General features: G+C 41.9%; 8 protein-coding genes across 9 annotated transcripts in view; 5 read left to right on the top strand and 3 right to left on the bottom strand.

The window, feature by feature from the left end:
• Window positions 1-3,605, bottom strand: part of LOC115812329 (glutamate-rich protein 6) — a 5,200-nt gene extending 1,595 nt beyond the window's left edge. Inside the window, exons 1-6 of the mRNA XM_030774813.1 lie at window positions 3,555-3,605; window positions 3,046-3,171; window positions 1,413-1,552; window positions 850-932; window positions 325-491; window positions 77-159 (exon numbers count right to left, since the gene is read on the bottom strand). Of these exons, the coding sequence (XP_030630673.1) occupies window positions 77-159; window positions 325-491; window positions 850-932; window positions 1,413-1,552; window positions 3,046-3,171; window positions 3,555-3,605 (650 nt within the window). The remainder of the gene's footprint in view (window positions 1-76; window positions 160-324; window positions 492-849; window positions 933-1,412; window positions 1,553-3,045; window positions 3,172-3,554) is intronic.
• An 8,168-nt stretch (window positions 3,606-11,773) lies between these two features.
• On the top strand, window positions 11,774-18,973 carry LOC115813215 (schwannomin-interacting protein 1-like). The gene is made up of 7 exons (XM_030775830.1): window positions 11,774-11,803; window positions 13,755-13,873; window positions 16,038-16,155; window positions 16,438-16,641; window positions 17,969-18,092; window positions 18,477-18,570; window positions 18,922-18,973. The coding sequence occupies exons 1-7, from the start codon at window positions 11,774-11,776 to the stop codon at window positions 18,971-18,973; spliced, it is 741 nt and encodes a 246-aa protein (XP_030631690.1).
• A 1,214-nt stretch (window positions 18,974-20,187) lies between these two features.
• Window positions 20,188-24,306, top strand: LOC115812328 (interleukin-12 subunit alpha). Its single transcript, XM_030774812.1, has 5 exons — window positions 20,188-20,207; window positions 22,463-22,583; window positions 22,698-22,797; window positions 23,292-23,431; window positions 24,175-24,306. Exons 1-5 carry the CDS (start codon window positions 20,188-20,190, stop codon window positions 24,304-24,306), a joined length of 513 nt encoding a protein of 170 aa, XP_030630672.1.
• A 1,102-nt stretch (window positions 24,307-25,408) lies between these two features.
• On the top strand, window positions 25,409-28,069 carry zp3b (zona pellucida glycoprotein 3b). Its single transcript, XM_030774811.1, has 8 exons — window positions 25,409-25,816; window positions 25,972-26,087; window positions 26,201-26,304; window positions 26,552-26,729; window positions 26,815-26,932; window positions 27,012-27,097; window positions 27,272-27,450; window positions 27,858-28,069. Exons 1-8 carry the CDS (start codon window positions 25,409-25,411, stop codon window positions 28,067-28,069), a joined length of 1,401 nt encoding a protein of 466 aa, XP_030630671.1.
• A 556-nt stretch (window positions 28,070-28,625) lies between these two features.
• On the bottom strand, window positions 28,626-29,231 carry arl14 (ADP-ribosylation factor-like 14). The gene has a single exon (XM_030774809.1). It carries the CDS (start codon window positions 29,229-29,231, stop codon window positions 28,626-28,628), a length of 606 nt encoding a protein of 201 aa, XP_030630669.1.
• A 3,715-nt stretch (window positions 29,232-32,946) lies between these two features.
• ppm1la (protein phosphatase, Mg2+/Mn2+ dependent, 1La) lies at window positions 32,947-41,344 on the bottom strand. Its single transcript, XM_030775855.1, has 4 exons — window positions 40,946-41,344; window positions 35,306-35,480; window positions 33,725-33,886; window positions 32,947-33,296 (listed from the first exon to the last, which is right to left on the bottom strand). The coding sequence occupies exons 1-4, from the start codon at window positions 41,342-41,344 to the stop codon at window positions 32,947-32,949; spliced, it is 1,086 nt and encodes a 361-aa protein (XP_030631715.1).
• Window positions 41,345-44,890: 3,546 nt separating this feature from the next.
• Window positions 44,891-48,529, top strand: otol1a (otolin 1a). Its single transcript, XM_030774808.1, has 4 exons — window positions 44,891-45,335; window positions 46,193-46,282; window positions 46,458-46,529; window positions 47,637-48,529. The coding sequence occupies exons 1-4, from the start codon at window positions 44,891-44,893 to the stop codon at window positions 48,527-48,529; spliced, it is 1,500 nt and encodes a 499-aa protein (XP_030630668.1).
• Window positions 48,530-63,608: 15,079 nt separating this feature from the next.
• Window positions 63,609-69,722, top strand: part of rc3h1b (ring finger and CCCH-type domains 1b) — a 10,554-nt gene continuing 4,440 nt past the window's right edge. For both annotated transcript variants that reach the window (XM_030775418.1, XM_030775417.1), the window contains exons 1-10: window positions 63,609-63,703; window positions 65,190-65,668; window positions 65,794-65,914; window positions 66,242-66,481; window positions 66,796-66,971; window positions 67,406-67,606; window positions 67,788-67,920; window positions 68,345-68,576; window positions 69,052-69,300; window positions 69,525-69,709. In XM_030775418.1, the coding sequence (XP_030631278.1) occupies window positions 65,438-65,668; window positions 65,794-65,914; window positions 66,242-66,481; window positions 66,796-66,971; window positions 67,406-67,606; window positions 67,788-67,920; window positions 68,345-68,576; window positions 69,052-69,300; window positions 69,525-69,709 (1,768 nt within the window). In that variant the 5' untranslated portion in view covers window positions 63,609-63,703; window positions 65,190-65,437. The remainder of the gene's footprint in view (window positions 63,704-65,189; window positions 65,669-65,793; window positions 65,915-66,241; window positions 66,482-66,795; window positions 66,972-67,405; window positions 67,607-67,787; window positions 67,921-68,344; window positions 68,577-69,051; window positions 69,301-69,524; window positions 69,710-69,722) is intronic.

The following is a 69,722-nucleotide window of genomic DNA, read 5'->3' as shown; positions in this document are numbered from 1 at the left end:
TAGTGTCTAACTCAAAATTATAAAATAACAAAATAGCAAAATGTCCTATGTGCTGCTCTAGTGCATGCAAGGATACAGTACTTGTCCAGATCCATCCGGAAACACAGTGAGAAATTTATTTCCGCCAGGGTAGTGCTTCTCCAACAAACATGGACTATCCTACGACAGAAAAAAAACAGAGCAACCTTTTGGTGTGTTGTTCACTAATGCCAAGATACAGATTTTTAGAGATCTTATGAAAAAAAAGCTCTGTAGTTGTCAGATAACAATGTGTGTGGCAATGTCAACATACTGAAAATTAAAGAAACGAGGGGCTGGTTGTACCTTGAGATTGGACATGCGAAACTCAAATGGCCCAGACTCAGTGAGATCGTCCTCCATGCATTTTCCATGGTCCTCCTCTATACCAGAATCCTGTTTAACAAACCAGATGTCCTCTCTTGACCCACAGCCAGAGAGCTGGAAATTAATGGTCACTGCGTGCCTGGGATCTGAGGGCCAAATTAAAGTAAAACCCACTGAAGATCCACAGCATTCAAATCCACAGCCTTTAAATTACACACCCCACCCCCACAACTATCCCTTATTCTCAAAATTAACCACGGGCAGCAACGTCACCCTCTGACTTCAAGCTTGTGTACGACCGATGTAAAGCTGATACAGGACTCCAATCAGCAAAATCTGTTTTAGCCAAAATCCACTTTTCTGGCCACACACAGTAAGTAGTTGTTAGTATCAGGGAATGGAAGAAACACACTGTGGGACTGTGGTCATGGTGACTGGCCAAATGATATAAGCTGCACTAGCATTTAATCAGTTCACTGTGCAACTCTCATGCACTCTACTCACTGGTCTCTGCAGAAAGGGCAGTCCTATGAGTCTCTCTGGATTCCTCATAATATCTTTCAATCTGCCTCTGCTGCTGCCTGCCTCTGTGACCAGAACCAAAACCCAAAATAGACCAAAAAAAACAAAACAAAACAAAACAAGACAAGACAAAACAAAAACAATATCACCCTGAAACTCAATGATGACCAAGGATAACAACTTCTTTTCATTTTTCTTCTGGAAAGTCTGAAGTCATCTCAATAGTTTGTGCGTATTTCAAAATGGAGAAACATTTTTGAAGTGTAGTCATATGTCCTTCATATACAGCCATTTGTCCAGTGGCTGACTTGTTTTAACTACACTTCTAAAGAGGAATGGCAATATCATTCCGTTAAAATAACCCACACGTAGATTCATGGATTGTCTCTTCTTCTAGCAGTAGACTCATAGCAAGCTTTGCCTTATCTGAACCATCATATAAGAGATGTGATAAGAGATAAGATTTGTTTATTGTGGCAGATCAGAGGCAGGGGGTTACAGCCTGTCTTCTCCCATGGCCCCACCTCTACCCCTCCCACTCTTACTCTGTGTTACTTAGCTCCTCCTCCTTTCCAGCAAAGGAATTGTTGGATTGGGTAGGCTCCCTGATAGATCCCTCCAGGGCCTGCCTCTTCTCCTGGGCAACAGTTTCTAACATCCTCTGGTACTGGGAGCAGCAGAAATCCTGAAGGACAACAGCAGCGCGTACGAGGCCATGTTTAGTTGCTCTTTGACTCTGTCTTAGACAATGACGTATACAGGCGTTAGTTACTCTGCTGGTGACGTGGCAGATCATAGAGCATTAAGATCCCTCTGTTCTGTTAAAAGCCCCTGTGCTAATGAGTCCCCAACATGCTCCTTATAGCAGGAATTTTCTACAGACTTGTGTAAAAAGAACAAACAGCAAAATCCATAAGCAGAGTAATTTACAATACTAAATCTGCACTTCTGTAAGTCCAGGGCCTGTTTTCAGATGTGGTGTGTGATGCCTAAAGAAGGCTTGGATTTCAGAGTTAACTGACTAACCTCTGGGTTTTCCGCATGCACCGGCTCAAGGGGAGGTTTCACTCCCAAACCACAAAATTCACACTGCACAGGAGAGTCTCTCAGGAAATGATTCTAGATAGAAAAAGGTACTTTATATATCCAACTCATATGAAATGTCACATGTTGATTAAACAAAACTGCTTTAAAACTACACTCTAATCTGACGCGCTTTCATTTTCTGTTGTTTTTTTCACTTCAACAATTTGTATATATCTACTATGACCAACAAAATACAGGCAATAGCCAAAATAAAGGAAGCACCAACATCAAGTGTCACAACTAAGTGATAGACCAAAGTTTCAGTGGGATTTGGCATAAATTCTGAAAGGATCAAGTAGGGATGACACAACAGGCTCAGGTGGTGATGGTGGAAACGCTGTTAACAATGTGTTTCCTCCATAATGTTTAGCTGGGTTGAGATCTCAAGACTCAGACTGACCATGGCATATGGTTGGCATTGTTTTTATTAAACATTATTAAACCACTCAGACTTCTTATGCTTTTAAAACCACTGGAGGAAAATCCAAACATAGCAACAAAGCTGCTGAAAGCTTTCACAGTGGGAAAGAAGCACTCTGGACAGTTAGTCCCTTTTGGCATGTGCCACACTTAGATTTGACAATCTGTTGGAAACAATGTGAATTCATTTATTAATCATTTGACCTTTTTTTGCTGTTCAGTGGTTCACCTCTGTGTGTTGCCTGCATAACTTTACATGCAAATGTGCATTTTTAGACATAATGAGGAGAGCGCCTTTTTGGTGAAGAACAGCACAGTTACATCTCTTTCAAAGGCACTGAGGTCGTGTCTTCTAATCAGACGACAGCCAAAGTAACGGGTGGCTAATCATCTCCAGAATTTTTTTACACAACCCTAAATATCACTGACTGTTAACTCTTCAGTTAATCCAAGGACCATAGACATGTCAAATTTGCTTTGAGTACACATTATTTCCTTCATTCACTCAAAGGTTTCCTTTACTTTAGCAGTTACCTGTATAATTATTTCTTTCAGGAAACATTTGAATGAAAAACATTAATTCCTCTTGGGTGTAAAATGTCTGTCCCTGACCTCTGTTCATGCAAATCAGTTTGACTCATGGTAAAACTGTAACTGTGCTGCTATAGCTACCTGAGTCTTGAAAACTTTTGGGTTCACTGCACTCTCTTGGGATTCTCTCTTATATCTTAAGACTCCTGGTAGACCCTGAGAGAGAGAACCTGGGGATTCAAGAGAATTTAAATCTGCCTCCTCCACCTGCTAAGCAAAAAAATCAACATATATAAACCAGGACATACAAACTGAAAAATGTGTGTGTGCAACATTTGTGTTTGTACATGTGAAAAAACATTTATGGAGGCTCTCCATTTTACCAAATCCAGGGATGAAATGATTTCTCCAAACTCTGGATCTGTGATTGTTGAGAAAGAATCTGTTAAATACAAAGTACAACAGAGCAGTGATGGACAGCCTGCTTAAGTATTATTGAAGCCTGCTAGAACATATCTACTGGACAGACAGAAGGACATTTGAGAAGCACAATGTCTTCAGTCCTTACACTCACCTGACTGAACGGTTCTGCCTAGTTCAGCTGTGCATGCCTGATCAGCCCTGAAGACATCAGTAGGATCATTGCCAACCCTAGTTTGGATGGCTGCTTCGGCCTGGTGAGCCTGAAACTGGTCCTCCATCACCACTCAGAAAGCCTAATTAGCTACCCACAAGAAGCATACACACACACACACACACACACACACACACACACACATACATAAATACATAGATTAGTTTGACGGATACATACATACAGATTAACAGACAGAAAGATAGATATTCTTTTCTCAATCCCATAATGCCTTTATGCATACCTGCCATGATTCAGACGATAAAACTCCGAGAGTCATTCATTTCAATACAGAACTGTAGAGCTGAGAAATGACACTGACAGAGACTCATGTTAATCCAGGACATTCAACTCAGAAAGCAATATTTTCTCCTCTTTGCAAATGCAGTTCAAGAGAAGTGCACCTATAATCTCCTGTCCACAGAGCTGTTGATGGTTTCTATGGTCACTGAAGACACAGCAGGGGAGTTGTCAGGCCTGTTATACCAAACCCCATGGATCAGTGGGCTGTCAGCCAAAACCAGCCTTTGAAGTACAGCAAGGTCCAGCCTACTGCAATTTACTTAACAGTCCTATACATATTTTAGATGCATGATGCATTTAGAAATTGCATTTCACTTCTGATAAGGAACCTATTGATGGGGCTCTCTGCAAAGGAACTCTTACAAACTGTACACTCAGAATTGTATGACCTTGACGTGTATTCTGCAAAACGCATAATATCAAACGCCCTAAATAAGCATGAGAACCAGTCTAAAACGAACTTTTGACCCTTTCGTCAAGTCGGATGCAGTTTCCTATATGCCGGATACTGGCAATGGACAGGTGGCGGTGAACTGCAGAATAAAACAAAATTACAAAAAACAAATACAGGATAAGAATATGGAAACAAATTGAGGTGGAAAGAACAGTAACGGGTGGAAATACAACAATTACAACGCTCAAAAAAAAAAAGAAAAAGAAAAAGGGTCAAGGAATAGAAAGGGAAAAACAAGAGACGCGAGATAACATGGGAAATACGGCGACAAAAGATGAACCCACCAAAATGCGTCAAACGTCACTAAGCGATAATACTATATATATAGCAAAACTTTTCGTTTGTCAAATTATTTAAACCAAACGTCAAAAATGTAAAACGTCAGAAACGCTGGAAGGGTCGCTACAATTAGACGATCTTGGGGTTTGGCTCAATTTAACTGACTGAATAATTCTGCCTCGTGATTTTGCTACCCTCAGATTTAAAAATGCATGAGCGGATGAGAAATGATCGTAAATCTGAGGGTGAATTCGAGTTTGGGTGAAGTGCAGTGAATAGCCCTTACAAATTCACACACAATGCATTCATTGCTATGTGTTGTATTTTGCACTAAATACATTGTGCTTGGCCGTCATCAGGTGTGACGTACTAAGAAAACGCGCCGCTATGTAACTGGAAACATCTGAATACCGCTAATCTACTTGATTTGCTAAGTGAGAGGGGCGCTCATAGGATAACTAATAGGCCTATAAATCACGGTTACTGCGCCACGAGCCCATCCCATTAACCTACGCAGTGCCTGCGCTGTAAATAATGGTGCGTAAAGCGAAAAGGAGCTTTTTTCTGTTGTTTATCAGCGCTTTAACTTGTTGGGCTGTAACACAGTGCAGGAGCCCAGTTAACGTTTATAAACCGGGAGACAGGAACGATAATGCGCAAAGAGGCCTCGGAGAAATAACCTTTGGTTGGAATGCTGGGAATCATGACCACTGGTTTCTGCAGGAGAGCGGCCCAGATTATCACTCGGGCTCCGCGGGTGAGTCTTATTTTTCGTAAATGTCTATTATAAATTCAGTGTTCTCGCCAGTACAGACTGGTTATTTGTATTCTGATCTGTGTAGCCAAACAGCCTACCACTTTGATGCATTCCATTGCCATTAACTAGTCTAATTTACCATATTTTATTCCCATCTTCATTCTTAGGTGGCTTTCACAGACCTCTCCTCAGACACAGGATGTCTGATCAAAGGTCTAAGGCTGCTTTTTGGCTTATGGAGCCAGAATTATCGTGTGGTCGAAATCTCATGCAGTTTCATGTAAACGGTCCAGAGGCATCTCACTTTCAGATTTGCAGAGGTAAGGTGAGCTGAGAATCATGGGTTGAGTCAACCCTTAATGAGTTGGCCTGCTAAATGAAGCACTAAAGCTGTGTGCTTGCATCATGTTTGTGACTAAAAGCAAATTTATCATTAAAATCTGGAGGCGTTTCTCATGTTGCCAGTAGTATGACCGCTTTGTCTTCACTACAGAAAGTGGACCTCCAATCCCCGTGACCCGACTACCCATGTACTGTGGCTTCCCAATGCAAAGGACTCCAGAAGACCTTGTCCTCACAGCACCGTTTAAGAGCTGTGATGTTGTTGAAGCGGTAATATCCTCCTTGTCCTGCTTATACTGGCTTTTCATTCTGTTTTAAAGTTGGTGGTTGTAATGCTTAGCATTTTATGGTCAGTTCCATTAGCATGGCTTGATTGCTGCTAGTTGAACAAAGCTGTCAAACCCTAATCTTTTGTATCCTACTCAGTCAATGAAATTTCAGAAGTAGTGGAGGGTGGAAACTGGTCAACAAGGAGCTTTAGTTTAGCGCCACTCAATGCATATTCCACTTCACGTGTTAATTTACCTTTTTGTCTAATTACCCTCATCCTCTAATGGAACTGATCCATTCTGCTGTGTTTCTTGAGGTAATGACTTGGGTGTGTGCTTAACTTTACCACACCTCAAACTGCAGTTTTTTTCCCCTCTTAAGCAGGGCTTGAATGTAGTTTGTTCATATGCAATATGCTTAAATATTTTTCACGCGCTCCTAACTTGCTGCTTACACCAGTTTCTAACTTTGGTCAATCACTGTTTGGATCCCCATTTCACTTTTCCTCTCCATCTCAGGATGGAAACTATATCCTGCACTTGCTCTGGCATGGGCTTCCAGTGACCCTTTCCTGTCCTGTAACTGCAAAGCCTGCTCCATATACATCTGAGCCCACCAAGCAAAAATTGACAACCACTGTTAGTGATGCCACAGCAGGCCACCAAAACCCTGACGCCCAAGTTCACCAGATTCCCATCAACCCCAACTGGCAGCTTTACCAGATTCCGTATCTCCAGCAGCCTCTATCACCACCTAAACGAGTAACCCCAAAGCCCACCACAGCTGTGCCCACCACAGCTGCACCCACCACAGCTGCACCAACCACTGCCCAAAAGTCAGAACCCAAGCCTCAACAATTTATTGGCACCAACTGGCAGCTTTACCAGATTCCGTATCTCCAGCAGCCTCTATCGCCACTTAAACGAGTAACCCCAAAGCCCACCACAGCTGCACCAACCACTGCCCAAAAGTCAGAACCCAAGCCTCAACAATTTATTGGCACCAACTGGCAGCTTTACCAGATTCCGTATCTCCAGCAGCCTCTATCGCCACTTAAACGAGTAACCCCAAAGCCCACCACAGCTGCACCAACCACTGCCCAAAAGTCAGAACCCAAGCCTCAACAATTTATTGGCACCAACTGGCAGCTTTACCAGATTCCGTATCTCCAGCAGCCTCTATCGCCACTTAAACGGGTAACCCCAAAGCCCACCACAGCTGCACCAACCACTGCCCAAAAGTCAGAACCCAAGCCTCAACAATTTATTGGCACCAACTGGCAGCTTTACCAGATTCCTTATCTTCAACAGCCTCTATCGCTACCTAAACGAGTAACCCCAAAGCCCACCACAGCTGCACCAACCACTGCCAAGAAGTCCGAGCCTGAGCCTCAACAACTAATTGGCACCAACTGGCAGCTTTACCAGATTCCTTATCTTCAACAGCCTCTATCGCTACCTAAACGAGTAACCCCAAAGCCCACCACAGCTGCACCGACGTCAGAGCCCAAGCCACAACATCCTCTTGATCTATACTGGCAACCTCAGTTTTCTTCCCATCTCCAGTTTCCTATATTGACATCTGAACACGGAAAACCACAGTCCACTGGAGCTAATCAACACATCCAAAACCATGTTAATCCTAATATGCAGTTCTCCCATTTTGAACCATTTGATTCTAGCTTGGTTGTATATGAAACTCCAGAGGCAGTACTTCACCAGTTTCCCAGTCATCTTGGGCCTCCATCTGACACTCAGCAAGAGGAGTCCCAGTACATTGTCGTGTTTGCAGGACCCCAAGAATGACTTCTGACTACTCCCCAACGCATGAAGACAAGTTTAGAGAATGCCGTTCAGTGGATGAGGGTCTATAATGCTCCCCAAGACACTGGTATGCCAGATTGTGTTGAATACTTGTATTGGTTCCCAACTGTTTAGAAAGTAGCTGTCCCCAGTTATTGCCACAATAAACAATCCTGAATGGTATTTTGTCTTCGCAGTTCACTTGATAAATTATTCTTCATTCTCTCTCAACCACCCTTTCACAATTTGAGCCTGAAATCTTGGCATTGTCATCATGGGATATGCCTATGCCATCAGGGATAAAGAAAGAAAATCCATTGATGGGATAACCTGGTTGTTCAGTACATTCAGGAACTCTGCTGACTTGTTGCCACGCAATGTTGCTGAGCCCTGACCTGAAGCAACCCCAGATCATAATGTTGCCTCCACAGGCTTCAAATCCAAATGGTGACTTTTTTTTTTTTTTTTTGGGCCGGGCAGTGTATTTTCCAAGCAACATGAACGCCACGTTCCTACATGCGAACATGTATGCGCTTATGCATGCATTAATGTAATCTTTTGTCAGCATTTCCATTGTGCGTGGCCAACATTTGCTCCTGGCGGTATGTAGCTCCCCGATTTTCCCTGGAAGAACAAAAGCCTGGAAGTCTGGTCTGCAACACGCAAGAATAGTTTGACACCACCCAATTTACATGCAGTTTTTGACATTACATCATATTTCTGTGTCCCCTGCCCAATTTACAATATTTTATTACATATTTCATAACTATGCTAAACTTTATGCAATGATAATGTTAAGCCTACAGAGAATCTTTGCCAAAAAAAGTACTTCAATGACATTCAGTATAGGCTAATACCCTGTATCTCAATGAAAACACATGTTATTTGCCATAAAATGTTTACACATGAGCAGTACAGATCTGGCATTGCTGGCACATGTCATATACGTGGGTCTGAAACCTCTCACTATATAGGGCACTATATAGTGAGTCCGCCATTTTGTAGTGCTGTCCGAATGTGTAGTGAGAATTGTTATACCCTATATAGTTCACTCAAAGTATCCCACAATGCATCGTGAAAAGTAGGGTGCAACCGATGTACCCTACATCGATCGACTAAGACTATCATGCATTGCGGCCTGTCTTGTGAAATCAGGCAAGTCTTCACAGACCAATTAGATGCAGATGTTCTGGTGTTTGTTTATGCGACAGAGATAAAACAATACGAATATCCAGCGCATAATTATGTTGCAGTGTAACATCCAAATAGTGTCCGAAATGTATCAACAGCTGTCTGCCTGTATCCCCCAGCGAGTGTTTTATGTACCAAACACTATATAGTGAGTAGGGGGTAGTGAGTAGGGAGCGATTTTGGACACAGCGATAGTGTGTGCACGCTTCGGATACTGCGCATGAGTATTGCAGTCCGGACTTCCAGACTTTCGTCTTTCTGGCAAAATCGGGCAGCGCTCAGAATCAACTGTGCATGTGTGTTGCAGACCAGACTTCCGGAATTTTGTACTTCCAGGGAAAATCAGGCAGCTACAGGGTATTCCAGAGAGCGGGACAGAGTTAGTTAACTCGGAGCAAGTAGTAAACTTCCTAACAGAAGAGCCCCGTGGCTTTGTTTTGCTGGGAGAATGATGCCATAGGGCTCTTCTATTAGGAGGTTTACTACTTGCTCCGAGTTAACTAACTCTGTGTTTTTTCACAAAGCCCGCTTTCTGGAATACCCCCCTGCAGTAGTGATGGGAAGTTCGGATCTTTTTACTGACTCAGATCTTTGAATTTCATTCATTGGAACTAGTGTGGCACTGTAGCTGTCATCTGGGTGATGACAGAAAGACGGTTCTCAAACACTAATAGCAAAATGGTTTGCTTCACTTGGTAAAGTTTAATACACCACTTCATTTTTGTTAAGCTCTTAAGCTTTTGGACCATACTGTTGTTAATTGATTGAAGTGACTGATTACCTCAACTCAAAAGTCAAAGTCAAAGCATTTATTGTCATATGTGCAGTTAAAACAAGTTTTCCCGTACAATGAAATTCTTACTTTGCCTTCCACTTTGAACACCGTTCAACATGATGCTAACTGTTAGTGTACTGACAGATTCGGTCAGACAGAGCCACAATCGTGTTAACAACACCCTTGACAACAACACATTGACACACAGATAAATCAGCGTTGAATTCAGATGCGTGGTGTGGTGCATTGTTTGTGTTTTTTGATTGGGTAAGGTAATAACGAGTGGCACCGAACATGATAAATGTATATGTAAGCGATGAGAAGTTGTTTATTATTATTATTATTATTATTATTATTATTATCATTATTATTGTTTTAATTGTGGTGAAAACCAGGACAATTTGGTAGTGAATGTTGAAAACCGAGACATTTTAGTGTTATACAGATATTTGTAGGGACTCTGGATACCCAGCTTGAAACGGGGACAATCCCCAACAAACCGGGACGTCTGGTCACCGTGTGTGTTATGTTGCTGGTTAAGCAGTATAACATCAATCAAGTATAAATATAGTAGGCCTACAAGAATGTGCCGACAAAATGTATTTTGCAGTTCGCCTTTATTGATAGCCTGCTATTAGACTGTCAATAAACGACCCCACCCCCAAATATCTGAATCCCAAAACTGAAAACCCAATACCTACCCAGCGACCAAATAGTCGAATATTCGGGTCCAGCCCAACCAAACAGACAGCTCACGACTGCATATGTGGGGAGAGAAGGATTTCTGATGTGTTTCTACTGTAATGAATGTAGCCTTTTTTTCTTCTTCTTCTTCGACCAAATTGTTCATGTTGGTTAATAAGCATAGCGGCAGTGTGGGCTGTTTAAGTAGACCACCCCATGTCTTAGCATGAGTGTCACCACTGGGTGTCAGTGTCATGATTCATCTTTATGGCCGCGCATTGATCACTGGGGCTAATCACCACTACTAATAGCGCAAGTTGAACCCTAACCCCAGTTGCCATTGTTATTATTAGCTACTGTATATGAAAATGATTTGATAGTCCAATATGTTTGAATTTAAACTTCTGGTTTTTGTCTGGCTGCTCTTGGTCAAATGATCCCCAGTTTTGTATGACTGGTTCAATCCAGTTTACAAGCACTTTGCTCTGGTCAAATTGGACAAGTAGAGAAAATATTAAATATTACTACTGACTCTTTAATCATTTACCACCCTAACTGGAACCATCTATATCATGGTTAGGGTGAAAACTAAAATGTATTCAATGCAGGTAGTGCTGTGAGAATTAGTTGCTGTCTGAAGATCACTGAGGTTTAAAACTGATGCATGATGACTGAGAAACACCTGATCTTTCCAAGATGACATCTTCAGTTCAGATAATCCTTGTCTATCTGTATTCTCCCTGTGGTTATACTCTTATCCTGCTTTCTCTCTTCTCACCATTACCCTATTCTACTTTCTGAACAACGGTCAGCTGGGAGAAGCTAGAACTTCCTTGCAGCTTCAGACCAGTTCTTTGGGGCCACACAAAGCCACATCCAAGATTTATTTTAAAATTAGGGTTAGGATCAGTGTTAGGCTTAACTTACCAACTCCTAACTCAAAAATTCAGAAAACAGATTTTGCAACTGTGCATTTTATGCCACGTCTGGATATGTGCCTAGAGTGACTACTAACCCGAGAGGAGGCAAAACATACAAGAGACAAGAGGAGCAAGGCAGTGGAGATATCACATAGCAAAATGATCGCATAGCAGAAGCAGTGATAGAGATCTGACTGATGGTAGCAGCAGCACTTTCACACGCACCTATTGTATTCAGCAATTAAGCGCATGTGCAGTCCCCCCCTCCATCCTCTCTGTCTGTCTCTCTCTCTCTCTCTCTCTCTCTCTCTCTCTCCCTCCCCCAGCCATCCCCTCTCCTCCTCTCTATCTGTGCGTAGATGCAGTAGAACATTTCGTCTCTGGGGTGCTCAGACACTGCAGTGGAAGGTAGGGCTGGGCTTCTGCTGCAGCTGCTGTTCCATATTATGCTCTGAAGAATGGTGCACCAGGAGAAGTGTGTTTACCAGGTAAAGTGGGCGTTATATATGATTGTCTGTGTATACATACTCATGTCACAGTACATAAAAATTCTGAATGTGCTTGTTAAAAGAGAATAGGAGTATACTCCATGTATTTTTTTATTTGATGTCTGTGCCTTTTAATTTGTGTTACTGAGGTTATGGAGGATTTCTTCATTCTTGTCCCACTATTCATTGTTTTTTACAGATGTTTAGGTAAAATCCTGTTTTGTTGAGAGTGCGCATACAAAGGTGTTTGTGTGTGGGTGTGTATTACTTTATTTCTGTCAGGGTGGGTTGGTATGGCTGCAGTACACTACCTTGTCCTCCTGTAGTGAAACATGGATGGGAGAGGGAGGGTTTCTGGTCGTCATTGCTGTTCTAGACTGCTCCATGGAACTCCCTCTTCCTCTGTCCGATGCTGTTACGTCACAAGTTGACTCAGAGATGCGTCACAGAGCATTTGATCATGATGGGCAGCTGATATTCTAGCAGAGAGACAAAAATAACACAGAGGAGAAGGATTAAAGATGGAAACCCACCGAGAATCAGACATTTGAAAAAGTAGTTGGGCACGGGGGTAAATCTTCTGTACAGAGATGGGAAGGAACACAAAGCAAAATACGGCTTAGAGTGAGAACAACACATGATGGAGAGGGAAAGTAATGGTAATATAAAAGCATTAACACCCCAGTTTGATCAAAATTGTGGTCATGTGACAGACATCTTGCAGTAATTAAACTCAATTGACTGTTGAGAACAACACTTTTAATCAAAGCTTAAAAGTGTTAACATGTTCCAGTGATGGAAGAAAAGTATTTTTTTCAATACATTATTTTACTAATGTTCACCTCGCTTACAAGAGGAGGAAGTTTACTCAACCCATCCTTACCCATCCTACCAAAAGTCATACTACAAAGCTTTTTTTTTTTTTTTTTTAGTAAAACCTAATTTGAGCTACTTTTAATTTGTTTCACTGTATAAGGGAAGGATTGTATCCTGATATCTGGTTGGACAACCTTTAAGTTATTATTAAAATACGGAAGCATTCATTAGGTGTAGATTATATTGTGATTGCCTTATTCCTATGTGCCACCTGATCCCAAATGACTTCAGAATGGATGGCATTGCTCTTTTACAATGTTCTCCTCAAATTATATAGTCACTGTCTTGTCTCTGAGATGTGTTATGTTGCCATGGTAGCATGAAGGTTGACGACAGTGAAATAAAGAAGGTGATGGTAACAAAATTAATCAGTCACTGAAGAGTTTGGCATTCACAGATGTCTGTTCTTTTACATTTGTGGTGCTTTAATATGTGTGTATCACTAAATTGTCATTCTTGTTCTTATTCTAATTCTTGTTCCTTGTTTTCCTGGCAAAAAACACACTTGACAACCAATCTGTTGGTTGTCCTGTCATCTATGATAGTTTATATATCTGGTAATGTCATTGTTTATGTGTGTGTGTGTACAGTGCTCACGTGCTTCAGATGCACATGCACTGCTGCAGGCATGTACTGTTTTTTTTTTTCTTTATTTCTTCTTTCTTCACGGCCAGCTGAGTACATGCTGGATTCTATCCTCCAGCAGAAAGAAAGACCAAAATCTGTGTGTCTGAATCCCTGCATCTCTCTCACATTCCTCTGTCCAAAATTATCCTCTTTCCATCACCAGACACACAACCACTGTACAGTGATCTCAACAACAAACTGTGGGCTTTAGTGATCACAGAGAGATCTGGGATTCACGATGTAGTCTTCCTAATCTATGCAATCTATAGCATTGATGCTACCATAAGCTATGTTTGATATTCCACGTAAAAACCCTTTCTTAACTTGTGTATAGACTGTAACATACAATATATGAGTTGAGAAAGGACCGCTGGATTTGGTATTTAGTCACAGTAGTATCCACACATGAATTATTAAAATGGATGTTTTTTCTCTTTCCCTTCCAAAGGCACAGAGGAATGAGAGGGAGTCCATCAGACAGAAGCTAGCCCTTGGCAGTTTCTATGACGACGGACCTCTTATCTACACAGGCTGCAGCAAGAGTGGCAAAGGCTGTCTTACATCCCAGTGAGTGAGTGAGTGAGTGAGTGAGTGAGTGAGTGTGTGTGTATGTGGTGTGTGTATGTGGTGTGTGTATGTGGTGTGTGTGTGTGTGTGTGTGTGTGTGTGTGTGTGTGTGTGTGTGTGTGTGTGTGCTTATGCTTATTGCACTTGCATCTTTGCACATAGGTTGACATTGACTGATTAATGTGCTCTGCTTGTGCGTGGTGAATAAGTTTCTGTAGCGCCTGTGTTCAGCAGGCATGCAGAGTTCTGTGAATGGCTGAAGGTGACTCTACATTATAGCAGTGGCTAATGCCAATGAGTAATGAAGCAATAAAAGGGAAGAGAAACAAGCCCAGACCAGAAAGTGATAATTGGTGATGCAATACGGAATTTCAAGAGGGCACTCCTTTGAATGTTTTGAAACTTTGAAAGTCTGCTGGAGAAGTGTGATCACTTTCATATTTAGACATGGAGCCACAAATGAGCCTATTTTGACTAATTTCAATCAACAGCTTTATGAGAAAAAGCCAAGCACAAATAATCTTGAATTAGAGCCATATCTTTCAGGGTTTTACAGAGATGGATGATGTACATAACAAACAACTAGGCTTAGACATCAGGTTAAGTTTTATTCCACATGCTGTGTCATGCGTTTTAATAGTTACTGTCACCAGGGGAAAACTGTGCACACTTTAGCAGTGAATTAGGCAGTTTACCTTATTGTCCAGCAGAGGGCAGTAACAGGATAACTATGTGGTACTTTCTCAAGCACACACGGTCTGTCGTGTCTGTTTTTGAAAACAGGAATTCCCAGACAGGGAGAAAGAGAGAGGAGGAGCAGGGGTAGGAGGCTTTCAGAGAAAGAGTGATCGTTCCTGTAATGGCGTCGTCCCTGTAAACATTCCAGCTCACACAAATGACCCTGACTAATCCAGCAGCATCATGGGCATGTAATGACATGTTAGCCTTTGCCAGTGTTTCCCAGGCCATTCCTTGGATACCCACATTTGTTTCATACTTTTCCACTGTGCCCACATATGCAATTGTGGTTGCTCTCAACAAAGGCCAGGAGAGTAGGTGACACCAAGAATGAGATGTGACAGGGCTTAAATGAAATAATCTTGTGAAAGCTGCCAGGGTCTGCAGATAGATAATTCTGCGGCCAATGGACACACACATGCAATCCTAAAGAGGAGGACATAAGCGTAAAATACACGCCTAAACAATCATTGCGTACTGTATTGTGCATTGTTCTCACTCTTTTTAGACAGAGGATCACATGCTTACAAATAAAGAAAGTCAGTTGGTGAGTATCACATGAAATACTATGAATATTCACTCAGGATGGTGATACGAGAGAGTATGAGATGACAGTAATTACATTCTTGTATGTGTCAATTTTAGTGAAGCGAAAGGACATCTGTTTTAGGAGAACAGACTCAGAGTTATGAATGAGACAAACACAGAACAGACAAGTTTAACTGTGGACTATGAATAGAATCTCTCTCTCTCTCTTGCCCCCCCCTTTCTCACCCACTCTCTCTCTTTCTCTCTCTCTCTCTCACTCACACACACACACACACATGCATTCTTGACATGTTATTTTGCTGTAATATCATATTTTTTTGAGGTTGGAAATTCCTCCTGGAGCAGGTACTGGGAGTGTACTTGACGGGCCATTAGCTGAGGCAAGTTTATGGGGTTTCATGTAGGCTTGTGTTTTTTTTTAGTTTTTTTTGTGTAGTCATTCACAAGTTCACAGTTTCAGAAAGAAATAGCAACTCTCCACTTCACCTAATAAAAGCCACCCACATTACATCACTGTTAAAGAGAAGTCATGAGTGTACTGTAACTACTGCTGTATCGCGGACTTTCTCTGTTAGTCATGTAGAGTATGTAAATCAAATCATGCAGATGCATAATGAATAATCATGATGCAACAAACACACAGGAATAGAATCTGATAAAAAAATAAATAAATAAACAAGAGAGAGGATTCTGTTTTTTCTCATCCATCTCTCTCTCCTTCTTTCCCACTTTTTCTCCTTCTTCCTGTCACCCTCGCTGTTCTTTTTGCCTTGTGTGGTGTGGTGTGGGTGTGTGTATGCACGTGCGCCCCTGCCTCTCTGTGTGTGTGTGTGTGTGTGTGTGTGTGCGCTTGTGTGGGTGCTTGTGTGTAAGATAGACTCCAGAATGGGGTGAATCTGCAGATGTGCTTTGTAAATGACAGTAGCAGTGACAAGGACAGTGATGCAGAGGACAGCAGAACAGAGACCAGCCTGGACACGCCGCTGTCTCCCATGGTACGCTGCACAGACACAGTCTTCTGTGTGCGTGTGTGTGTCTGTGTATCTGTGTGTGTGTGTGTGCACGCGCGGGTGTGCGTGTGTGTGTGTATGTGTGTGTGTGTGTTAATGTGTGTGTGTGTCTATGTGTGTGTGTCCATGCGTGCCCGTGTGTGTATGTGTGTGCATGTGTGCGTGCGTACGTGCATGTGTATGTATGCACATACACACTAATCCCACATAGTGTATCCAGAGCTGTACCAGTGGGTCAGTGTTTGTGTCTCTGTGCTCTGGCTTCAGAGTAAACAGAGCTCGTCTCTGTCAGACCGGGACACTGGGGAGGAGGACTCAGACCCGCTGGAAGACTCGGAGTTCTGGCGGCTGCAGAGGAGGCTGCAGGAGGAGGCCCGCATTGCGCTGGCGTTGGCCCGGCCCATGGCCCGTATGCAAGTGGAGGTGGAGAGACAGATTCAACTCCACCGCAGGTCCCCCGTGGCCGACCTGGTCAGTTTAAAACACAAACTCACACACACATACATACAGATGCACACAATTTGTTCTTTCATTTAGTTCAAGGGTGGACAACGCACGTTCACTAGATTTGAGCCATAAGTAGAATCTGACATCAGATCCTCTAAAACATAATGGACTCAACTCTCAGGGCACTGGTGAGAACCAGCAGAGAAAAATACATGGGGAAAAATAGGTCAGAAAGATCAGTTTGTTTCGAGCAGAGCTTCTCACAGTCAGTGATTATTCAGGTCAAATACAGCCTTTGTAGTATTAAAGAGCAATGGCAGTAATAATGTGAAAATATCTTGGTTTAAATAACCATTTCTCTATGCTCTGCCTCAATACTCTGGCTTTGGAGTAGACTTGCATCTCACACAAAACACGGCACATACAGAATGGTGTTCCCGGGAATGTTCGGGAGAGAATTCTCAAATGAACAGACCCTCCCCCCGGTACCACATTACCACCATCCCGACCAATGGAAAAGCCCCTCTAAAAAATGTTATGTCATATTTCAACTTTCCCAGACAGCTGAGTGTGAAGATGCTGAGTTATAGCTCAGTGCTGAAGCTGCCAGATTCAGAGGTTCATCTATGATTAGCTCTCCCCTTACTCACCACTAAAAAAAGAGAAGCAGTCATCGCTCATGAAGTGCACTGAAGAAGAAAGGGTGGTTTCTTACACCTCGTACAACAAATGTCTTTCAGTGCAGAAATCCCCTGATCATAAAAGGCTTTATCATTGTATATTGACTTTTCTGTTTCTTGTATTCCTCTGAAATGACCTTTTTTACGCCAGTGATAAAACATCTTGTCATAGCATATGTGGCTAAGAGCTGGATATTAGTACTTTGTGGCTCTGTCTATGAGTCCTTTCCACAGCGCCTTAATTATTGAGTGGATGATTGAATCTTGGGTGTCAGAGTTGAATGACTTAGTTCAAAGACGTGCAAAGCTGGTGGGGTATGAGATGGCAAAACACTGCTCTTACAGCCAAAGAATCACTGTTAGCAACACTGTGATAAAGATCTACCCTTCAACTTTTACCCTTTACTCATGCCATACCGAACATTCTCTAAACTCTGTCTGATCTTCAGACAAGTTGCACAACCTTTCTAAGAGGCACCTGAGGGAAATAAAAATGCCTGTAGCTACATGTATATATTCATTGCCCTTTATACCTTAATACTCATTGCGTGTGGGTCGTTGCCAGTTCGTTCACTTCATCCCGTGTAGGTGTTGATTGTTAGCTTGACTCTGTGGAGGGATTTATAGTTCCAGTGAGTGTTACAGTAAATGAGGGATCTGTCCCTGTACAGTTGCCCCATCTGCCTCATATCAGTGAGTGTCTGATGAAGCGGAGCCTGAGACCAGTGGACATGAGAGACATGAGTCTGGGTCAACTCCAGGTCATCACCAACAGCCTCCACTCACAGATACAGAGTGAGTGCACAAAATACACACAGTCACACAGAGACATACACAGCCACACACACAAGGAGTATGCACAGTCACACACACAGACTCATGGTAACACACACACACATACACACAAACACACGGATGTACACTGTCACACATAGACATACACGCAGACACACACATACACACAGTAACACAAACACACAGAAACATACACAGAGACACAGACAATCTCACACACACACACACATGCACACAAGGCATGGACAGTCATACAGGCATACACACACAAGCTTTCTTTTGTAAAATATTAGAGGGTAAAGACAAAGGTCTTTCAGGATTATAGCTCTACTCTGTTATGGATAACTCATGATTATTATAATGATGATGATGATGATGATCCAGGTTTGAATGAAGAGCTGGTCCAGCTGTTGCTCCTCAGAGATGAGCTTCACATGGAGCAGGATGCTATGCTGGTGGATGTGGAGGACCTGACCAGGTGTGGCCTCTACCTCTGTCCTCCCAACCTACACCTCAGCATACACAAGCCTGCACTGCTTACTTCTTCTTCCACCTCTTTAAAGCCATAATATCCTTTTTTGACCTGTAAGGATTAACTTTCTGTCATTTCCTGCAGCTGACTGATCTTTCCCATAAAAGAGGGCGTTCAGTAGGGGACTCAAAACAAATAATATTGCGAAAGTGCTTTTCTTTTTCCCCCAAATAGCATGATTCATCAGAAAAAAGGGACATGAAAGTTTTATAGACAGTCCCCAACAAACATAGCCACTTGTGATCTCTAATAATCAGCTAAATTTTTTCTTTTTTCTTTTTCTTTTTTTTTTGACAGGCATGCTCATAGCCAACAGAGGCACATGTCCGAGAAAACTATTTCCAAATAGAGGAGAACTCACAACACTCTACAAACCTCCAGACCCAACTCCTCCCTGGAGGCCTTCTCTGAACGCAAAACCATGTTTAGAGGAGAAGTGTGTTAGATTATAATATGGTGTGCCAGTCTTGTCACAAACAGTTTATTTCTTTAACTCATCTCAGAGTTGGAGTCGATTCATTTCTAATTCAGTCAGGTGGAGGTGGGTTGGTGGATGGAAAATTCAGCTCCTGGAGCTAGAGAATGTACGATGGACCCTCCATCATTAAGAAACTGAATTTTATCTTTGAAAGCAAACTGAATTAAGAGTGAAGAGATCCAACTCTCCCTTCTAGTGGCTTTGTGCATCTTTGGCCATTTAAAGCTATGTGTGGGTGTTTGTCAGTTGACCACACTGTAAGCTTACCTGCATGTGCTCAGTGTGTGTAAGGAGGGCCTAGCTGCTCTATAAAGGATCGAAAGGCTTACATATAAAGTAGCATCTTGAAGACCTGTTGGTTTAAACACAGGAATGGCACTTTGCAATGTAAAGGTGGATAATTTCTTTATACAGGTGATGTCAGTTTTTTGGACATGCAGTGCAATACAGTTTAACATATACGAACCAGTCAGCAGCCTCTTTGTGCTAAATCTATGCTGATCTCTATATCTGCTCAACATTATGTGTTTTGTTTTGGTTTTTTTTGTTTTGTTTTTTTACAGCATATCTAAAACAAGTTTCTACTTCAGCTTGTGCAGGTATAATGGCTATCTATGAAACTATACGAATCTTCTATGTAGAACTCCACAGCACAATCACAATAACAAAAAAAATTGTTGATATCTAAAATCTATTCAAGTGTCTGATTGTGAAAGACGATGGAAAAGACAAATGTTTGAGAAATGAAACAGTTTTTCAGCTTTTTTCAGTGGTCTGATTTGTCTGATTTTAACTTCTTTTTTTTTTTTAATTCAGATTACTGAAGCATATTTCCATTTTTTAGGTTTAATGCATTTTACTTCACTCTTTTTTTTCTTTTCCTTTCTTTTTTCACAGATTATTGGAGTACATTTTAGTGAGCTGAAAAGAAAAATATGAATCAATAAATAAATGCTTTATGTGAAATAAGCAGTTGCAGGAATGAATCAAATGTTGTGCTTTATATATGAAAGTTATTGGAATCAAGAGTTAAAAGTTGAACATCTCGGTGAGAAGAAGCCACATCCAAACACAATTTGGATGAGATGAATTCTGAACTGACCGGGTAACTTGACTGATCAGAACCCCATTCAGGTTAAATTCCCCATCGTTTTCTATAAATCCTGTTCAGTTCCTAAATTGATTTTGAGGAATTGAATAGATTGATTCGAGAAAGAAACTTGTGACCACATGTGTGTACTACACTCAGTGCAGATTTCATTTCTCTTCTGTCTCTCGTTAATTTACGTGGTCTTAAAACATTATAAAATGTAATGTAGCCTTCGTGATTTAGGGCATTTCTTTACAGTTGTAATGCACTTAACACTCTATTACAGTGGTTCTCAACTCCAGTCCTGGGGGCCCACTGTTCAGCACGTCTTTGTTTTAACTCCTCTGAGCTCAGGTCTGACACACCTGATTCCACTGATCAGTTAATCATCAAGTCCTTGATTAGCTCAATTAACTGTGATAATGAAGAGTTAAAACAAAGACATGCAGGACAGTGGGCCCTCAGAACTGGAGTTGAGAACCACTGCTCCATTATACCAAAACACATCTTTCTGTTGTCATAAGCACATAGTCAGAGTCATGCAGCTCCTGAGGTTATTAAAAAGCCCATAAGGGAAGGAAAAAATAGCCCCTATCCGGTTCCTCTTTGTGGCTGGATGATGTGAAAAACGCCCACAATGTTTACACTGCGATGCTATGGAGAGAGAAAGAGTGCAGAGGGACCGCAGAGTCGTGTGTCTGTGACATAACCTTCAACAAACAAGAATGACATCAGCTTTTACCGAAAATAAGAAAAAAAAAAAAAAACAAAGTTCAAATTAGATGTTTTAAGAGCGAAAGAAAAAATCATAAGTGGGCCAAATTTCTTTTCTTTAAGCCCTTTCCCTACCTGTGTACCTTTACTTTTGTTTCGTCATTGTTCAATTTTCTTGGTATTTCCTGAAGGCTTCTTAGGAAAGCTTGTGTTTTCCTGTCTTTAAAATATTATTTCATTTATTTAAATTAACCGCTAACTTTAAAAAAATTACACAGCTGTAACAGTTAATTAAAAGGCATTAGCAAGCCCATAAATGTGAAATCTTGGAACAGGAGTAAAGAAAATGGGTACTTTTTTCACATTTTAAATTGTAAAGCATTTCACTGAAAAGATTTTTTTCAATCTCAGAAACAGTTTACAATTAAGTAGACCCCAAATGATGGGATACCACATAATTAATAACATCCAAACACAAAAGGGGCATCAAACAGTTCCATGTATAACATACAAAACATGAATATATACGTGTATATATATATATATATGTACAGAGTACAGAATATGTATATATGTGTGTGTGTGCGTGTGTGTGTATCCATGGTTTAAGATGGTATAAAACATTGTATAAAACTAGAAAAATTAAAATTAAATATCTACATTTTCAGAGAAAATTCAGCCCCACGTTTTGTCTCAACAGACGTTCAATGTGTATATCAATCATATCAATGAAGAATAGAGATAAAATTTCTACGCTCGGCTAAGCCATTCTATCAGTCTTTTTTGGCGGTCTCTCTGCACATGCACACTGATAAAAAGAAATAAAAAATGTTCATTCATCGATAGTGGTATAATTAGTCTGAGGGTTAACCATGGCTTAACCTAATGTTAGTAACAATTCTAACGAAAGACGACGTGTGTAAGTGAAACACGGAACATTCATAAACCATATTAAGAACTAAACCACAAAGGTTCTCTATACCAACAAAAGCCTCACGGAGTAGAAGTGTGAAATCTGATTAGGCAGATCGAAACAGTGGAGCGTTAATTCCAGTATCATTAAGGAGCTAAACTCTAATAACAATATCTTTAACATCTAGGAAATTACAAGAGTGACACACTCACAATGTTTACTTTCAATTCATACATTATAATATTGGACCTAAGGAAAATCCCTGTCCAGTATTTCTACACAGTATAAATACGTACAGAACCGGAGGTGGCAGAGTTCACAAAGCAAGCTAAAGACCTGCGATTGTAATCATGCTGAAAAGAGTCTGTCAGTGTGAGTATTTCCTGTATTGTCTTGTGTTGGTTTCTACTGTATTTACTGAACAAGCGGCCAGATCTACTCATTTTCGAATTAACTGCGGAGCATTTTTCTTTTCAAGTTTTTATAACACTATATCAGCTACAGGCCATGGTATTGTATGGGCCTACACAAAAGGACCGCTGAGTAAAAATAACAAATCCCGCTGAACTTGTTTTTTGTTGTTGTTGTTTTTCCTTTCAGCGGTAACTTTGAGAGTGTTTTTTTTCACACTCTTCGCCTGTAGTTGGCATGTGAGTTTCTGCAGTCCTGTAGGAGCTCGAAACGCAGTGGCGCCTCCGAATTCCGCGCAGTGCATAGCCTTTGCGCGTTCGCTTCTTCAGAATGTAACGGAGGCGCTGGAAATTGTAAGTGACAGGAACAGTCAGACGTAAGGGTTTGTTTCTCCTGAAAAAAGTTTGAAACATACCTCAGTGCTGTAAAAGTGTTGACAAAGTGCCTGTGTTGTTGTCCTCGTTTAGGATCGCTTATTCAAAGGAATAAACTGCACAGAACAGAGCATGGAAATTTACCACAGGACGAAAACGGTCTCTGCTTGCGCACCGAAGGTAAGGGCATTTTGTAAACTGCTGCGCTGAATAATTTTGGCGAGCATTGTTAAAACTTTAGGGGTTCATAGACCTTTTTATACTCAGATACATAAAAATGAGTAAAATTAACGGCTAAAAAATAACACAATGTTGAATCAGTTAAATTAGTCAGTTTGGGTGTTTATCTGCAACTTCTCTGAATTTTTTTTTTCAATATTGTACAGCGACATTTGCAAAACTGAGTAGTCTATCTGATGTCCTTTAGCCCGATGCCCTTTAGCGTCATATCAGTCACATCCTACTTAAACTTGTCTCCCATTGCTCTTAGTGCTATGAGTTAATTTTCTTTTTCCTCCACAACAGTACTCTACATGCTCTGGTAACAGTGTCATCGATTTTGATCAGGTATTAACCCTGGCAAGAAGAATGTTTTCATTTCTTCTTCTTGGCCTTTTTCCCTTATGGAATAGTGATCTTTTGTCCAATTTCGACACGTGATCAGTCTTTTTTCATCGGGTCAATCAGTCATTTTCATTTCTGCGCAGGACAATTGTCTAAGCAACGTCATGGACGACCTGCGCTACTACCGCGCTGCCATCCAGGCCCACCCTGACCCAGATATAATTCTCAGCCCCACCGTGAGGAGTATTGACGTCTTCATGGAAGTATGTGTTTAGTCAATGAATGTTGAAAGAATCATTTGTACAGTGGTCCTCCGTGTGGGAAACTGCAGTCTACTGTTTTTCTGTATAGGAAGAATTGTGACAGGTTGTTTGTATCTGGGCCTAAATAAGAAAATAAATGAGAAATAAAAATGTTCAAATGTATGAATGTGAATTAGTATGTTCTCTCCATGCTGATTATTGTCTCTGTTCCTGTTTATTTCTTCGTTTTTTTTTTTTTTTATCAGAACTGCTTCTCCAAAAATCTCCAAAAGGATAAGGGGCCTAAGGTAAGGAGCTCTCCCTTAATCTGAGTCAGTTTCAGTTTTATGTGGACAGTATTTTTGACATTTTTTGACAGAGGAATTATCTCAAAACAGCTTCACAGAGCTGCAGACCTAAAACTCCCAATGAGTAAGCCTAAGACAGTAGTAGAGAGGGAAAAACTCCCTGAGATAGAACAGATGAAACCATGAGAGGAACCGCACCTGGAGAGGGGACTGGTCTTGGACAGCAAATTCTCTATTTAAAAAAAAAAACTGGGGGGGGGGAGGTAACCATTACGGCTAAGTTCTCCCTGACACTGTCAGTAAAACAAGACTGACAACTAAGTTCATGTGAGTTTTTTTCTATATCTGTAAACAAGCTTTGCCTAAATCCTCCACAGGAACACACACTATGACTGAGAGAGCAGTCTACACCTAGCGTTCCTGAATTTGCCAGTAAGAGTGATCTTTTTTCCCCAGGTTGTTCAAGTTCATGAAAACACTTTTGATGAAAGACTGAGGCTGTGTAAAGTACTGAAGGGGTTCCGTGTTCGTGCCATCACCATCAACAGGATCATAAATTACATCTGGACCGAAGACTTAGATGAGTAAACACTACAACAGTTAGAAGAATCATCACAAGTCCTGAGGATCCATGATCATAAAAAAGCAATGCAACAACCAAAACAACAACCAAACAAGCCGAAAAAACAGAGTTTTTAATGAAATGTTCACTACTATCTGAGTGTGATTATGGTAGCCTAATATTGAAGAATACTTGCTACTTATTACAGTAAAATCTACGTAGGGATTCACAAAACTACACAAATTAGCCTTGCACAGGCTGGATGGAAACATGCCACTTTGAAAGACTTAATTTATGCAACACCAATACATAAACTATAAGCCACTGTTGTTAGATTTGTGCTCTATTTAATGATATTTAAAAATTATTTATTTGTGTGTTTTATGCCTGTTTTGCATAACACAGAGGGCATCTTAATGTTGTGACACGTTAGAAATGTTATTTATGAAGTCATATTTATGTTATAATTACTTTTCTTGGAGTTACTTATTTCGGTATTTATAAAAATATTTTCAAGTAACTTATTGAAAATAAAGATACCAGACTATCACTGCAGAACTGAATTGGGTTGCGTCATTTCTCTCGAGCAAGGACAACACAAACGTGCGCAGGCTTAGGAGGTGAATCTTTTGGCAACAAAATAGCCATCTGTCTTTATCCCACAAAATATAACTCAACCGTCTCTGTTATTTTGATACAGTTAAATAATGACCCCCAACTTAATATTAAACCGTTTGACTAAAGTAATGAGTGATGTGCTTGGAAAACTATGACAGGTTCAACACTTGCGATGAAACTTGATTTAGCTAAGTGAGAATTACTTTCAAGAAAATTTCTCATGCGTTTTCTCATTAATTTCAAGCAAATCTGCCATGATGGCATAAATTTAACACAAACAGATTTACAGAGGTATCGACGCTTTCATTGTTTCAATCGTTATGTCATTATCGATTAGAAATAAGTGCCGGGTGTGAGATGTTAATTTGACGTATCTGATTGGTTGACAGCTAGTGTATCGCGATTCGACGAACGTGGGCGTTTAAATTGCCAGCTAGTTACATCTGATAGTTCCGGAGGGTGCAGCTGCAACAGTTTACCTGTAGATGAGCGCTGTTGCCTAGTTTAGTGATGGAACACTGTCGAAAGCACCCGAAATTCGTTGCTGTTTTATTAACATTGCTGATCCTTGCCGAACGCTATCCCTCCAGTTATTCTCAGAAGGATGTTAAAAGCCAGGCAGTTTTAAATCAGCGGCAAGTTTACGTAAATCAGCAAAATTCGGCTAAGCTGGCTACTGGACCCACTCGGCGCCCACATCCAAAGACAGTCTTAGTTACCTGCAATGAACGTGCCATAGAGGTAGTGGTGAAAGCAGATTTATTTGAGACCGGTATCCTCGTGGAACCTGAGGATCTGTGGTTGGGTGCGTCCTCAGGGCATGAAGGGAAGTCCCAATATGTGTGTGGAGCTGTGTCGACTGGAGAGTCTGAGTACACAGTTTACGCAGAGCTTAATGATTGTGGAACCCAGCTCTATGTAAGTTAGTTATGTGTCCAGTTCTTTAGCCAACAGAATGGATGATTATCCATTTTGATAGACAACATTTTGCAGCTGTACGTTTTCATAATGGAAACAACAGAAATGTTTGTTTCATGCCTTGATTGGTTTCAAACTTGTGCATACCATTTCAGCTCACAGAGGATGCAGTAGTTTATGCCAACCAGCTTGTCTATTCCCCTAACCCGTCTCCAGATGGAGTCATCCTTCTGGAGGGTGTGGTGATACCCATAGAGTGTCATTATCGAAGGTGACTTTTTAATAAGCAATATTTTAATTGTACTCACACTCCCCTCTGATCAGTATCATTTGAATTATATATTTGAATGCCTGAGAATGATTAATGCCATTTAAATGATGCAGGAGATATGCTCTGGATAGCGTTGCTGTTGTACCCACATGGATCCCCTTTGCCTCCACTGTTACTGCCAATGACATTTTGGAATTCCACCTCAAGATAATGTCTGGTACGCTGTAGAGGTTCCGCCCCTTCCTCTTGGTTGCCAGTGGCTCTTATAATGGTTCCTTTTACTTTTCTTAAAACCTCTGCAATATATACCTATAAACACCCTCTAACCTGAAGCTTAGACTCATTATAGTTATTGTTATCCAAACCATGGAATGTGTCATGTGCGTGCATCACAGCTGCTGAGCCAGAGGTTCAATATCTCTTTATTTATATGAATAAAAATGTGTATATATGTTTCTCTGTAGATGACTGGACACATGAGAGGGGCTCAAACATCTTTTTCCTTGGTGATGCCATTCACTTGGAGGCATCAGTTACTGTGGCCCGCCATGGGCCCCTCCGACTGTTTGTGGACAGCTGCGTGGCCACACCAACTCCTGACCCGAATGGAGATGTCAAATATTCCTTTATAGAGCACTACGGGTGAGATCAACTGACTTGTTACTTTTCATTCCATTAGCTCAACCTGTCTCCTTAAAGTTCGTTTTCTCTGTCTTTTTATTTTCAGATGTCTTGCTGACAGTGTGCTTACTGGTTCGGACTCCAGGTTCTTACCCAGAGTTCAAGATGACAAACTGCAGATAGCACTTGATGCCTTCCACTTTTATCAGGGCACTGGTAATTTGGTGTGTAACTTTTTCGCATAATCACATAGCAATGCTTCTCTCATTCATATCTGAGTAACTCATCCATTCCTGCCCACAGATCTACATTGTTTGTCATCTCAAGGCAGTCCCTGCAAACCAGGTGGTTGACTCCCAGAACCGCGCTTGTGCGTCTGTGGACAAAATGTAACTAATGGTGTCAAGTCATAAATCTGTTCTGCTGTTAGTGAACTTTGTGCTTTTATATGACTGCAAATATATTTATGGTGAGCAAAGGAGAGATATCTGCTTGTCTTTGTTGACTTTGGTGTGTCACTTGGGAATGCTGTTGTACACAACTTCATGTTTCTTCTCCTTCAGGTGGAGGTCTGTGGATGGTAATGATCAGGTTTGCCGCAGCTGCGACAAAGCCATTAGGGCTTCCATGCCAAAATCTACTAGGCTGCCTCGTGTTGTGTCGACGACAACGACCACAAGGCCTCCACAGACAAGAAGCACTAAAAAGCATGAATCTGCCAGCTTCTTTCGTGTTAGACCCGGTCAGTCTTTCAGACAGCTTTATGAAAACCAGCTGAATGAGCTACCTGCCCAGGCTGATTACAGTGGTCTGTCAAAGAGGGGAGCAGACGCAAAAAAAGGTAGAGGTTTCTCCCAAACACCTAATCGATTAAGCGTGTGAACGTCTGAACACCTGAGTTCTGTAGCCATTGCCAGTTTTGAGCTAACGTATTAGTTAGGATAGAGCAAGGTGGTCAAGTGCTACTGAATGGCAAGAGATGATATACGAATATCAATGACCGATTGTTTTAGTCAGGCTATTTTGGACCAAACAAGGTGTAAACACGAGCTATTGAATGATCTACCACCTTTTTGTCTTTTCTTTCGCTCTTTACAGCATGGGGAAAAACTACTTTCTTGGGGCCCCTTATTTTGTCCCCCCCTCAAGGGGTTACCCCCAAAACTGTAGCTCCAACTAATGTAGCCATTCCCGTCAGTGCAATAATTGAGGAACTTGGGGATATGTCCCTCAGTGGAACAGGAACCACCACCGCTGCTGATGTTTTGGAGCTTAAGACCACTGCTAAAGGTGGAACCCTAACCCTGATGGAGGAAACAGGCTTCATCAATAAATCCACCAAAAACTCTTCTGCCACCTGAAAGGGTGATGGAATTGATCAACCTCTGTCTGAAATATGACTATACCTTAGGTTGGAGGATCACCCCCCCCCCCCCCCCCCCCCCCTCCCGGCAATGATTTGTACCCTTCTTTTTCAGAGAAAATATTCAGGAAATGTACTCAACATACAGAAATGTGGATTAAAATCTTTTTATAATCAGATTTCAGTCTGGTCTGTGCTCACTCAATTGTTTAATATTCAACAAGCGTTCTCTCCTGTTTAACTGCAGTGCAGTAGCACATACACAATGAAGTGATTATGATCTTTGATGCTTTAACAGGCTAGACCACATCTGACTATGTATGCATCCAGTCTGACATGCCACTAAATTGACATGAAAGGATTCCTCTTGGTGCTGATGACTTCAGACAAGTCCATGGATAACATACAGTGCATTTCTTTTGATTAAATTTAGGTATCCTGCATTTAACAATTCAAACCCAAAAACAAGCCCTGACCAGTGCCATCATTACAAAAAAAAAAAAAAAATACCATGATCAAACCTGTGTGTGTGTGGGGGGGTGATATTAGCAAATTCATTGATTCCTTATAGTCTTAACAGATTTTTGACCCAAATATTTTACAGTGTCCTTAATGTTATTGTCTTCAGATGTGATTTTCACCATGTGCGCTATTCGTCTAAAGCCTTCCTCCAGTCCTGCACCTGTCATAGCTGAGCACGGCTGAACGAACCAGTCGCGGTCGCTGCAGGTCCTCCTCAAGTTGAAGGTCTCGGTCAGCTCCGCGGCCGTCACAGCGCCTGGAATGTCCTGTTTGTTGGCGAGAACCACCACAGGTAATCCTCTCAAAAGATCGTTCCTGAGCGTGCGCTCCAGTACGTTCCGGGCCTCGTCTAAGCGACGCCTGTCGGAGCAGTCCACAACGAACAGGATTCCAGCTGTGTCCTGATAAAAATTCCTCCAGTGCACACGCATCTTATACTGACCGCCAACATCCCACACTGTCAAGGCGATTTTTCTCTTATTTGACCTGGCATCGATCATCTCAACGTTAAATCCAATTGTCGGGACCGTGGTAAAATGTTCATTATATTTAAGTTTGTAGAGAAGAGTTGATTTGCCGGCTCCATCCAGACCAAGGAGAAGAATAGGAACTTGTGATTTGGATCCCCGCACACCCATATGTGTTTGCAAAGAATCACTTAGTCTAGAGAAAAATTCTCAAAACCCAGTTGTTTTGTCGAGGGCTAAACTTGTCCCTTCACTGTCTCCGCTCTTCCTGTTGTTTGCTCAAGGTTTGTGTATTGTCTTTTGTTACTGAGTGAGTTATTATAGCCCACTTATCAACTCGGACTTCTATGATAAAGCGCAGGGTCAAAGTATAACACAGAACTCGTGGACACGAGTATAGTTTACAAATTTCTCGTGAAGGGGGCTAATTTTGTGGCACAAGACAATGGTATGATGAAGTTTTACATTTCACTCTGACGATCATTTACTTGAAATATGTTAGGCTGAAGGATCAATATTTGAAGAACCTCTTTTTTGAAGAACCCCTTTTCCTCCCTATTTTCACAATAGAGGCAGGGTTAGTAAAGCAGGTCATACGTTTCCGTATTTTTACGCGCAATATTTTGAGGGGCCCTTTCTATAATGTAACATGCAGGAGCACTCGGCTGACCCCCTAAGTAAAGTTCAACATTTTCGTGTAAGTGTCTGCGTTAAAAATGACACACCCTGTATCATTACACACGTATAGGTCATACACAGTGTAAATTAAGCCATGTGTATTTACAGCTCAGGCACACATTGTACCGCATGTTTTCAAGCGTAAGATGATGCAGTCACAATTACAGTTCCTCCTCCAAAGCCAATCAGTCTTATACCTGGTCTATGACTCCTTTTCTGACTGCACAGTAGAGGCTCCGGCGTATTGCGCCAACATATGCTAACACCCGTATAACTTTTAGACTTTTCGAATCCTCATTTGAGGCGAACAGCATTGCAAATGGACGCAGAGATAGCCCATGTCTCACATTTTCACTCTTTAAACACATGACCTGGTGCTTTCGAATAATTCATGATATTGTCGTTACATTACTGAGACAACCGGGGGCGGACAGAGTTTTGCAGTCAAATAGGCCTAGTTGTCATCGGTATGTCCAATCGGATAAAGTAAATGGCTTCTGATAAGACAGAAAGAGAAGGTCGATGAAAACACATGCCGAGACGATCAGTGAACAGCAGACCTTAAATATCACACATTCTTCCCTGTATATCAATAACTACAGGCCTAATTTAAAAGCGTAGATGCCTGCCGTCATGTATTTAATTATTTAATTATTTAAACCCCCCGTCAACAAAAACTACTGGGTTATGGTGACAAGATGAAAAACAAGCATCGTTGACACAGACGGCAAAAAAACTGTATAGTTCATGCTCAAACCCATATTCCATAATCCCTTCAGAACTATGCCCAGCAGCATCCCACAAATGATGATGGGAGTAGGCTATGTGTTCAGTAAAACAAGGCGTTCACCCAGAAATCCATTTCACCTGGCACGCATAGTTTACATTTGCCAAGTTTTGGAAGGTTCTTTCTAAGTATCCAAGGCACCAACGTACAGAAATGTTCAATCAGTAATGCTTCTCTCCTTACATGTTCCTGCATATCAACTCATTTATCGCTGAAAACTGCACCCTGGTGGTTAGACGGTTACGCATCTCCATGGGCAGCCTGTTAATGTAGGCTTCAGGATGGAGAGACATCGCCGAGAAAAAGCAAAGGTTTCTCTCGAGGTACACAGCCACTTTAAGTTCTCCATCCTCAAGATCTTGCCAAGCACTCTCTAGGCTTCATCCACACCCCTCCTGTGGCGTCCTCAACAAAAATCAGTCCCGGAGCGTCGGAGTTGTGCCAGCTGTAACGATTCCAGCTCTTTCGCTTCGCTGCCTTAACGGCTGCGTTTTGCGAGATGCTGGACAGTCTCTTCATTTTAACGGACTCAGTGGAAGAGACCGACGCTAAAGATTTCTTTGATCTTTGGTACACTTGATCAAGCTGGCCACTTGCACCAAAGCGCACATACAACACCTCTGCGTCAAGAGATGACTTGGAGCCCCGCTGTCCCATTCTTTAAATAAACGAATAAACAAATGAATGAATGAATGAATGAATTAGTTAACTCGAGCCCTTTGCTGTCTTTTGAAGGCAATGGTAGGAGCTCACGCTATTTAACTTCGTGCTTGGATGTCATTTCCTTTTACTGGCTTGGCTTCCCTTAACAATGCGATGACAGGTACGGGTCTGTCGGTTCTTGTAATGCTCTAGTGCGAGGGTGACTCACTAGGACTTTCGGTAAGCTTACTTAACGACAGGGTCTCAGGCCAGTGGCATTTAAGATTTTCATATTTCAGTTTACAAACTGCGCGCTATTCTGGGTTATTCCACCTGCCCCCAGACGTCATTATAGGCTGCGTTCCTTTTCGTTGGTGTTAAGATTTCTGCCGCAGCCCTCGTGGACTGGAGCTGTGGAATACTAAAATAGCGCCTTGGTGTTTGGTTACCTAATTACTCTGCTCAGTGGAATGGTATAGATGTGTTTGCACTCTAAGCGTGGCATCCCAGAGGTCACCCAGAAGCATCTCACCTACGTCATGAAATTGTTTTGAGACACAAACTCTCCTCAATATGGTTATATACAGCATCTATGAGATATTCACTTATACCGACTTTAAGAAGAATCTTAATAAGACTTTTAAATCTTTAATAAGAATAATTTGTTTGCGTGACGCACAAGTGCATTGCATAAGACTGTATGACACATGAACAACCCTCGATAAACGGTCTTAAATTATTATTCATCAGAAGAACGTACGTTATGTAGTTACTACGTATGGTTTATTGTCATCCAAAAACTCTCACAAATTTCCTGATAAAGAAAATTGATAAGAAACACTTTGAAAAATCAGGGATATGTCTAAGAGCTGTCTTTAATGATCAGGAGATTTTGAGATCGAGCCATACAATTTTAAGCATCATCTATGTTGGCAAAAAAAAACACATTGGCAACAAAAGGAATACTGAAAAAATAAATTTAAAAGAACTACAAAAATAAAATCAAAGGCCACAGAAATTCTTGATATCTTTTAGTTCTTGTTGTGTGTGAAGGAAAGACTGAAGTAGTACCATTAGAGATGTAGCCTAGGCCAGGCTCAAACATTATTGCATATTTCCACCATTAAAGCCGACACTTTGATAAAAGCTATTCATTGTCAGACTAGTCCAGAAAACATGTGTTAGTCTGTCTGTTTGCTGCATGACAGAGTCTGTTTTGGGTCTGTCTAGTGTCATATGTTTTTCAGAGCTGTCATGCAGTGGTTTCAGAGTGAGGCTAGATCATGCACGTTTTTAAATATAACTGGATGGCACATTGCCAACCCTCTCCATAACAAATGAAAGGCAATTTTTATATCTACTGAATACAGTATTCCATTGCAATAAAAAATAAGAGTGCAATTTTTTGGGGGGAGGGGCTTGGCGGGTTGTATAACCAGGACACAAACAGCTTGACAATCAACTTGGCACCTTTTGCAGGGTTGGCGAAAAGAAGTCATCGATGCAGTTTCAAGTAATCACGTTACGGTGCAGTCCAGTACAAAACACATGGGTGAGTTTGATTATTCCAAAAATGTTAGACATGTGTCCATAATTGCAAAGGTAGAAACAAATCCATTTCAATGTCATTAATAAGGGATTTTAATGAGTGTATATGCTTGTGAATACTTCCTTTAGCAGTACCAGGCAGTAGATCTAGGATATCTTTACAAATGACTGTGATTTGTTTGTCTGATATCCAGTGATATCCAGACTTGACCCTTTGCCTATGTAGTCTGTCTACTCCCCTGCTTTTCCCGCAGCGCTGCTCTTGAATTTGACCACCATGACGGTGATGTTGTCAGGGCAACCGCGGTAGAAGGACTGCAGCACAATGCTCTTGGCGCCGAAAAGTGGCTCATCAAGACGCTCCCGGACGAAACGGACGGCCTCCTCGTTGCTGAAGGCGTCCCACAGGCCGTCTGAAGCCAAGATCATAAACTCCGGCTGAAGTTTGTCCAAGTCAAAAGTCAGCACGTCTGGGTCAGGAATTACCACGTTGAGGTTCTTCAGTGGGTAGTCACCGAGTGAACGCGACATTGCCAAGATGCCCTGAACACGCCATGAGCCATTGAAGCTTATGAAGCCACCTGAAGAAGTGTGGGCAGTGTTTTAATTAGGTAACAGATTTAGCCTGGGCTAAACCACACTCCCATTTCACATTGGCCTTTCTTTGTTCTGGGCTAACATATGAGTTAAGTTACAGTTCAGTGGAATTCTGAGCTGAGCCCAAAAAAATTATGCTGTAAACAACAGTGCTAATTCAATATTAGTTCAGAGTTCAGGTATGATTGTTGTCCGTGAGAGAGAAGGTTAGAGCTGGGGTAGAACATGTAGTGTTACATGAATCCATAGGACATTCATGAAGAAGCACAGTCTTAAACAGAGTACAACAGCTGAGTAGTACAGCAGTCAAGACAAGTATTCTATCAGATGGCCTGCACTGTCACGTTTAGCCAGCAGGGGGCTCTGAAGGATAGCCATTTATGATGCAACGCGACATCACTGTCTGACTCACCTGCTCTTTTGATCCTTTTGCGTTCCTTTAGCTGGTAGGGCTTGTGATCATGTGACAAGGCTACAGCATTCCCGTCCTTGTCACACAGAACACCCCGAGAGTCACCAACATTGGCCACAGTCAGCTCACGGTCAGACAGCAAAGCCACCAAGCATGTGGTTCCTGAAAGATGATTAGAGCTAGTCAGTATCCTCCACTTCACTAGTCATTACAAAACACAAGTAGCATTTAAGCAATGAGGACTAAAGCAAAAACTTCCCAGTAGATACACTGGTCACAATTCTATATTAAACTTTCACCAGTAAAAACAGGGCTGCATTCATCGCTCAACTGCACTGCCTGTAGTTCAGTTTATAACTTGACTGTGAGTTGACAGATTGGATGTCAAAGCACACTGTGCATGTCAGCAATTGTAGCTTTGCAGTGCCCTGTTTGTGACTGACTGACTTTAAGCATATTATATAGGCTTGTGCTGTCCGATTACAGTGACTTTTCCAGTAGTATATTTTTTCAGAGCGGTCATGCAGAGTATTAGTGGTGTGGTTTCAGAGTGAGGCAGTATTGTTAGAATTGTAGTGTTTTCTTACTAGCTAACCTCTGTTTACCCCTCTTCATAGTAAACCTAGATCATGATGATTAAACCTGTCTCTATCTGAAAGACAGAAAATTCAGCCTCACAGACTACACTGCTACATTGCAAAGCTGACCCTTCCTGCCTTTACCCAAACTTCTCTAATACTTCTTTACCCATACTTCTCTAATACTTCTTTACCCAAACTTCTCTAATACTTCTTTACCCATACTTCTCTAATACTTCTTTACCCATACTTCTCTAATACTTCTTTACCCAAACTTCTCTAATACTTCTTCACCCATACTTCTCTAATACTTCTTTACCCATACTCCTCTAATACTTCTTTACTCAAACTTCTCTAATACTTCTTTACCCATACTCCTCTAATACTTCTTTACCCAAACTTCTCTAATACTTCTTTACCCAAACTTCTCTAATACTTCTTTACCCAAACTTCTCTAATACTTCTTTACCCAAACTTCTCTAATACTTATTTACCCATACTTCTCTAATACTTCTTTACCCAAACTTCTCTAATACTTCTTTACCCATACTTCTCTAATACTTCTTTACCCATACTCCTCTAATACTTCTTTACCCATACTTCTCTAATACTTCTTTACCCAAACTTCTCTAATACTTCTTTACCCATACTTCTCTAATACTTCTTTACCCAAACTTCTCTAATACTTCTTTACCCATACTCCTCTAACTCTTCAATTCACAGACTGTTTGTATTGTGTTTTTTTTTTCTACAACACACAGCCTCACAAAGCAGCATGCCAGTCAACAGACCTACAGCTTCTGCAGCAAGGGCAAAAATCGGTTCTCTGTTCAATTTCATAGCTTGTACCTCTCTCTCTCTGTACCTCTCTCTCTCTCTTTCTCTCTCTTTCTATCTATCTGTCTCTCTATCTATCTGTCTCTTTTTACTCCACTACTGACCACGTATGAACCCTGCCTCCTCTCCTTCTCCGCACTTCAGTGACCTCTGGATATCACCTCACCTGCTTCATCGTGAGTGGCAGAGAACTTCTCGATCATGTCTCGGTCCACGGCTAGGATACGCTGCTCTAGTATGGAGGAGTAGGAGAGCTGACTCTCCCGTTTCTCCTTTTCATAGGCCTGCAGCTGGTGCCGGAGTGCATCCGGCAGGTGAGCCTTCACAAAATCAGCAGCAGTCTGCCGAGAGGGGAGAGACAGAGAGAGAGAGGGAGACAGAGAGAGAGAGAATATTAGGAATATTGAGGGAATACTCTTGTATTGTGATAAATTTTAGAAAAAAACCCTGAGAAGATGCCTTATCATATCATATCATATCATATCATATCATATCTTATATTCAAGTAAAAAATTTCAGTGATTATTTCTGAAGGGTGGAAAGTATAACTCAAAAGGTGCAGACCAAAAATTCTTCCTTGAATTAGTTTCTTTGTCTTCCTTGAGAGATGCTCAGTTCTTTTATAAATAAACCTCCAAACGCTATGGATCTATCCCATTTGAAAATCTAACCCTGAACCACTGTTACGAATTGGGAGGGTAACAAATTGCCATTTGTCAGGTTTACAAAACAAAAAGGGTCTTTTAATGTCTCGGTGAGCTTGTTATATCTTTGATATCCGAAGCTAAAACAACTCAAATGGAAGCTAAAAGTTTGGTTTTTGGAGAGCAATTTGCTCGAGGGCTTAAAGGCCTGTCAGAATGAATGCAGCAAATTGCAAAGAGAGGGAGGGAGAGAGAGAGTGAGAGTGACTCAGATATTAAAAACAAGGGATCAGACACTGACATCACTTGTAAATACAAAGACGATATTGAGGAAACAGGATTTTTGGACAAAGCTCCCTATATATTCCTTCACAGGACTTCCAGCAGTGTGTGCGCGTGTGTTTGTGGCAGAATGTACCAGTTTTTTTTTTCACTACAACAGACTGTGAAATGGCAGAAAAACAATGAAAAGAATATTTCCTAAAACACAAGACAAGGTTAGTGTGTATATATTCTCATTCCCAAACTGAGTGCATGGGCTCTTAAACACAGAGATCTGTTTAGATTCTTCAAAGTGACTAAACTAATCCCTGCAGTGCATGTGTCTCTGAGTTCGAACTCTGGCCAGTGACTCAGCAATGCCCTGCTATAAATACAGTGATGAAACTGGAGAGGCAAACATAATAGCCGTCTCCGAAGACGCAGGATGCCTCTTTCCCTCTTTCTCTCTCCCTCTCTCTCGTCACTCAAGAGTAGAACCCTTTCCATCATGACATAAATATGAAGGTGGGATGCAACATCTGTACGAGACTTTTCAATATTCGACTAATGTGATATAGGGATGTGCATATGCAAGCTATTTTAACTAAAGCCCGACCGATAAATCAGCGTGCAGATATTACCGGCCGATATGAGCTAATTGCAGATAAATCGGTATCGGCGTTTACAACAGCCGATAAAAAAAGAGACGGAAGATGGATCCTTCAACCATATTATGACATTCATGTCAGCCATGCCTGGTTTTGCTGCAGTAACGTGAAAGCCGGTACAATCAGTCAAACATCAAAATTACGTTTAATGTTATGTTAGTTGAATGGTGTAGACTAAGCTGTTGACAAACTTGATTGTAAATTTATTTATGAAACAGCGTGGTAGTTCTAGCGAGTAAGTAAACAAGGGTCCTGTCGTTTCTCCCTTGTCTCTTCTAAAAATTTCCTCTGGCAACATCGCTTACAGCAGCTTATAACGCTGTCCATTGCTAAATTAGGTTACCTACAAAGCAAGCTAATGCCATGCTTATCAGTGGAAGACAGCTAACTTTAATGAGCCATTAAACTGCAGCGTTTAACTTATTCTGCCTAAATGAGTCAATGGTAAATATATCTGCGACTCGCATGACTCGCATGTCAATAAACGTGAGCTGAACAAGTATCTAACATGGCTTGGTAGCCAAACAAAGTTATCTAGTTTCTCTTTCAAACGTGTAGTGTGAAATCCCAAAGTTGCAAATCCTTGATATGTGACTATATTCATGTTGTATTAGATGCATTCAACAGCAGCGTTTACTCTAGCACACTGTATCAGTTTACTGCATTATTTATCAAAAATGTAATGTATTTTGTTGTACCTTTGTTCAAAGCTACACTACTTATGACAATTAAACAAGTTTATTTTTAAACTGCATTATGTCATGTTATCTTGGTGAGGACTCTTACATAACTAGACATAACAAATGTTAGGGAAAATCTTTGTTTATGTCATGTGTTTCTGGAAAAAAACCCAAAAGAATATCGGCTGATATATCATTATCGGCTTTTAAACCATCAAATATCGAAATTGATATCGGTCTGAAAAATCCTATATCGGTCGGGCTCTAATTTTAACACAGTGTATACATATGTGTATATACATGGCTTGTGGTTGCCACGGAGATGCTCCCTGATCTGAGAGAGAGCTAAAATCAGAAGCACGACAGCCTGTCAGATGAGCATGAAAAATAAATGAGCGATCATTAATATATTAAGGCTTGAGCTTAAGATCCGAACGTTAGCAGCTGTGCACTTCAGGTCATCCAGGAATCAATATCAGTCCTAACATAAAATGAACATGTCTCTGCAAAAATGATTGGTTTAGCATTGCTGGATGAGACAGTCTGATGATGTGAGCAGGGAGTGAACTCCTAGTCAAAAGAATAGGAAGGGCTGGTTACAATTTTGGTGCCTAACCAACAGTTTGTTGTAGCACATTTCTTTTTTTTTTTTTTTTGGTTTGTTTATTTGTTTGTTTTCTGGACTCCACTTTATTTTATATGCCTTGTCCAACGAATTGGAAAAAAATGCTTTTCTAAAAGTTACTTTTAGTATGATGAGCCATGTTTTGTTTTTTGTTTTGTTTTTAGTTTTGTAAACTGAGACAAATTGAGATTATGTTTTGTACTCCGTAACAGGTTTGACTGTTACGTTTCACTGCTCATTACTCTGGGTGTTGTGTGCAGGTGTCGGGCGCTGAATTATTCAACAGTCTCAGCTGTAGTTCTGTGTCTGGGGAACAGTCTCAGCTGTAGTTCTGTGTCTGGGGAACAAAGGACAAGGTAGCGGGAGGGGCTCACGGTGACCTGAGCTGACCCTCCCCCCTTTTTTTCTTTTCACCCATCCAGTCTGGAATACCCCCACCCCCACCAACCCCCACTCACAGCTAAACTACCATGCTCCACGGCCGAGTGGACCATGATCTTAAATACATCAGAACTCTAAGATGAAGGAGGTGGCTGGCTTTTTTTTTCTTTTTTGCAGCTTAATTAGAATGGACTGGAGGCTCTGTATGTAACTACAGACAAATTCTTATTTCCCATACTTCTAAAAATGTTCAACAGTTGTGTGTTATGTACAATGCTCACAAGCTGCCTGTTGTGGGTGTTGTTGCCCCCCCCCCCTTCCCTCTCCCCATCTGTGCCTTTATTAAACGTCAAAATGAAGCTTCATCCATCAGTAATTTTAATCATGGGACAGTCAATGCATTCAGAATTGCAAGAGAGAACATGATGCAGGAGCTGTATGACTTGAATGATTAAAAACTGACTTACACTAACAAGGTATTATTATTAATGATGCAAAACATGACGTGTAACAGAACAGTTTTGACATTTTGATATCAACGCTTATGTCACATATTTGCTTGAATGCTGAGACTGTGAAAAATCAAGTTTGAAGAAAGCCTGATTAACAATGATCCCTGTTTGGATCACATTAATTTGTCTAATTTGTCTGGAGAGCTTTGGAACCTCTTGTATGTTCTTACTGACTCCTGTTCTGTTGCCTGGTGAGTAGAACAATTTCTCCAAGGTTCAGCCAACGAATGGTACATCAGCCCAAACTTCTCTTTTAGTGTTCTCCAATCTGTGTGGTCTAAATGCTTCCCATCTCTCTCAGACACCAATTACAGTGCCCCCTACACCATTCTGATTGGGAAAAATGAACACATTGGTTCAGGTGGCTAAGGAGCAGGACATTAATAGCAGGAATCATCCATCAGCCCAGAAACCATTAACATGACTAATGGAGACTATTAGCAGATAATGCAGAAGTCCTTGAAGTCCATATGATTATCTCATGAAATTCAGGTACCAGCGTGAAAGCTAATCCCAGAGAGACAGAGCCTCAGGAGCTCCTGGGGATGTGTCTTGTTCAAGGACGACCGGATGCATTTGTGAATGTCATTTTGTGAGACATGACGCAAGGGATGATTGGATTGGAATCAAATTGTAACCGAACACAACGACAAGCAAGGTCACAACGACCCAGTTAGGAGTGTCTTATAAAGCTGCTTTCAAGGCCCTGAAGTCTCTCTCTCTCTCTCTCCCTTTCTGGTACACTTAAAGTTTCAACAAAATGTCACACCAACTGAAGGGAAAATACACAGTGTGCATGCAGATTATTTAGACAGAGGCGTCTCTCTCTGCTTGTATAACATTTAGCCAAGCATAAAAAAACTGAGAGGAGATGATTCATAACCGATTAAACATTTCTTCACTCACCAATAATTTTTGTGTGACCATGACATTGACAAAGCACAGAAGGTTAAACACTTTTCAAAACAAAAACTCACATCACTGCTCTGTTTACTGGTTCACAATAGAAGCAAAGACCTTCAGTGTAAACAAATGTTCCTGAGCTTCTAACTTAGACAAACTGTACCTCAACAACACATGACAGAGAAAAGATCTTACTTCATTTGGTCGCTTGATTTCCTCGTGCACCATAAAAGTCCTTCAATGAGAATTATAAGCTGTGTTAAAAAAACATGTCCATCTAAGTCTTGACCTAAGTCTCGAGGTTATGCACTGGACAGTGCAATTTTGTCAAAGGATTAGTGATGAGTAGTCACTACAGTGGTTAAATCAGTTGTCTTTGTGGATCACCAGGAAACAGGTCTAAATCATAATTCTCTGAAATGTTTTTAATCACTTTTGTTTAACACAAAGTAAAGTAGGATAAAGCTGATTACGGGGTTCTGTCACAGAGGTAGGTATACAGAGCCAGGAGCAGTGCCAGATGTGTTCCGTCCCTGGAGGAGCGGAATTATAATTTTAGACAAAAGAAGAGGACCCAGTGGGAATTAAACTAGCATTCTCAGCACGTGAAGAAAAAAGAAATGAGTATCCCTTAGGTAAAGACAAGGTCTTTGTTTAGTTCTGTGATTCCTCTCAGCTATTTCATAGAACAAATAAACTAGCAATTAAATAATAACAAAACATTAGGCTTAAGGAATAAAAATGGACATATACAATAGTAATTTTACCAGCACGCGCTGTCACATTTGTTAATAGGAACAGGATAAACTGTAGTAAACTTGGTGTCGGTTTGTATGAAATTAAAAGTCAACCAAACTTGCTCAGATCAGTAGACTCTCACTTAAATGCCAGACTCTCACAAAAACCCCACTGTGTACAGCCCAATCCTGTGTAGCACACGGATTATAAAGTAGCATTATTACGAGTTTGACCCATAATGACTCTGGTGGCAATTGCATCAGCACCAGCACGCGACTGCTTTCTCAGTGAGGCTGTGAACGAACAATGTGGCTGAGTCTTTGTTTGCTTACTAGGCCTGTATTATACCTGCATCATATGTCAGATATTTAAGAAAAGGACATTGTAAATTTACCTCGCCGCCATGGCCATCAAAAATCCCAAATATCGAAGGATGGCTCTTGTTGACAATGTCGGTGAGGACTTCAAAACGATCCTCCATGTGGTCTCGCCGACCCTGGATGGAGTACACCGCGACATTGTTATTTTTGAACTCCCAGGTTTTGGAGAATTCCGATTCTAGGACGTCCAAACCCCCGAGTCGGTCGTTCAGCATAATCTCCGCCACTTTACCTTTAACCATTTTCACGGCATCTCGGCTGGACTTGACAATGGTCTTCACCTCGTCCGTATGAAAGAAATAACTCCAAAGAGCCAGGCTTATGCATAGCAGAAATAAGGTCTCTGGTCTGAGTAAAAAATAGCGCATGATCCGACCCAAAAGAGACAACAGCGTCATTGTGTCTCCTATCATCACACGCAGAGAGACAGCCAGCGGTCACTTCCCTCGCGCAAATTACTCCATTATCTAGCTGGAGAGGAGGATAAAGATGAACACTCATATATTGTCCTTACACAGGTCCATGTAAAAAGTCAGACTCTTAATTTCGCTTGCGATAATACCTAGACTCTTCTCACTTTTGTGCAGCAAGCCGCCCGGACATCCGGTATAACGGTCCTAGCTTGTATTTACTCTTTAGACGGCAAAGGAGAATTGAGCGTAACGATGGTCCTGACTCTCTAAGGAACAGCTGCAGAATGACAAACCACGGCGGGCAACTCCGCAGTGAGGCTGCTGGTCTGTCCTAGCCATGACACGTTTTGAGTAACCCTATGCTTCAAACGAGCCTTTACGGTTTCTTAAACTCAAAATGAAAAAAAAGATACGATTTTATGACATTTCTCTATACGCCGCTTCCTTGAGATATGCCCCGTCACATGGCTTGTCAGTTGGTGGGCTATCCATCTACGCTCAGCGTGAGCCGTTCTAGCCCGTCCCAGACGCAGCCTCCCACATCATCCGCCAGCTGCACCGCATGCGTGATGTCGGAGGGCTTTGCGCTCGCGCTGTGCTGCTATTATTTAAGGAGTCCCAAAGTATTTTAAGTGCAACGGTAACCGAGACTGGGAAAATTAAGAATAATGAGAATTATCCTCATAGATAGATAGATAGATAGATAGAAGTGTGATATGTAAGGGTAACTTACCTTGCAACTTGATCAGTAGCTTAAGAATTTCTTTATTTACTGTTTTTTAGCGATGGTGTGTCAGTTTCGAAAAATGGATTACTTCATCATCAGCCCTTTTAGGGTACTTTCACATGGGCTTTATGAAACCCACTGTGTGCAGTGACATATTTTTTTGCATGTTTTTGTAGACCCATTTACAGACTTCTGCAAAAATAGGATTGGCTTGTCTAATTTTGAAATAAAGCATGTTTTACAATGAAAGAAGGCCTACTGACTGCAGAGATGGCAAGTCTGTTGGAAATTCTTGTTCATTTGTATTCCAGAGGGATTTAGTCTATAATGGATGTCTTTGAAATATTGCCTGATAATTGTTCTACACAGCGCCACTTGGTCTAAGGAAACTGTCTTAATGAGGTGTGCATTAGTTCATCTCGGTTTGTGTCAAGAGGTTGCATGTATTTGGAAATTCTGGCTTCCTTTTTATTTAGTCTGAATGACCAAACCTATTAAACCTTTGATTGTGTGATGTTAAATTTGTGTGTTAAATACAACATTGTATAATTATTGCTGTATATTGCTGTAGGATCTTACCACATTAAGCACATAATGAAAATGATACGTAGAGCAGTTTTTGTTTACGTCTTTTGATTGAGTAATATAACAGTTTTAGTAAAATTACACCATTGGTCATTTGACCCCCTTTTATTTGCAAAGAATAACCTTTCCCAATACTCATTATTACCTGAATAAATAACATAAATCGTGACCAACATTCTGGATGGCTGTAAGTGTTTTTGAGCTGAATGAGCCAAATGAGGCGAATACAGGGCAGTATCCAGGTAAAGGATCCGTCGTTGGCTAAAGATCCCTATTCTATTCACCTGGCAACGAGATCATCTCATTTAGCTCAGAGCACTTGAGCCTCTTGAAGCTAATGCATAGGCTCGGGTAGCAACCCTAGCCCCCCACTCCTCTTACCTTGCCCTCCCAAATGGCGCCCTTGTGTCTACAGAGACAGAGGTGGTCTGATCTAACTGTCAGTGTCAGAGTAAAACATTCAGACCCTTCTACATTTACCACTTAAACAAAGGATTCATTCCTTTCTGTGAGTCAGAGATGCGCTTTTCGAAATAAGTTTTAAAACACTGCAGATGTTTTGAAAAGACACCAATGAGTGGAAATTAAGGGCATTTGGTTTCACTTTACATGGGAATGGTCATTTGAGATTAAATATCTTCCCTCTTTTAAGTACAAGATGATTACTGGGAAGCCCTGCAATACCTCTGTCACACAAAATAACTCCATTGTTTTGAACTAAGAAAATTTTCACTTTTATGAACTCTGATGATTTTTTATAAGTACTGTTTACTCTTACAAAACATCTTGATATTTCTGTGCTGCGGTCTCTCTCTGGAATTTCAGAGGAAAACATTTGAAGTTTTTGAACATACAGTCAATGAGCCTATTTTCCTCTAGGTTTCCTTAGTGGCCAGCTGAGAGCTGACTCAAGTTGAGAGTTGACTGATATCAGGTGTAAGGTCATAGTTGTAGTCCTGGTGGGAGATTCCATAACACAACCCCCCCTCTGACTACCTAAGGTCTAAGATGGACACCCTAGCTTCAGTACCTTGGTTGGTAACCCTCTTGAGATGTAAAAGTCATGAGTGCTGGATTTCATGCTGGTAAGTTTGGATGAAAGTTGCCATGACTTTCTTTTGAGTGCCAGCTGCTTTCTTTGATTATTTCACTTTCCTTTGAGCCTCTGCCAGTTCCTGTGGTCACCTTGAATCTTGAGAGTTTTGACCCTAGTCCACCTCTTGGAGGGAAACAACCAAGTCTTGACCTAGTCTTTCTTTGAACATTTTTATCTTGCCTCACTGTTCAGGTACATGTTTTTTTTCTTTGTTTTCTTTTTTTGTCGGGGGAAGTACTCTAGTTTCAGTGTTTGTCTGCTTGTTGTGGTCTTGGTTAGAACAGACATTCGTCAAAGTGTGAGAGACCTGACTGCTTGCCCTCAAGTGTGCATTTACACCACTGAGAATGTTCTGGAACTTCCCCCACAGTCTCTGTTCCTCTTTGATCTTTGAGAAAAAGATGACTCATCCATCCTTGTGTTTATTTTGGTAGCTTAACGTTCTTCAACTCCTTTTGAATAGTTAAAAAAACTCATGTCCCATGAAATCCAAATTCAAATCAATTTATTCATTGCACAAACATACTGATGAAGCAGCAACAACCAAACTGATGAAACTGCTTGTACATATTCTTGAACAAGTTTACTAATTTGTGTGTGCTTTGGTGAGTCAGTCTATGAGCAAAAAGAAATTTTTGACTATAATGTATGGCCTCTCCCAATGCCTACGAATACAGGAAAGATCCAGAGGCATGAGAATGAGGTTGACTGATACAATACTCCCCAAAAAAAGTCACATTAGAGTCTCCACAGGTATCGTGTACGCTAAACCATGCCAAGTACACCCCACCTGTTCATGTAGCTAAACAGAATCCCATTGGTCAGGCCCAGGGGGATGGAGGAGACGAGACCCGTTAAAAAGGGATGGCTGGGATGCAATTTATCCCCAAGTTAGCAGTGAGGGGGAAACAACAAGCACGTCTGTTAACACGGTAAATGCCTCATTCACTTTTATTTACTCTTCATGTGTGTGTTGATCATGATTAAAATTGTCAAACTCATTTTTCACAATTATCCTTTATAGTGTATTTTTGCTGTCTCTTTCCACCAGCTTCTCTTTGATTCTCTTTGATTTATTTTCTCTCTCACTATTTCTCCCAACAGAGTTTGTATAGGTTCCTGACCTGTTGCCACAGCTATGACCAGTTCATTTCACCTGGTCATTCTGGCAACGGCTCTAGTGGTAGTGATAACAGTAACTCACGCATCAGCAGCCAGAACTACACGCTGGCCAAGACCAAAACCCACCAAGAAACCCCCTCGGGGTGGAGGCGTCGTTCCACCGCAGCCCCCAGGCCGACTGGGGGTACGCCAGACTACCACCACTACGGGCATATCCAGCACGTCAGGTACAGAGGAGACCACTGAGTCCACAATGGATGCCAACTCTGTCTCCCCTACTGACAGCGCCACATTCTTCAGCACTCCATACTCATCTGATTACCACACTGAGGCCTTGGTCCATCTGGGAGGTGGCCCAGGAAACTACACCCTGGATTACAATGAGTGTTTTTTCAACTTCTGTGAATGCTGTCCACCAGAGAGAGGCCCTCCTGGACCAATGGGAGAAAAGGGGTCACCAGGTGAGATGGACAGTGAACAGAAGAGTAAAAATAAAAACATGACAGGCAGTGGTAACCATGTTAGAAGGTCAACCTACTGAAATCTTATATGTGTAGTTATGCCCTTCAGATAGACAAACACAACTGCAAATCCTGCTATTATTTCACACACTGTATATGATCAGTAAGAGAGAAAATTGAACTTAGACATTAAAGTGTGTGTGTGTGTGTGTGTGTGTGTATTTAACTCATTATAATCCATCATATTTTCCATTGCCATAAATAGGAGGTTCAAAAATAGATCAGCTGGTGAGTGGTTCCCAGGCACGCCATTTCACTGTGATTACAGTGTGTTTACAACTCTGTAGTGGGTACAGTCATGTACTATTAACATAATCATGAGAAATGATGCATTTTGTAAACTTTGATCTTGGTTTCTGATACGTAATGTGTGAGAGTTGAATCAGATGGATTCTGCTGTTTTTAACTTTGCAGATTTGTAGATTATCGATGGAGGAGTAAGCAACAGGCTCTTCAATTAGTAAACCAATGATGTAAAAGTATCCCTTCATTTCTGTTTATAAATTGCTACTGAATACTAGTCAGGTCATGGGGGTTGGCAGACATCCCTGTTGAGGGCTGCAGTCTTTTAGGACTGTGTAGCAGTCCTAATTTAATACACTTGAATACATACTGTTGAGTATATTTAGGGGCTCCCTGGGATATTAATTAACTGAGCCAATTGTTTTTATAGGTTTGGGAAAAAGGGTAATTTGGTGGGAGACTGCAAATTCTTTTCCCATGCAAGGTGGGTCCATGAGCGTCTCTGCTTCTGTTTTGTCCTCTCTAACTACCTTTCGAATGTACATATCTAAAAGGTCCCCAAGGAGAGAAAGGAGAGGAGGGACCCAGGGGAGTTCCAGGACAACCAGGTCTCCCTGGAACTCCAGGACAAAAGGGAGATAAAGGTAAGTTTCCCATCCAGTCTCATCCATTCAATAATAAAGAGACTCTTTATATACCTAGATGAAAAGCTAGGTTGCTGTGGAGTATTACAGAGACCGGTTCTTTGTAATGTATGCAAAATGTGTGGCTTGTTGAGCTATCGTAGTTCTGCTGTTCTCTCTAATGTTTATGTCTCAGGAGATAAAGGTGATCCAGGGGAAAAGGGACTACCAGGGGCACCTGGAAGTGCTGGGAGACCGGGCGAACCAGGTGCATTTATCAGTGACAAGAGTTCACGTCTGTTACCCTAACACAGATCCATAACATACCTTGCATCAAGATCCAATTTGGTGATCCGATCACAAGTGGACAGCTCTAAGTATGTCCGTTTACACCTGGCTTTAGAATCCGTGTCTGGAGTGACCACTTGAGATCGGATCTCACTTCCCCGCTCTATATGCAAATGCACACGTAAATCATTTCCAGCACGTTACCCCTTTCATTGACTGTCAGTTTTGCTTTTTTGATTGGAGATAGTGCTTATGACATGTGAGATGTCGGACAAATTTGGTGATCATTGATCGCTGTTTTGGGAAGGCACGTTAAGCTGATAACGGGCGTCAATGGAGAGGAAAACGCTTAACGTAAGATAACGACCATACTCCTGGGATTTCGATTTTGATTTTTAGATAGGGAGAGGCATTTCTGACAAGAGATGTCAGAGAGAAATTTGGTGATCATTGATCGCAGTTTTGGAACGTGAAGCCACGTTAAGCTTTTTCACGTTAACGTTGTTTTTAATCGGACTTCCCGTGCCTATGTCGGTTTGTTGGAAATTAAGAGGAGGAGAAGAAGAAGAAGAAGAAGAAGAAGAAGAAGAAGAAATCAAAACTATATCCATCTTGCCTGGTGTTGTTGTTGTTGCCTGTTGTCGCACTTTAATATGATGCCGCTGGTGAGCGAATGTGTACATATGCGAATGAGTTCGTACTTCCGCTTAAACTGAGGACGTTACTTGAGTAGGCGAGGGTTCAGTGTGGTCGAGTACGCATTCGCATTTACACTGCTATAAGAATGTAGTCATATGCGGTCCAGACCACCTCCGAATGTGGTCTGAGTGATTGGACCTCGATGTGACCTCAATGCGCATTGGATGCGTTTACACCTTTGAGCTCTCCTCTCGTGATCGGATCACCAAAATCGGATCTTAATGCAAGGTGTCAACAGGGCCATAGATCTTCTTTTCTCTTTTTTTGGTCAAAAATGACATCAATATTCAGTAATCAACACTCACATTTGTAGACTCAGTTCTAAAATAGTAGAGTTTACATGTTACTGTAACTTATCCTTTTTTTTTTAAACAACTTTCACCTGCAGGTGAAGCAGGTCTGAAAGGAGATAAGGGAGATCCTGGTTTACTTGGAATGAAAGGAGACGCAGGGCAGAAGGGAGAGCCAGGTCTGAATGGAACTAAAGGGGAGATGGGTGAACCAGGGATGCACGGATTTATGGGTCCTCCAGGGCTGGATGGAATGAAGGGGGAAAAGGGCGAACAGGGAGACAAGGGGGACTGTGGAGTAGGGGAAAAGGGGGAGAAGGGGGAAAAAGGTGACCCTGGCCTTGCAGGTCCAAAGGGGGACATTGGGGCACCAGGACCAAAAGGCGCTGCAGGGCCTCCAGGAGCTGCTGGTGAGAAGGGAGACCCTGGTTCCCCAGGGCCACAGGGAGAGGAAGGTATACCCGGTCCACCGGGCCAAGCAGGAGCAAGAGGCTTACCAGGGCTGAAAGGAGCCCGTGGCCCTAAGGGGGCACGGGGTCTGAGGGGCATGAAAGGTCCAAAAGGAGACAGCGCTGTCCAGAAGCGATCGGCCTTCAGCGTGGGTTTGTTTCCCAGCCGCTCCTTCCCTCCTCCAGGCCTACCTGTCAAATTTGACAAGGTCATCTACAATGAGGAAGGGCACTGGGACCCAAACATAAGTAAGTTCAACTGCACTTACCCAGGAGTCTATGTCTTCTCCTACTTCATCACAGTGCGTAACCGACCTTTGCGTGCTGCCCTGGTGGTGAACGGAGTGAGAAAGCTGCGTACGCGTGATTCCTTGTATGGCCAGGACATTGACCAGGCCTCCAACATGGCACTCCTGAGACTGAGTGCTGGAGACCAGGTTTGGCTGGAAACGCTGCGGGACTGGAACGGAGTGTACTCCAGCAGCGAGGACGATAGCACCTTCTCTGGGTTCCTGCTCTATCCTGACGCTTCCAAGGAGTGAATTCTGCCTGACCTTTGCTTGAATCAGTTCAACTTGAATCTGACATGTTAATATATGCTTTTTATAACCCAGCAGCCATTCAGTGCTTTTGCTCATGCTCTGAAACTGTTGCTACCACATCAATCTGTCATCTTCAAATGGAGAGAGATTAGAAGGGATTATGGGATTAGAAGCATATCTCCCACTCATATGGATATAGGTAACTGCTTTTGCAATAAAAGATGATGCAGCACCAGTGTCTCATGTAATCATTACGAGATCCATTACAGAAGCATGTTACATAACCGTCTACACATCACTTTTGTTTACAAAAGCACAACCACCAGTGGACGAACTGCTCTTTATCCACCAGAGGGCAAAAGAGTATTATAGTCAAGGTGAGGAATGAGCTAGACCAGTATATTTCAAATCCATCCCTGGGCAGACCTACTGGACAGACCACCTTCCCTCGAATCTGTCTCTAATATACCTGATATGACTTGTGTGCTAATCAGCAGTTCCTTAATTAGTCAAATGAGAAATGTTGGTACAGAGCTACATTAAAACTGTGTTGGACAGCTGCATTGTAAATAACATTTTGGGCTTTGAAGAAGACACGGCAACAATGGGAGTAGTAAAGAGATGACAAAAATCTTGGCTTTATCTCATTCAACGTGTTATGGTCTAAAAACACGTAAGAGTTTACCATTTACCATTTTTCTAACACGAACAACTCTCCGTCAGAACCATTCATGAAAATTAAGTTAAACAAAATGAAGCGATTTCTGTTAAACTTCGTAACACAACTATCCATGATTTTTGAAAGATTTAGGAAGGACAGAGAGATTTAAGACTGAACAGGTAAGAAAACTCAGTAATACAGTACAGCCAAATAGGTTGCGCCGAAAAACATCGTTTAATCAAAAGTTGACAAACACAGATGTCAAGAAATGTTAAATTAGGGATGGCGCCACTTTGGCGGAAATCTTTGAAATAATCCCGTTTGTCAATTTTGGATCACTTTATCAAAGTCTCTGAACACTTCATAGCGCGTAGGGATTTCAAGAAAACGAGGTGCGTTTCTAAGCAGGCCTACGTCATAGTTTACTTTAGGCTTTTGCCCAGACGGAAAGGCGGAGATATGATTTTGATGTATTTGTCTTAAACGAAGTATTTCCATTTAGTTGTGCATACATCCTCTGTTATTAAAAAATGTTCTCCAACTATCTTTAATGGTAAGATGGCAAATCCATTTAGCTTGAGACCTCGGAGCATATTAAGTAATCATAGACTGGCACTGCTATCATCTGTAGCTGAATAGGTACTCTCAGGTAAAATGGTTGAAAATGACCAAAAACGCCATATTTAGCCTACATTATTCCATGCCCGTTTATTCACACGCAGATTATGACAGTCACATATTTTGGGGTGATCGAACACTACTGCGATGTCACAAGACGTGATGATGTCACAGAAACATGTTTTGGAACATGTGCACACTTGGCATGCCCCTTTAATGGCTGATGGTGCTTTGTTGTTACATGTCATCTACAGTTAAAGATTCTTTTGACATTCTGTTATTAAAATGAATGGTGAGCCAAATACTAATTTCCCAATTCCCCAGAATTCTCAAGAAAATATCACTCACCATCTAATATGTGAGAGCCAAGGGAGTGGCTGTGACTCTCCACCTCCACATCAGCAGGACAGCCAGCAGATCTGCACATCAGCCCAGTTTGACAAAGCAGAGTGGAGTGATTCTTCTCCACCCACATTAGTGCCAATACACGTTGATTATGAGGAATGCGATGATTGCTCAAATCTAATCGCTTACTCATCCGCATCATACGGAGAGGGAGGGAGCTTCACTGATTCCAGTACCAACATACTGCTGAGTAAGGGAGCTGACTTTGAGGATTCAGTGGCGCAGAACAAGTTCGATGAGAACATTCTTTCAGGAATGATGCAGGTAGAAGTATCAAACTGTGAGCCCTCTTCTCCTAACTGTGAAGATGATAATTTGGTGATCCAACATGGCACAGAGCCCATCTCTGGAGGCCCAGAAGCCCTGATGCTGGATCTTGGAGCAGATGGCCCTCTACTCACCCCCTGTTCAGTACCCGACATAGCCTTGGAGGAGGAGATCTCATCTGATTGGTCAGTACTGGGCACTGATTCTAATAGAGGTTGTCACAGCTCATCCGCCAGTCACAGCTCCTCTGAAAGACATAGTTATAATTCCTCAAGAGGTAGCTATAGACACAGCTCTTCAGACACAACTCAAAGAAGCTCCTCTGTAGAGTGCACACAAAGCTCCTCTGGTAGACATGGAAGAGGCCTTTCACGCAAGAGGAAAAAGGGAGGACAAGGAAGAACCTCCCAGAGCCCAGAAATGAGGGCCTCCCAAAACTCTCCTTTGAGCACTGATGAAGAGGGTGAGGAAAGCTCTGATTGGCCTGCCTCGCCTCACAGGGCGAAGAGAAGATGGGAGGATGGGGAGAGACACTGAACCTGTTAAGTTCTGAATCCTGGCCCTTTACATAAAGAGGTCACTTGAGCAGTTAAATAAAATGCTAAGTCAAATTTGTGAGGCGTCAGAAAATAAATACACAGAGGGGGACACCCATGAGGTGATAAAATCAAGACTCAAACTACACTCTGTCTAATCAAAAATAAATGCACACAGAGGCAATTTTGTCATAGTGCTCATTTCTTAAATTTGATTTCTTAAAATTGAAGCAACAAATTAAAAGAGAGGTCAAGAGATTCCAAATATTGCAAGAATTTGTATATGCAAGTAGTTGAAGCAGTCAATGACAGATTATTTTTGTGGGAACAGCATGTATATGCATAAAATAAGTGTGACATTCTACCTCAGGTGGATATTAAAACCATAAACTATATTGCACTGAACTGTGTGCACCATAGTTTTAACATCTATTTCATCCTTGAATTCTGACGTTGCCTGGAATCTGTAACAGAACATGAGAGTTGAAGTGCTTAAAGTAAAGAGGATACTGAATATTTATGTACAAAAATGAGTGTTTCTGGACAACATTGTGCTTTCAATCTTTAGACACTTCTTCTGGGAAACACAGAAGACTGCTGCAATACTGTCATTCTTAATATAATCTTGCAGATTAAAGTGTTTTTCTTCTCTAGCCATTTGTCAATGCTAACAACTAAATCATTTTTGACAAACTGACAAACTAATACCTCAAATTCTAATACTAGTGTATGAACAGAACTGAATGCTGAAATGTGAGCAAACTTAAACATATTTTTATTGTTGTAAACAAGAACTGTAAACAACATGAGTGTATATTTCACATCATCATACACTACTTATTTAAAATGCAGTGTTTTGGAAGATCGCCATCTGTCCTGAGTGAAGTGAAAGAGACAACGAGTTTTCATTCCACCAACGTTCAATCCACTCTTCATTTGCGTCACATTCTCCAGATAATCTCCAGTCTTGATTGCTTTGGCGGAACTTGCTCCTGCACCATCAGACTCAGTGCTGGATCCAGCGATGCGGAACGATCCGGATGGTGGCTGTGCTGTCTCGAGTGAGTAGGCGGGTCACCTGATCCAGGGTCAGACCAGCCACTTTCTCGCCGTTCACCTCCAGAATTTCGTCCCCTGCCCCCAACAGGCCTGTGTATATGTTTTCAGAGGAATTGTCTCCAACCTGATCCACATAGATGCCTGGGATACAAAATATTTTCATCTGTCAGCAAAGAAGCTTAATAGTGCATTCAGTTTGACCTGTAATAGTCTGTAAGGTAAATATTAAAAATCATCTAAAAAAATCCCTTTAATCAAAGCAAAGTATGCTCTCTAGAACTGAATAGAACAGGAATCATGCAGTGTATAGCCACATCTCTAGTTCACATCTTTGGACATATAGTGTTTGCATTGGTGTTTATTCATTATTCTAGAAGGTACTATTCCAACATTAAGTCTACACTATATCTTTGAACATATAGTGTTTGCATTGGTGGTTATTCATTATTCTAGAAGGTACTATTCCAACATTAAGTCTACCATAATTGTCTTTCATACAGGAGTCTGTCAAGACAGTAGTCTCTTGGACAGATGCAGAGGGATACGAGGTTAAGAGGTCAAAAACCTTAAATGATGCCTAAGGGTATGCCTACCTGTGCTGGGTCGACCTTTTCCCCTTGAGATGACAAACCCAAATGGTCCGTTAGCTGGTCTGGTGAGCTCTAGTAACAGTGTCCCATCAGGAAAAGCCTGTACCAGCTGCCCCAGTGGCCCTGTGCCACGAGACCCATCCAGCTCCTCTCCACTCCCTGCCCTCTGGGCCTCTCTGCAGCTGGGAGACAGGTACAGGTCCAGTCAGCATGAGATCACTTGATATGCTACAGAAATGACTACTAGTTTAATGGTGGTCCATAATGTCTTGCACTCAGACTGTTTAAAATTGAATCTGTGACATTTAAAAATAAAAGATAAACAGTTGCACAGATCTTGGTCAAAAAAAAAAAAATCTAAAGTATTTTAAAATGTTTTAACATGTTCAGTTATTCAGGTATTCAGTTAGTTAGGTAACCTAATTAGTTAAATCTTCATGGTCAGATTAGAGCTCTGTGAGATATCTAACACTTACTGAATTATAAATCATACAATTATATTATCATATTTATAGGCAGCACTGGGACACAGTAAAGGAGTTATGTGTAGTAAGTGATGTGCATGAACCTAATTATTATATTACACCAAGTGGGCTACAAAGACACTAAATATACACATACACATACACAAACACAAACACAAACACACTCACACACACACACACACAATATTGCATATTGTACCTTGTTGCTAGGCCGTAAGGCACCAAGTCCCTGAATTTGTCCTTGCACACACACACACACACTATATTGAATGTTGTACCTTGCTGCAAGGCCGTAAGGCAGAGGCACATCCCCTAGAATGGTGGAGCGCTCAGTCCTTCTCTTTGGGGACTGCAGGCTCTGAGCTGAGGACGCCTTCCGTAACTGGGCCAGAGGGGAGTCCTGGTGGTGAACAGTGGTATTACAACACATGTCCATTTCACAACCTTGACCACTGGTTCCCATCACATTCTATTGAGCTTGTGAGAAAATGTCATAACTACAAAAGGGATTTTCGCACATTTATAAAATCCATTTTACTTGCATCACTGATTTGAAAACCATCAGCCCTGACTGAGGATGCTCACTGTATGTATTGCCTGAAGTGAGGGGGTTCTCTGCAGTTGGGCCTGGGTCCGATGCGTGGGGCTGACGGAGGCAGAGCTGGGTCGGGTTGGGGGGGAGGACAGTTGTTCCATGCTGTTGGACCGACTGCCCGTCACCAGCTTGCCCACACTGTTGAGGCCCATGGCGGAGAAGAAGCGCCGTAAAGAAAGTTTGGGCCTGCCCTCTCGCTCCATCCCTCTTCTAAATTTGGACATCACACAGTCAGATAATCAGAACAGGATGATACATTGTAGCATAATACAGTACATAGTAACATCTGCATTTGTACACTGAAAGCACTGAACAACATAACCTCAGTTTCATAACAAAGAAAATGACTAACTACATATTGTGTATAAACATACAGCTACTCAGTTACCATCATAACCACAACCAATATGATTTCCTTAAATGGGTAAAGTTTGTAACATTGACATTTTAAGCTGTGTGAACATGTAGACATGTAGTCACTCACCGGGCACCAGTTAACCCATCATCCCACAGTAACTCTGCCTTACGGTGCTCTGCCCGCAGTAGCTCTGCTCTGAGATCCTCGGGTTTGGACATGCCCCCACATCGCAGCCCTGGACGACACTCCAGTTGATCACGACACACATCTTCATCTGCCAAGTGACCTGGCACAGGAAAGAAGAATATGAAGGTGAAAAAGGTCCAAGGCTTGGCATTTGAACAGTTTGTCCTACCCTAAAAAAATCCCAGTGAGGTATGCCTTTACGGCCAGAGCGCTGAAGGCAACTGGTTATGTGAAAGTGTTGTAATGAATAGTATCTTGATTTTCTGTGTTTTTTAAACAGCGCCTGCAATAACCAGTTCACCTGGATCTGAGATGTCAAAGGACAAGAATCTTGGGCATGGAGCACTTAAAACCCACAAACACAAAAGGAAACCATACACATTAACAGACTGTTTATGGCACACCTTACCTGTGGCTGATATTTCGAGAGCTTGGAGCTCAGGGGTCAGCATAGCTGGAGAGTACCTAAGCGTGGATGTTTTGATACGGGGAGTCAAGCCAGAAGTGGAGGGCAGGCTCTGTGAGGAGTTGTTGATAGTACCGCCAAGTTGCTCCTCATTGGGATAGTTCATGAGTTGGGGGTTCCCCTCCATCTGCTGGTCCAGATGAATGAGCCGATACTGGACTGAGGGCAAAAGTTTCACCACTCGCGGTCCACTTGATCTGCTCTTGGACCCTGACTTCAGAGCTGACTTAATGGGTAGTTGAGTGCTAGCGGAGTCTCCAGAAGCACTGAATGTTGCGGCCAAGGGTACACAGTGTTCCGAAGCGGATGGGGATTCCACTGTAAAACTGATACCTTGATCAGATGTGCTCGCTGACTGAGAATGAGAATGGGTACATTCCTCTAAATTTGATTTGGTTTTTGAGTTCCGTCTTTGTGCCCAAAGATTCTGACTCCGAGGATAGGGACCATGGCCTGTCTCGACTCGACTTTCCCAGGTCTTGCTTCTTCTTCGAAGTTTTCCAAAACCTGATACCCTTTCATCAGCTTCACCTGTACTTGTACCCCCAGTGCTATCCACCAAGGTGAGGCCCTCAGTGGATGTAAACGCCCCGATGATGGTTGGTTGGCTGCTGTGACTTGACTGGGCAGGTGTGACCCATCGAGGTACTGGTTTTCCTTGAGGTTCGGTGCAGCTGAATTGGGCTTTGGAGAGTGTATCACTGGTTAAAATAGGTCCCAAGATGCTACCACAGGCCTCACATTTCCTGAGGACCTCTTCCGGTGGAACAACAATTTCCATAGTGTGTCCCTCTTCTTTGGTCAGTAGAGTCATTGGGATACCCACAGTTCCCCAGCTGGATCCCAGTCCCCTGTGCATTTCAGGTACGCTGAGATAGGGATCAGGTTTGGGTGTTTGGATGGTTTGTGGTTTCTCCACCGGTCCGCGCTCACGCACTCGGTCCAGATATCGTCGTTCAGCCTCTTTCTCTGACTCATCCTCAAAACGCACACGAGTGGGTGAGTGTCCGTGACGGTGAGACCGTATGTCACGCTCGCTGTCCCTGCCTCGAGTGACCAGGTCGTCATGGGAAGTGACAATGACAGTCCGGTGAACAGGAGATGAACCAACCACAGACAGCATTTCTCTGCAAGGCAAGAGTGGGAACAGTTTGAGCACAACACAGAATGGTGATATAAGATATGGAAAGTTTTATTTTGGAGTTTTACTTCCTAAAACAAAACTTAAAACCTCCATTTATCCTTTACATTACCTCTAGCCTTTACCAAAAAAGTGTCCTTTTTCAAAACAAGTTATATCAGTACCATTACACCGATCACCTCCACAACAAACCTGCTAGTTTCACTGTGAAATTTTCTTGAGTTGCAATGAATTGGTTTCACTTTTAATTTTACCATTCATGAGCACTTCTAATATGATAATTACATGGAAGATGGGGCTGTTTTCTGAGGCTTTCATAACAACATTTACTTTAATGAGCACTGAATTTTATTAGCATGAAAAAAATGTTGATTAAATAAATATAATTCCACACAGATGATTTCACTGTGTGAAAGAAAAAAGGTTTAGTGCTTTCTGGAATATTCAGAAGTCACTATACACCATTACTGTAGGATATGTCTTCAGTAAATTAAGCAGTCATAAAAGACATTGAATGCCAGACTTAATTATAATACTTTTAATCATGCTTACTGGATAACTTCATGAAGAGCAGATAAGTCACATAAGCTTTTGGTTTATTACTCAAGTGTTTAGTTGCGTGTTTGTGTTTTAAACAAGAAAGAATTCAGTAAACAAAACAGACATCTGAAAATAATGACCTCCTGCCACAAATACAATTACGTAACTTGCAAAAGAAAGATTTGGGATCGTATCACAGCTGAACAGATCTCTGTGTTTTCAGTAACACATCACAGCACTCAGGTCATGATCCTGGTTTGACTGGTAAGCTGTTACACAACACTTTTGTTTAACATTGGCTTAGGAGTTGGGAAGGGGGGGGGGGGCAGCGCTACAGGTAAAGGTACGTGTATGGAGCTGACTTACAGGCCCTCTACATGAGGCATTTGGACGGGGAGTTCATCGTTGGAGGTTTGGGTGCGAGATTTTAAGCGCGCTCTTTCCAACAGGCGCTTTGCATGTTCATGCCGTGGGCTTAGGGTAACGTCTGCAGTGGGGAACATGAACCTACCCGGGAAAAAAAACACATGGAGAAAAACATGTACCATGTTAAAAATATGTGCTTCTTCCCTTACAGTACAAGAAAATGTAACCTAAGAGTACACATCAAAGGGATCCAGATTTAAAAGACTGACAGAAAGTGTATGATCAATATATGTATAGTCAAAAAAAGACATTTAAAAAGACACTAAAAAAAATAGCCATCCTAAATGATAAAACCTGATCCTTACAAATAAACATTCAAAAATCTTTCGTAATGCACTCAATTTGAAATTTTAAAGGTGTAATTCAGTACAGTTCAGAACACACAGAGTAGAGACATACACTGTCACGTAACAGTCAAATAATTTCTCCAGTGAACAAATACCTTGATGACTCACACTGATGTAACTGTTTAAAGTCCTGTTTTTTTAGTTGTTTTTAAGTCCTGCCTATGCAATGAAATATCTTTATATTCAAAAATCCAGCATGCACACACACACACAAAAATGACAGTACCATATGGCCGTTGAGACACTGCTGGGTCTGTGTGTAAAGTGCTGAACATCAGCATCACATAAAGCTGCTTTACATAATCTCTTACCGGCGTGTACTTGACATAGTCAATGACGGCCTTAATCTTATCTGATGAGAAATGTGTCATGCAAGTGGATTTGAACATATTCCATCAAGAGTTCAGCTGCAGTGAGATTCAAATTCATTTGATACCGATTCTGTACTGTAAACTGCAGGCATTCTGCAAGATTCAGAGACATAATAATATTACTGCTTCAACTACAGTACATTTAAATACTGGAAGAGACGGTTAGGAGGTGTAGTGGTATATTCTTTAAAATAGGGAACCCTCAGAATGGATCAGTGACAACAAGGAAAATCTGATGAAAAATCTGAGGGTAGTTGGATGAATGGCAAAAACTTAAAGAGAAACTGTGACCAAAAACCCTAATTCAATATGTCGGTCCCCACCTTAGGATCACTTAATGTGGGAGCACACAATTTATTTGCAAATCAGCAAGCAACAGTTCTTATACATTCATGGAGCTACAGAAAATGTAATGTAATGAATATAAAAATCTCTTTTGGTAGTTCTCTCTTTGAAAAAAACCCTGATTTTACACTATTAAAAATAAAATAAAAAATAAACCAAAATAAAAGAGAAAGAAACAGCACCTCTGTCTGTATCTTACCTGTAGTTCAGCTCTGTCTCATAGGGGATGGTGGCGGAATTCCAGTCACTCAGTTTATATGGAGGTAAACCTAGGGGTGTATGACGACGTTACAACTTACAAAATACACTGCAACAGGAGACCACTCTAGTGCATACATCACAACGCCTTCTCTCTCTCTCTCTCTCTCTCTCTCTCTCTCTCACACACACACACACACACACATTTAACCCTTGTTTGAATTTGGCCCTGCTCATTCTCATTTTGTCAAATGTTGGCTGGGAACTTTGAAATGGATCATAGAGGTTAGACAACGGCCAGAAGAGACATGTTATTACTCAATTCTGACATATTGTAGTGGTAGTTATTGGTGTTGTTGTTTTTCACTTTAATATACTGCTCTGCTTTAAAAAGATCTATAAAGCATTATAAAGACACTACCATTAGTTCTTGAAAAATCAAAGGCAATATAATTGCTGCTAGTATATCATAACTTATCTGACAACATTAGATGATAACACACAACTCAGTTCTGTTTTGTTATAGACCTCTGCCACAGTGTGCTTCACTGCCTGGAAGAAAAGCAACAGGCTATTATCAGAGTGGTTCCCATGCTACTGGAACCACTGGGGATGTGAAACCAAATGTACCCTCCACACCTCCTGGTCCTGAAGCCTACAAATATCCTTGGGCTTCAGAACCAGCAGTAGTTCTTCTTTACTGGGGTTGCATAATACCCCCGAGAGGCAGAAGAGCAGATTTCTGCCTCGTGGTTTGTTGTGCTGTATTAAAACATAATTATGTGATTGTGATCTACCGCTCCCTTCCCCACCCCCACCCCCACATCTCTAATCAGCAGGGAAAGCTGGCACATCTGCTCCGGAATGTTCTCCATTCATCAAAAAATGACCGCCGTGTATGTGACTCATACTGGCCATTTCAAAACATCAGGGGAGTGAAAAGAAAAGAAAAGAAAAGAAAAGAAAAGAAAAGAAAAGAAAAGAAAAGAAAAACAAAGAACTTAACAACTGTCAGTACCCAGATGTGGATATACTTCCAGTTAACTGTGTCATTCATTTGCCTGGGTAAAGCAATGCTATTTTCAAGCATTCATCCAGTGTCATTTAAAGTCAAAGAAGAATGTTTCAGCCTGTTGTAAGGTTGACAGACTATTGTGCCTTTCCAAGATGCTCCATGAAAGTGGGGGAAACTTTCAATAAGAAATTAATATCTTTCTGGTATAACACAGAACCACATCTTGAATCAACTCTCTAACTCACAGACAAGTTTTTACTAAATAAATTAATTTCCCTGTGATACAGAGAATAGACCATGACTTGAGCAGGACACATTTCAACCACATTACATCACGTAAAGAAGCCACTGTTTACTACTCGACACTTAGTGGAATGAGGCCAACACTGATATACAACATAGTTTCAAGGTGAGAGCACAATGGCAGAAATTTAAAAAAAAATTGTGCACCTTCCCTTCAGGGCAAAACGGTCCATCTGGTTTTAATCATTAATCTAAACATTTTAATTCTTGTTCCATAGCCATGCTAGCAGACCTGATTCAAGGTTAAATGTTAAGCTGGTGGCAGTAATCTGCTGTTTTTGGTGGGAAGACATATTTTTAGGGCAAAAAACCATAGGAATAGACTGAAAACTGTTTCATAGTATGTTACGCCCAGAATTTCACCATTAACACCAATGAATACAGCACTGGTTCCTTATATAGTGTAGAACTGAACTTCATTTTTTTGTTTATTTACTGTCCGTTTGTTGGAACCTCAATATATATCAGGTCTCCCACACAATACTGGCGATATGTGGAGTAATCTCGGGTGCTTTTAGGTCATCCAGTGCCAGTGTCTTAGAAGGTGTAGGTAGCAAGTTGACGCATGGGCCTGATTTTGACAAACATCTCTTCAAATTATTAACACCGTTTTTCTAATAGGTTATGTCATTAGAACTCTATTTACCAATGTTTTTTTATTGTTAACATTTTGATATTCCTAAGTATGTCAACGCCTGGCTGACCTAATGAAAACAGTTTTACTTCCTGTCCTAAAAGCCAGATGCTGCATTGTTCTACCTCCCGTGAGAATGAATATCAACATGATTACACATCATGCAGAAAATGCTGCACTACAAACAAGTAGGTCTTGGAAAAATATAAACGGTATATGCCCCAATCGTTAACAGCAGAATATCTCGAAAGCTGTTCTGCAGGTATTTTTGGTCATTAGGGAAAAAGACTTTTAGGGGGTTTTTTTTAGGTTTTAATTGAAACTCAACAGATCAGATCAAAGTAGGCCAAATTAAGCTCAAGTCGGATCTCAGTAATTCATAACATACCTTAAGCATACTTTGAAAAAAGTCATTTTGTCATCAAAAGGGTGACAAAAGAGAAGCCTGTCTGTCTTTACCTTTGTCCTCTGAGAGTTGATATTGTCCACCTGGATGGACTGCTCTGGTATCCTTCCCTTTGTTCTTATGTTTAGCGATGTACTTTTGGCTCCTTTCCACTTTCTCTCCGTCTGACAGGGTCTCTGCTCGAGAACACACTGTTTCCCAGCTGTCTGCCCTCCACAGCCTTGCCAGAGGATCCGCTGGACTGGCCTCCTGGGGGCACTTACGGACAGCTGTCTGCCAGCTATCAGCCCTCTGGAGCTCCCTCTGAATCACTGCCTCCCGCCCCCCTGTGTTTGGCTTCAGACTCCTCTGAGTCCCATCCACTCTGGCCTGCGCCGCCTCCTTTGGAAGCACCAAGGAGGATGTGCCTTCTCCATTCAAAAGAAGCGTTTCTGGGCGGGCTACCCTCCAGAAGCCCTTTGGAGGTGCCCAGTGTCTGGGAGAAGAGGAGGAGGTCTGCTTTGAAGTCAGGGCATCCCCTGGTGAATCACCAGTCCCTCCTAATGCAAGATTCTCCAGACTAGAACCTTCTCCGAGCTCACGTGTTAATCCCGACTCTCCAGCTGACGGGACCTCCTTTTCCGTTTTGCCATGAGTGTCTTGCTTTGTTCGAGGAGAAGAATCCATTAAGTGGGTGTGAACTTGAGGCTGAGGCTCTAACACATTTTCATCGTTGGGCCTCTTCCCTTGACTGGAGGAGTAGGGTGGAGCAGGCGGTAATCCTTCCACATCGTTTTTTTTCCTAACAGACTGCAGTGATGACACGTCAAGGAACAGGTCCTCCTTCTCTCTCTCTGTAGCCATCCTTTGTGATTTTGCCTTGACCTTGGACTGTAAGGCAGACACCGCTGACCCTGGGAGAGGAGGGGAGGAGGGGGGGGAGCAGGAGGAAGGGGAGGAGGACCTGTGCCCACACAGACTACCACTGGATATGTTCAAAGCAGCACCAGTAACCAGAATGTTGCTCACTGGTGGTTCCCTGGTTCGTGGTGCCCTGGGGAGAAGCTGTGACTGTGCGCTCTCGCTTTCCATTGGTTGTGACAGGTAATAGGTTCTACACAGAGATAGAGAAGCCCAGAGACGGCATTAACGGCATCAGATTATAGCAACAGTTTGAGCAGAAGCATCTCTGTTCTACTACGAAATGTTTCATTATATTCCACTAGAAAAGGATTAAAAGCGCATGAATCCTCACATACCGCACATACACACTGATTGCATCATGCAAATGCTCCAGACTGTTGGACTACAGAAACTAACTGTAAACATGTTTATAAAGGGATCCTACGGAGGGGTTACACAATACATTCACAAACTGCATAATACTTTGGTGAACATTCATACTTGATTATGTAAGCAACTGCACAATGAGTTGGAATAAGATAACGCACTGTTAGCTGATACTGATAACTCCACTGCAACAGATGACTTCATAATCATTACAAATATTTGTCTATTTGTTCCATTGCTTTTACATAAGACCAAACAAAGAGAATGTGACTGAATTTACAGAGTAATGAGGAGCCAGGATAATATCGGTCTGTTCCACACTTAGAATCCCGTTGCTTTTGCTTTTAAAGAATATATCAGGACAAGTACAATACAGTGTAAAGACAATAAATAAGTCAACGACGACACCAATATTTTCGACTGAGCGACATGACTAGATATAAAGACAATCGACTTCTAGACACGATGTACTAATACATTTTTGTGTAAATAAGTTATATTATATTATTTAACGCTTATAATTGTAAGAGAAAAGATGAGAGCAGATTACCGCTGTAGATAAATACAAGCAATTAACTTTTTCAAAGTTAACATGAAGGGGATACAATTTACATGCAACTCCGAGATTTTTGGTTAGGACGCGTAATAAAATGGATAAAACCAAGGGGAAAAATCCTTTGTTGTGTATATGTGTGTGTAAATTACCTCCGTCCACTCCGTCTGCCGACTTATTACGAGTAAGCGTCTGAAGTGTTCGTAGCATCGACCAGGTACAATTAGCCGGGTCATGGAAAAATAAATCCCTGTTCCTCTGTGTCCCTCGGCCTCCAACGGGGGAAGCTGAAAATATACTTTGCAAAACTCGCATAGTTATGTCTTACATTTCTGTACATTTCGTAGCGAAATATGACACCGAGTGTATCTAACTCCAGTCAGCTGCAAACAGCTGCACTTTTTCGCGCTCCTAACTGTATGGTATCTGGTCTCCGACCTACAAGCGTTCGCTCAATATTCATGATTGGTCAGTTAATCCCCACAGAAATCAGACGGATTAGACAAAAATGGAAAATAAATGCGTACTTTAATTCTGTTGTTGCCAACTGTTGCATTTTATTGCGTAAATCAGTGCAATTCACGTAACCTATGCTCGAATGCCATACAAAAGACAGGTAGGTTAACCTCTGTTACGGACACTCATGAGATTCCTGTATAGTTTATAGGCATGAACGCTGACGCTTTCTTGCTACGCGGTCTCAAACAAACTTTATTAAGCGAAAATAACATGAAGAATTTCATGATTAAATGTCTATACGCGATTCCATCGAAACCTCGGGGTTCCGAGGGATTACTCTTAACACATTTTCAAATTGTCAAAAGGGTTTCTATGTATGTATATATCCTGGCTTATCCGAAGTGTTTACAAAAACTTAGATGTATGCATAAACTCATAGATCTAATCACATTTAATTACCGTTGAATCAACCATGCACATGCATATTCATTTTGCAGTAAAGTGCGTTATTGGGATTTAAGTGTTCCCTTAAATGTGGATCATTTCTGTTTAGCTCGCTTTACTTGCTTGATTTGTCTGTCTGACATCAGATTTTATATAACTTGATTTTGGTACAAAGATACGTTCAGCAATGAGTCTCCATTTTTAAAGATACTTAAAATACAACTATGGTAAAACAATGCTTTGAAACTTGATTTTTCTAGATTACAGTTGCCTCTGCCACTGCCAGCATGTAGATGCAGTTTGTGGCCACAGGAGGCAAAGCTCTACCATCCCCGCTTTGACCCGCTTCCTTGTTCAACTTGAATTCTGCTGGCATTTTTTTTGTGAGGAACTCCCGAAGAACTTCGGCAACCGCTACACGGTCGATATGGCGACCGATCTAAAAACGCGACATTTTCTTAAGAAAAGATGAAGTTTGTCATACTCACGTTGGATGAGTATGTATGCATTTAGATTACCAGTCTTGTGTCGCAAACCTATATTTTGCAGTCATTCTATCTGTACTTGGGTGTGGACTTACGTTGCAAACTAGCTAGCTAAGCTACGATAAGTTAGCGGGCTATGCTAAACTCAGGATAGCTAACTATTTAGCATTATGCTGAAATGTAGGTTAGCATAGCTTTGACAAAGTAGCGATGGGGTTAGCTACGCGAGCAAATTAACGCGTATCTTGTCAGCTTGTTTGCGTTTTTCGATGTGTTGCTAGTCGATTTCTCTCTGGTGCAGTACATTTGCCAAGCGGGTACCTGTAATTTATTGTGCTTGGAAACAAGAAGATTACTCTTAAGGTAAAATAGCCAAATGTATTGTTGCGGGTAGTCAAGTTTATTTTATAATAAAGCTATCCGAGCTTGTTAGCCAGGCGGCTGTTATATTAGCAGTTGAGCTAACTATCTGATCGAAGATAGAAGGTACCAACAGCCGACTATCAGCTAGCAAACTGGCTTTGTTTTTTACATCTGGTATCGCGTTACGGAGACCAATTAGGCGACCCATGCCTTTGGAGTTACATTATTTGCTGTAACTCAAATGAGAGAGCATAAAAAGAAACGTTTCGGTTTTCGAAGATTTTGGCATCTGCGCATTACATAATCGCTCATGCTAATAGATAATACTATGGGTAACCGAATAGCTTACGGATGACTTGCTAAGTCAGGTTATTTGTTTATGCGTAAAGATCTATTTAACGTGTAATCTTGTGGTTGGTATACATTATCTCTGCAACATAGCGGCACATTTTGATTACATCGCCAAAAATGATGTATTAATCTCCAATACGTCCAATTATGTATTGTTTAACAGATGAGCACAGGTTGAAATCGACAGCCAGTGTCTTCTGCTCGCAGCTAGAACGGCTTGCTAATAGTGCTAACTGAATAGCTTAGCTTGTGTGCTAAACACAATAGCTAAATGAACCAAGTCGGACAAGATGTCTATACATTTTTGCCATTGCTTCATTTTTTGAAAGGTTTATGTTTTATTTCCATCGTTCAGAGAGAAAGTTTGTCGTACGAAGTTGCATGATTATGTCAGCTGCTCAGACTTTCTCGGGGGTACAGAAAGATTTGCTAACCTGATCGACAGTTTACTGCCAAAATGTAAAAGCGAAATTCTATTTTGGAAACTCCTGTGAGGCATACAAGACAAAAGTTATGGAAGGATACATGGCGGCAGACAATGCAGAGTTTTTCTTTGTGGTAGTATAGTATTCAGTCCGATGTCCTCCTCTTGTTTTACCAATGCTACTTCAATATAGCACTGAAAAGTTCAGATTGAATGTAACTTGCGTGTTAGTTACTGTCGGTGAATTGTTTTGTCTTAATTTGGCTTGAAAGTTTCTTAATTTGCACTTGGATGCTTGAGATCTCCGTTTTTCGTCACACAGTCTCAGCTCTTTATGTTTTTTCCTCTTCCCTGTTTCAGGTATCATGTTTCACACTATGTGATGAGCACCTACGGCGTGTGAACCTATTTAAGAACTCCTGTGTTCAGAAGATTTTTTGATTCCAGTGGAATCTTCCATTCTTTTCTTCTTTTCTTTTTTACACCAAACACCTAGTGTGTGTCACTCTGTCTCTGTCACACACACACACACACCTAACCACTCACTCTGAGAAGCATTCTTTTGTGGAATACCTACTGCATTTACATGTAGACCAAGACCTGCTACGATGCCTGTGCAAGCTCCACAATGGACAGAGTTTCTGCTGTGTCCGATATGCACCCAGACGTTCGAGGAGACAGTACGTCGGCCCATCAGCCTGGGTTGTGGCCACACTGTTTGCAAGATGTGCCTAAACAAGCTGCACCGCAAGGCCTGCCCCTTTGACCAGACTGCTATCAACACTGACATAGAGCAGTTGCCTGTTAACTCAGCCCTCCTGCAGCTGGTTGGAGGCCAGGTAAGGGTAGACTGTCCCACGGGTCCCACTGTGAATTGTACAGGGGAATTGTTGGGGATGGGGACAGACTGTATTTTGATTCTACACCTTTTTAAAATTTTTTGTGTCAACTTTGTCCCAATTAGGTGCCCAAACCGCAGCCAGTGGCACTGATCACCTCCCCCGAAGATACCAAACATTATGATGAGGCAAGACAGTGTGTGGAAGAGCTGGCCCTTTATCTTAAACCCCTCAGCAGTGCCAGAGGTAAGAATATAGATCTGATGTGTCTGACTTAAGTTCATAATTTATTTTTATGCATTTACCTTGAATTTCATTTGAAAAGCATGTTAAGAGTGAGTAACATATGGCAGTACAGAATCCCCTGTCCCTTGTAAGGATGACTTCCACTTTCACTTCTCAGAATCTTCAGGTCATAGCTCGATTTGCATAATACTGGAAGTGTGTGCTGCTTGATTTATTGACTGATGGATGCCGTTGACTTATATTCAAATGAAGAGTATCACATGTCTCGCGTCATTCTTTCCAAACTGTTTGAAGTATGATGTCCCTTGACTCTCTCCTCCTGTCTAGGTGTGGGGCTGAGTAATGCTGCTCAGAGCGCGCTGAGTCGACCCATGCAAAGGAAACTGGTCACGCTTGTGCACTGCCAACTGGTGGAAGAGGAGGGCAGGGTGAGAGCCATGCGGGCAGCCCGCTCACTGGGCGAACGCACTGTTACCGAACTCATCCTGCAGCACCAGAACCCCCAGCAGCTCTCCTCGAACCTGTGGGCGGCAGTGAGGGCACGGGGCTGCCAGTTCCTCGGACCAGGTGAGATTTCTTCACAGAGAACACACCCCAGAGTGCAGAGTGACTCACAGTTTTACACTTACACAGTCAATGATACGGATATTGCACTTCCTCTCAGAGTAATCACTGAATGTTTCCTTTGGTGTCAGTAAAATGTTTCAAAATGTAGGTTTGACTTGTCTCTTGATTTCAAATCTGCCTCTGGATATTCCATCAAATATTAATAAGCTGTCTAAATTAGATTTATATATACATACATACATACATTTTTTTAAAACACTTAACTACACATGTTCTGTTTGTGGTTTAACTGATTGTTTGTGTCCTGTCTACAGCCATGCAGGAAGAAGCCCTGAAGTTAGTTCTGTTGGCATTGGAGGATGGCTCTGCCCTGTCCCGGAAGGTACTAGTACTCTTTGTGGTCCAGAGGCTGGAGCCCAGGTTTCCTCAGGCATCCAAAACCAGTATCGGACACGTTGTTCAGCTCTTATACAGAGCGTCCTGTTTCAAGGTGGGCTTATTTCATTTACCGTATCACTTTCCATGCAGCCCTTCAGCCAGATTGCCAGCAAGCAGATTTTAGCTGATTAAATATGTTCTCATTCTGTTAAGATGCTTCCACAGCGTCAGTTTCATTCTTGTCAAGTAAGACAACCTGTTAAATCATGTAGAGAGAATTCTGGTTCTTTAACTTTTTTTGTTCTTACGTGATTTGTTTTCTTTGTGTAAATGCTTATTGGTCACATGCTCAGTCTCTACATCAGTCTGTGGTGTTGCGGGGTGTGCCCTGTTAAATGTTGTGCATAATCTGTGTAGTCGAGCTTGTTTGTACCAGGCAGAGTGACAGTTCTTCTGAGCCATGTAGAACAGGCTTGGGTGGCTTCATTAAACTATTTGTGCTGTTTTCCCCTCCTTCGCTCGCTCTCTCTCTTTTGCCATCTCTAGGTGACAAAGCGAGATGAGGACTCTTCCCTAATGCAGCTGAAGGAGGAGTTCCGCACGTACGAAGCCCTTCGGCGGGAGCACGACTCTCAGATCGTCCAGATCGCCATGGAGGGGGGTCTGCGCATCGCCCCTGACCAGTGGTCCTCTCTGCTTTATGGAGACCAGTCCCATAAGTCTCACATGCAGTCGATCATAGACAAGGTGCCTCATTCCCTGGGACACATGTCTTACTGTGAATGTGACTCTTAATACTTTTACCGCTGCTAGTGCGGGTGTGAGGCTTTGTCACCCCTTGCCCTTTTATATTTAATGAGCTGAAATATGTCCTTAAAACATATTTCAGTCAGTGTGAAATTAACAGGGCTGTGACCTTTGTTGTCAGTTGCAGACTCCAGCATCATTTGCCCAGAGTGTGCAGGAGTTGACCATCGCACTACAGAGGACTGGAGATCCAGCCAATCTCAACCGGCTGAGACCTCACCTTGAACTGCTGGCCAACATCGACCCCAGTCCAGGTACACTCAGCAGCCTGAAGGCCCTGAGGTGTGGTTAGGAACAGGAAGCCTGAAATGACAAACAACCTGACCTAGGGGATCTTTGGTGTCAAGTGGTCTTAATGCTGTTTCCTGAGGCTTCCTTTAAAGCAGTATAACCCATTACTGTTCCTAAAAATCTTAACATGCCTAATTCAACTTAAATGTTGAGTTCAGCTCATCTGAAATATCCAGAACTGTGGTCTTCAAGAACCAGTATTTAATAAACACTGCTCTAAAGCTTTGCTAGCCTGTAATGCAGTGATCCCCTCTGAACATGAAATACACACAAAATACACACAGCAGCCAGTGTCTTTTCATTAGTTGCACGTGTTTTATATTCAGTAGTGAAATTCATTTGTCACATCCTTGTTGGCTGAAGTTTTTTGACTGTCTCTGTCTCTAGATGCGCCGCCTCCCACATGGGACCAGTTGGAGAAAGGACTAGTGGCAGTGAAGACTGTGGTTCACGGCCTTGTGGACTTCATCCAGAACCACAGTAAGAAGGGAACGGACCAGCAGCAGCCGCCTCAGCACAGCAAGTATAAGACGTACATGTGCCGGGACATGAAGCAGAAAGGGGGGTGTCCCCGCGGGGCCAGCTGCACCTTCGCCCACTCACAGGAAGAGCTGGAGAAGTACGTTAACATGTTGCCCTCACTTAAAACGCAAGCTTCAAACAAATGCCTCTCTGTAGAGCAAGATCTATTTTGTTCCTTTCGCTCTTGCTGCATCATTCAGTCTACGTTCCTTCATTTGTTATTGATGATACGCACGTACATTTATGTAATATGTTGTGTTCTGTAAATTCACACACCAACACATGTACTAATTTGGTTTTCCTGATTGTCATTCTTAATGCTGATCAGGTCAGTTTCTTTCATGACTGTGTCTTTGGTTCGTCACCAGGCTTTTTATAATATTGATTCATTTTGATCTTTCTCAGGACTCCTGTAGAATACCCTGAGATAACATTTGGTGTTTCTTTCTTTATATTAGTCAACTGTGGTATTTAATTATTTAAATTGTGTCACGCTTTACGTCATATGTGTGATGTATGTTTTAAAAAATCATGAACTGTGGTATGTAAATTTTTTGCTCTTTCCTGTGCAGATACCGGAAGATGAATAAACGTCTAGCTGCACGTCTGCCCTGTCCCACCGGCCTGCTGCCCGATGAAGGCGTGTCAGTGGAGGGTATAACCCGTAAGCCATCCCCTCTGACCAATGGCATTGTGGCCACGGGCCCAGGGACGCCCTTGCCCCAGCTCATCGCCCGTGGCACTGACTCTTCCTATGACCTGGTGCGAAAACCCAAGGTGGACGGCACGAGTCTGAGCGCCCCTGGATCGCCCCCTGATCCGTAAGTGTTGTGTTCCCCCCCCCAGCTCTCATTCCTTTATATTGAATATCAATGCATATTATCCCTTTATGTTCTCACTAATTTCATTAATTTCTCTATAACTTGGAATTGTTTTAAATTTAACTTGAGATTCCTCAAATTTGTCTTTGCTCTGAAACACATTTCCTTGGAAGCTTTCTCCGTCTCATTTGATCTCTCTTTCCTTATTTCCTTGTCCCTCTCAGTCTGGATAAATCCGGAATGCCCCATATCTTGCCCCACCCCAGGGCGGACCACCTGCCCCTCCCTAAGCAGGTGCCTGTGGTTCCCCGTGCCCCCCAGATGTACCCGCAGCAGCAGCCGGAGCTCTTTTACCCAGACGCTCGGCCTCCTCCCTCAGGGTCCCAGTACGATGCCCAGTACCCTACAGGTCAGTACACCTC

The sequence above is a fragment of the Chanos chanos genome, chromosome 5 (genome assembly GCF_902362185.1).
Source record: "Chanos chanos chromosome 5, fChaCha1.1, whole genome shotgun sequence".
In the NCBI taxonomy this organism is placed as follows: domain Eukaryota; kingdom Metazoa; phylum Chordata; class Actinopteri; order Gonorynchiformes; family Chanidae; genus Chanos; species Chanos chanos.
This window is presented reverse-complemented; position numbering and strand designations above follow the sequence as displayed.

Excerpts from the sequence above, each read along its gene's own strand:
- LOC115813215 (XM_030775830.1), top strand. The coding sequence starts at position 11,774 with ATGGTGCACCAGGAGAAGTGTGTTTACCAG. Across the intron at positions 16,642-17,968 it reads GGTCCCCCGTGGCCGACCTG|TTGCCCCATCTGCCTCATAT; the intron begins GTCAGTTTAAAA and ends GTCCCTGTACAG. Across the intron at positions 18,093-18,476 it reads CCTCCACTCACAGATACAGA|GTTTGAATGAAGAGCTGGTC; the intron begins GTGAGTGCACAA and ends ATGATGATCCAG.
- LOC115812328 (XM_030774812.1), top strand. The coding sequence starts at position 20,188 with ATGAATTCTGAACTGACCGG. Across the intron at positions 22,798-23,291 it reads ACCGAAGGTAAGGGCATTTT|TCATTTTCATTTCTGCGCAG; the intron begins GTAAACTGCTGC and ends CGGGTCAATCAG. Across the intron at positions 23,432-24,174 it reads GTATTGACGTCTTCATGGAA|GTTGTTCAAGTTCATGAAAA; the intron begins GTATGTGTTTAG and ends TTTTTTCCCCAG.
- zp3b (XM_030774811.1), top strand. The coding sequence starts at position 25,409 with ATGGAACACTGTCGAAAGCACCCGAAATTCGTTGCTGTTTTATTAACA. Across the intron at positions 26,088-26,200 it reads ATAGAGTGTCATTATCGAAG|GAGATATGCTCTGGATAGCG; the intron begins GTGACTTTTTAA and ends TAAATGATGCAG. Across the intron at positions 27,098-27,271 it reads TGTGCGTCTGTGGACAAAAT|GTGGAGGTCTGTGGATGGTA; the intron begins GTAACTAATGGT and ends CTTCTCCTTCAG.
- arl14 (XM_030774809.1), bottom strand. The coding sequence starts at position 29,231 with ATGGGTGTGCGGGGATCCAAATCACAAGTTCCTATTCTTCTCCTTGGT.
- ppm1la (XM_030775855.1), bottom strand. The coding sequence starts at position 41,344 with ATGATAGGAGACACAATGACGCTGTTGTCTCTTTTGGGTCGGATCATG. Across the intron at positions 33,887-35,305 it reads TGCCACTCACGATGAAGCAG|GAACCACATGCTTGGTGGCT; the intron begins GTGAGGTGATAT and ends ATCATCTTTCAG. Across the intron at positions 33,297-33,724 it reads CAAAAGGATCAAAAGAGCAG|GTGGCTTCATAAGCTTCAAT; the intron begins GTGAGTCAGACA and ends ACACTTCTTCAG.
- otol1a (XM_030774808.1), top strand. The coding sequence starts at position 44,891 with ATGACCAGTTCATTTCACCTGGTCATTCTGGCAACGGCTCTAGTGGTA. Across the intron at positions 45,336-46,192 it reads GGGAGAAAAGGGGTCACCAG|GTCCCCAAGGAGAGAAAGGA; the intron begins GTGAGATGGACA and ends CATATCTAAAAG. Across the intron at positions 46,530-47,636 it reads TGGGAGACCGGGCGAACCAG|GTGAAGCAGGTCTGAAAGGA; the intron begins GTGCATTTATCA and ends TTTCACCTGCAG.